The following is a 51,422-nucleotide window of genomic DNA, read 5'->3' as shown; positions in this document are numbered from 1 at the left end:
TGTTGGAGCGCTGTTATTTTATCTCTGAAGTATAAAGGGGATGCGGTTATTATCCCATAAGACAACATGCCGGAAGTTACCAATGAGGATGCCAATGCCAGAATCCTGACTGCTGCATCAAGATTATATGTATACTGGGCAGGTTAGCGGTAGACCAGGGGAAAGAAGGGTTAGGTTTAGGTGCTAGCAGGGACTTGGTTATGCTGTGTGTTGGGGGGGGGGGGGAGGATTAGGGGAGGGCAGGGAAAGATAACTATATTTAACGGACTCCTTTCATGATTTCCTGCAATCCTAGTGGGGATGCCGGCATCAGTTTTTTGACTGCCGGAACCCCCACCGCAGGTCACCAGGATGTATGTTCCATGTAAAGAAGAAAAGAGGGAGACTTGAAAAATATTAGGCATGAGAAAGCCTCCAAGTCTAATTTAATATTGATATGGTACACTGCTGTAGGGGTGTCACACAGTCCCATATTGATAATGTACACTGCTGTAGGGGTGTCACACAGTCTCATATTGATAATGTACACTGCTGTAGGGGTGTCACACAGGCCCATATGGTAAATAGAGTTGGGGTATTAGATTAGCAAACAGGAATATTCTATGGTGCTGCCCATGTCCTCTTATATATAGCACAGAACTCCTGGGACTGAAGTATACCACGCTTAGAGAGACCGTTCCTGCAGAGCCTTCTATTACAGTAAGTAATTATCCTGCTCTGCAGTATTTAGCATTGTCTTAAGGCCCCCATACAATATGCGATTTGGGACGACTTCACGGCCCAATTCTGAGGAATCGGGCAGTGAAATCGGCCCAAATCGCATGTGCAGACGTCCCATCCAACCCGATGCGCAGTCCCATGCGCATCGGGTTGGAGTCGGGAGGTTGGACAGGCTGCACATAAGATCTGTTAAATCTTATGTGCAGCCTGAGGCAGGCAGGGGATGCAGTGTGTAGGTACCTGCGGTGGAGGGAGCCGAGCGGGGCGGGGGGCTGCAAGCAGGGAGCCAGGCTGGAGAGGCAGTGTCCTGGGCGGTGAATGCCGCAAGCAGAGAGCCAGGCAGGGGAAGCAGTGGGCGCACTGGTCTGGGCGGTGAAGGGGATCAGAGACCGGGTAGCGTAGGGGAAGCCGGGCACATAGAAATGAATGGACAGCCAGAGATTGGCTGAGAGCTCTCTGACTGATAGAGCTCTCAGCCAATCACTGACTCTTCATTCATTTCTATATCTGCCAGCTGCTGCCCAGCTTCCCCTAAGCTACCCGGTCTCTGGTCCCCTTTTGGGGTGTTCACCGCCCGGACCAGTGCGCCCACTGCCTCCCCTGCCCGGCTCTCTGCTTGCGTCATTCACAGCCCAGGACAGTGCGCCCACTGCCTCTCCAGCCTGGCTCCCTGCTTGCAGCCCCCTTGCCCCGCTCGGCTCCCGGATCCCTCCGCCTGCAGCTTCCCGGGGACTGCATGTGATAAATCGCATGCGATTTATCACATGCAAAACTTGTCACATCAAGTGCCAAATCATGTGTGACACCCCCCGGGGAGTTGTCAGTATCATTAGGTCCGACTTGTCCTTCAGACAAGTCAGCCTAATGTATGGGGGCCCTTACTTTAGTTACATTGAAAGACTTTCACTGATTAAGTGTCAGATTCTTTCACATGCATTATCTGCAGAGCGGCTACACTGAGATACTCTGCTGGATTTATTACTAGCATTGTGTGCGTAGGGCTGCCAAGAGAAATCCTGGGCCCAAGTAAAACATCTTCTCGGGGCCCCGTTTTGTTAAATGTTAAATGCACCCCCACGCCACCCCCACTATCAACGCCAACCCGAAGTGTGGCGAGCGCAGCGAGCCCGCGAGGGGCGGCGGTACGCGTCCTCCGACCTTATCGTACCCCCACTATCCACGTCGGCGTGGAGTTGATTTTAGACAGTGTGGCGAGCGCAGCGAGCTACCGAGCCCGAAGCGTGGCGAGCGAGGGGACGCGGAATACATGTGAAGTAATCCGCGTCCGCTCGCCAAGCTTCGAGCTTGGTGGCTGCGCTCGCCACACTATATAAAATCAACTCCCCGCCGATGTGGATAGTGGGGGTATTAAAAGGTCGGAGGACGCGTACTGCCGCCCCTTGCGGGCTCGCTGCGCTCGCCACGCTTCGGGTTGGCGTTGATAGTGGGGGTGGCGTGGAGGTGCATTTAACATTGTTAGCACCCATCAGGGTGCTTATACAATTAAAAATCGCATCGTTTGCAGCTATATGGCATACAATGCGATGAGATGCATAAGATGCCATAAGATCAAAATCGGGGGCGCCGTGCTAGGAAACATTCATAGCCAACATATCCAGCATTAAAAATGAACTTAAGTATGTCTGCCCCAACGTTTCGGTCCCAAATCATGGACCTTTATGAAGGAGCTTAGCCATCAGAAGTTAGTTGCAATCAGTGACATAAGAGAAGCCCAGCGGTGGTCAGGATCAGCAAGCCTGGCTTGCCTTACTTGAGCATCTTGACAAAGGGGCTAACGCACCATGGGGATTATTCTGGTTCGTGCGGCTGGGCCGTATGCGTACGTTCCGGGTTTTTTTTTTCGATCTGCGCATGCGTACCATCCGCAATGCGCAGGCGCGACGACTCCACAACGCTCACGGACGGGTCTTTCCGTGCGAAAAAACCTGTCCGCAAGAGTACGGTCATTGTGGGCGGCATAGGGGCGTGTTGAGGGGAGCGGCCGAAATAATGAGGGAAACTAGGCGTAAACATGGGCGTACACGGGGGTGTGCACAAAAAATGTACGGTGCTACTACCGCTCGATCGGCGAAAGCACCGTGCATTTTTGGACACAAAACAGGCGGCCGCCACCACCACCTCAGACCACCCCTGCTAATTAACTCTGATTACTACTCAAACACATACACCTGAATGTAATAAGCAATGCTGCAGCCTATTAAGTCAAAACCATTATTTCACTACCTACAAGCTACACACAGCACTCAAACACATTGGATGCATATCTTTCTACACTTAAAGGTTTGTTTAATTTAAGGTAAGGATCATTTTAAGACCTGCTTATATATGCTAAGGTAGGTATTTGTTAAACATTTATACACATTCACTATGTGTTTTCATATACTTTACACAGTAGCACACTCAATCTACAGAAGTCGACATGTGTCAACGTGTTCACTGTAATACAAACATATGTTTTGTATTTATGATACAAATACATAAACCACATCTAACAGCTACAAAGGATGTTTCAGCAATGTTTTCAGCCAATGGCCACTATTTTGCACACAATCTTTGTATAGTACCCAAAATACATAACTGTACCACTTTCTGATCTTCTATGAATTGGATTTTACTACAATCTGGATGTAAAATGTCACCAATCACATTATTGCAATCACATCTCTCTAACAAAGGATTCCTACATCTGCTTATGACACTGAGAAATCATTTTTATGAAAATGTGTACACATGTTTGTTCACAAGCAATTTCATCATGTTTGGTCGACTCACACATCTTTAACATACCTGTACCAAGACATTACTGTTTTTTTAGGGAGGACACATATGCATTCCTACACAAATGTACCTTTTGACCCTTGTTTGTCTACCTCACCCACTCCATGACGAGTTCATTGTTCTGGACCTGCTTTTACCTACTAATGTTGGAGTTACCTCACCTGCACAGAAACTGCTTTCTCACCTATTAAGTTGCTCTGCACATGTGCTGACACAAACTAATTAGCTGGGAAAAGTTGGATATGAACATGTGAATGGCCATGGAGAGGGTTACACATGGGAAACTTCTACAACACTTCAATAAATGCACATAAATTCCCGGGTCAGTAAGTACACATAAATGTATTATTTGTTTGACACAAGAAATTACACATACAACAATTGTGTTTTCATTCTGAAAATAAATGTATTTGCTGTTCAGCATCACAGCTTAGTTCACAATTTAAGATCATAAATACAAATAAAATATAAAATATTGGCAAAAATAACAATCAGCAACAACAAGAGGTTGCATATCTCCAAACATTTGTTACCCTGCAAATGCAATGGTGAAAGAAATGTGGACACCAGAATACGAACTGCAACAACCAGGGATAATACTAAGCATGATACACACCACCAAAAATTAATCCTGCATTTCTAGAGCTCAAAATAAGCACTTTACTGCCCATGGCACGAAAATGGATAGATGACCAACTCAGGAAGTGGATGTCCAGTGCAATTTAAAAATTTCGGGTCCAAAAACAGAGAAAGTGACCCAGGTGTCATTATTTTGGCCCTTTTTTCCCCTTTTTGGATGGGGCCTTGGGGACAGGGGCCTTTGGCACTGAAGGCTTGCGCCCTCTTGCCCTAGTGGACACAGGAAGGTCAGCAGAGGTGGAAGGTTGGGGAGCAGCTTGGGGTGGCCCAGCAGATGGGGGATTGTCCCTTAGGGACCTGGCGGTGGTGAGCAGCTCCGTCAGAATGTCATTCTGGCGGCTGAGTTGTTGGGCAATGCTTTGCATGCCAGCCGCCAGAATGTCATTCTGGCGGTTGAAGGCCTCAAACTGCTGCCTGTTAGTCTCCTTCCAATCCCCCATGAAATCCACAAACTGCTGCTGACGGCCTGCAGCCTCCACCCCTTGCTGCTGGATCCTGGCCAGCATCTTGATCCACCTGCCATCATATGTGGCCTGTGGCTGGGGGTGGCGTGTTGGTGGAGGCTGGACCACTTGCTCCACCTGTGGCTCTGAAGATGAAGATGCTGCCGGTTCATCCTGTGTTTCTGCTTCTTCTAGGATAATAATTTAAAACAATGTCACCATCACATACACAAAAAAACTATCTGACCAAATACAATGCATTACCGTGACTTACCATCAAAAGCAGCAGCAAAGACCTCCACCAGGAGTTCACTATCCATATTGGATACCCCCCTGACCTCGGCCACATCAATCACATCCAACGCCTCCTCCTCCAGGGGGGTATATTCCAAATTCTCTGGCATAGGCCCCCTCCCGGTGGACATGCTGTGGTTGTACCGGTCAGTCATCTTCCTCTTCAGTACAGTTTTGAAGTCTGATCACCTACAACATCAAAAATTAAAATATCAACATGACATATGTGCACCACTGTGCTATTGAACATCATGACTACGTTACATTTCCTAGTGTGGGGGATCTTATGTTTTTTATGCATATGTTTCCCACACACACATTAATGTCTCCATTATGATGCATTTATGTGTCTCATCTCATTCATTAGGCCACTAAATGCACATACATATGCAGAAATGACATCATCCATGGACAAATTATGCACCACCACCTGCTGTGAAACTACACATCCCACCATAGCTTGACAGTGTTGATAATATGGAGTTATTTAACTATGGGAAGACATGCTGGGATGTGTAGTTTCACACCAGCTACATGTGCACAGTTTTGACATCCTTGTTTCAGTAGCATCATCTGGAACTTGTTACTACAACTCTTTTAAAACTACGCACTTTCTGTTGTCACATCACATACTTCACATAAACAGAACTGTGCACATAACCTCACATCACACCAATGGTGCATGTTTCATATATAAATGTGGGTTATTAGACATGGTTGTGTTCACATGTGTCATTGAAGTGTAGCAATATCTACAAACACACCTTTCTATTATTATCACAACATACATGTAAAATATGTACACACATATGACATTATCAGGGGGAGAAACACACTTGCCTTTTCTTTACTGAAAACACATCTCTTTCCACTCTTGACACCTGGTTCACTTCCTCTGTTATCTTCTCCCAAAAGTTTCTCCTTGCACTGGCACCCGGCTTCCTGGTAGGCAATTCTATCCATTCTCGTGCCCTGGGAACTAAAATTCTCAATTCTGGCTCTAGAAATGCAGGGTTCCTTTTTTTGGTGGTGGTATCCTGCTCAGTACTCGGCCTAGATGGTGCGGCTCGTTTTCTGGTGGCCCCAGTTCTCTCACCATGCACCTGCTGGGTCTCACATGTTTGGAGAGATGCAACCTGTTGTTGTGGCTGGTTGCTTGGCCCTTGTGGAGCTGGTGGCGTTGTTAGTGAGGGGCCCCCTTGGTCTTGGGTCCTCCTTCTCCGCTCCTGCTCCCTCTGCAATAAAATTTCAAGCATGGATTCTGCTTGTGCTCTTTGTAGGGCGTCCTCAGCTGCGAAATCATCTGAGCCAGACATGTTTGCAGCAATTATGGGCAGCATCTGACTGGATATTTATATGGTAATTTCCCACCTTGAACAAGGGGGCGTATATTTTAGTTCGCAATGTAGTAGCTAATTTTCGCCTATATTTCCAGCCGATATTTCCCGCCGATAATGCCCGCCGATAATCTTCGCCGATAATTACCGCGTAAATTACGCAGTTCTCAACGCACCTGAGCATTCACCTGTACATGCACATACACAGGTTGTTGACCATTGTGTGCTACATGGTGAAATGTGTGCACATGTTATTCCAATGATGAGCGTTTTCAGGTGGTCTCTGTTGGGAATACATGTATGCTTTTTTAAAGGGATGCAGTTAAAATCCCGGCGGTCGGGATCCCGGCGTTCAGAATCCCGACGCCGGAATCCCGACCGCCGAAATCCCGACACTTTCTCCCTCCGTGGGTGTCCACGACACCCCTGGAGGGAGAATAAATTAGCGTGCGGGATCCCGACCGCCGGGATTTCATACTGAATCCTTTTAAACAAATGTATCAACATACCAACATTACAATGCTTTCCTTACATTTGTTATGAGGATACATTTGTCATACACCAACATGTTGTATGTGCCTTGTTATCAGCGTATGTATTAGTAGATGGTTGCGTGTATAATTTTTCGCACACTGTATATACAGTACGTCTCTCTCTACATTGAAAGCATAATGTATGTTATGGTGTGCATATCGGAACTCTCCGCGAAAGTTTTTATTCGCATACATATTGTTAATGTAAGATGGATTAATAAAGTTAATACAAAAACTAGATTTTAGACCAATCAGCAACCACCAAAAGTTATATATGTACCTGCAATTAATAACTGCGCCATTGCCAATATGTCTTCTACCAGGGCTAACCCCTTTTCTAATGAAGAGCTGGTTGGCCTTGGTGGAAGTAATGGACCGGCGTCTGGGGCCCAGGGGCCCATATGTCAACAACAGGGAGAAGAGGCGGGTGTATAATGCTGCCCGCCGCGTAATCTACCGCCGGACCGGCGTCCGCAGAAGCCTGGGGCAGGTGGAGCGGCGCTGGTCTGACCTGCGGCGGAGGCAGCCACACCTGCTATGCAGCATACGGCGCCATATTGCCCTATGTAAGTATATAACTTACAAATATTTATGCGTTTTGTAGCAATGAGTTTTGTATTTTTAAAACATGTACATGAGTATGTGGGGGTGTATATGGGGTGTATAGGGGGGTATATGGGGTGTATAGGGGGTGTATAGGGGGTGTATCTGGGGGGTATGTGGGGTGTATAGGGGGTGTATATGGGGTGTATAGGGGGTGTATATGGGGGGTATATGGGGGGTATATGTAGTCCCTCTGTTTTTGGGTGTAGCATATCAATTATTTAGCATGATAAATGTATTAAACATAACTGAAATGATCATTTGTAATGTTATGAGCATGACAAATGTGAATTTTTCTTTCACCCATTTTTATGAAACCCAACCTTCGATTTCTATGCCATCAACATAAACATTTCAGCATGCACCAGGGCACGCATGGAAGCCCGGGAGGAGGCAGCCCGGGAGGAGGCAGCCCGGGAGGAGGAAGAGGAGGAGGAGGAAGGCCGGGAGGAGGAAGAGGAGGAGGAGGAAGGCCGGGAGGAGGAAGAGGAGGAGGAGGAGGAGGAGGAGGAAACATTGGGGCCTGCTGGAGCCCACCCCATATCTACCTCCCCTTCCACCAGCCACTCCCCTACCCCCACCCACACCCCTACCCCCTCCCCACCCCATTTCCAACCCCCCTACACCTCCCCACCACCCACCCCCAACCCTCTCCAATCCCCACTCCAACCCACTACCTCTATCCCAACTCCAATCCCATCCCCCTTGCTCCTGACCCCCCCAACCACCGGACACCCAACCAGCGGCGAGCAGGATGGCTCAACTAGCTGTAAGTAAATAATGTGCCTAATGTTTACTTACACATTTCTACACATAAACAATCACAACAACCACATATGTGTATCCAACATCAACATTAGTTGCAACATATCACTGCAGGCCTATGAGGTGTGGCCTGTCCTTCTCCAGGAACAAGGGCCCCCTTGGTGGATTTTTTGAGTGTGGCCATGCCTCACCCCTTGAATAATTGACATAACAGTACATCCAATGACATATCCTACAGTAGTGTTGTTGAAGTTATGTGGGACCAGGTGTTGTGTAACTACACTTCCCAGCATGCTGTGCAACATTAATTTATAGATTGGTTTGTTAATAGTGTGTGAGGCCATGTGGATGCATGCTTTTCTAACTTAGGTGTAGGCCTATAATTTTTACAGCAATGGGCAACATTTTACTCAGTAAGGAGTGGTTAAACAACAACAATGTCATTACCCTTAAATAGCACAGGTTAATTGTGAAGTTAGAGGTGAGTCCCCCAGCACAAACCTCCCAATTGGGATACAGCATACATTCATCCAAGAAGGAGGAATTTATTTAATGTTATGTAATATGTACAGTATGTGTGTGTAAACATATTAGGATTTAGTACCGTGTTTACAGCAGACCCATCTTCAATGTAGTACAAAAATGTATGTGGCCTTCACACTTAACTCACAACGTCTTATTATGTTAAAATTCAACAAACATTTGTGTATATTATATATGAAATATAATGTCTTTTTTCCCTTCACCACAGACACTGAAGAGCACCAGGATGAGGCTGAGCAGATTCTGCGGGAAATCTTCCTCACCCTTTTTTATTTAAATTTACTTTTTGTGCGCCTGGAGGCCCTCCTTTAATTTTTTTCCCCCTAAATTAAATGTTTTGTGATAATAAAAGTTTTTGTACATTTAGAAGTTGCCTGTGTTTTTAATCATAAATATGTGAGAGGGTTTGTAAGGGCAGGTACATACAGATGTGTAATGTCAGTTATATTTTTAATTTGAGGTGAGGGGTAACGATTGATGTGTGAATGTGTGTGTTTTTTAGTTAAAGAACACATAGTTAAAATGCATGAATGTTTAATGTTGTTAGATTAAAACATCACACATAACATCAGGGTAGGTATACATGTTAAAAAATCGTATCAAACTAAATATTGACATAATTTAGTACATACACAGAAACACCACCATGACTTTATTTAAAAGTAAAAGCAATGTGGGGTCACATAGATAGTGATTTAAATGCAACATTAGAACATAATAAATATACATGTAAGGAGTGTTAAAATGTATTTTTATTAGGCTGTTCATTAAGGTAGACAATTGAGGTAACAGAAAACAATAATTGATTAACAAATAGAATAATTATTGTAATTGTCTTAATCATAGTTGAAAGGCTAGATTATGAGGGCCATATATGTGAAGGGTATGCCAGCGTGCACGGACGTACGCTCACTCTCACGAGCGGTGACATACGCCGAGTTTTCCATTGAAAACAATAGAGACCCGTCCGTGCACGGTGGCGTACGCTCAGATAGCCGCAAGAAGTCGGTGGGAAGACGGACGAGAGACATCGTAAACGGTGGCGTACGCTCTGTTGTACGCCAGTTGTTGGAGTCTAAGCGGTGATCCGTCCGTGTACGTTGGCGTACGCTTAAGTGTACGCCACTCCCCGTCCGTACGCGGCTGTTTTCTGTGTGGACTTTCACTCAACGGCCGCGTACCGGAAACGTACGCTGATACGGAACGTACGTACCTTTAGCCGCATCAACCAGAATAACCTCCCCTGAAACGTTGGTTGTCTTTTCAACAAAATACATGTTTTGAGAGTTTCCTCAGAGTGCCGCTTTTTACTTTGCACCTACCAATTTGTTCCAAGAGGGCACCAGGGCACAGTGACAGCAAGGGAGAATGCCAGACTCTACTATATATATATATATATATATATATATATATATATATATATATATATATATATAAATTATCTTCATCTGTTACATTTACTAGTCACAAAAATTTACTTACAGCCAAGCAGCCAGATCGCAGATCCTGCTGGTGTTTTCTGCTGATGCTAGAGCTGCCACATGCCCATAGAACGCACAGCCAGCATCAGCCTTGCCACTCACTCTCTCCCCTCCCTCCATCAGTGTCCTGACTAGCTCAGCCTCCCTGAGCTCCTCCCTCCCTATGTGCATCCACATCCCGTGGCAGGAGCTGACTGCAGACACAGACTCACAAATTGATGAGATTATCTCCGCAGCGGTGGCCTGACTGCTGGCTGTGCTACACGTCTTGTGACAACTTTGTGAGTACACACTCTGGCTGTCACGCACGCAGCCGCTACACACGGCTGACCCCGCTAACCCCCCTCCTTCCAACACGGCCAAATTAAAAAAATTATGTTTCCGGACCCGGGCTGGGTAAAATGTGCCCCCCCTCTTGGCGGTCATGTACGTATGTGTATGCATAATTGTGGATGCTCTGTTTATGTGTTACTGATCCTGCCGACTGACACTTCTTATCTTCTCAGAGACAGTGTGAGCCCATCTAGTGCTGCAGCTTTTGAGGTTCTTTTTAGAAAAAAGGAGTCATGAAAATCATTGTAGTTCTCGCTGTCCTAATGCTGGTGTCTGCTCAGCTGTGTCTGGTGTCTGCTGCAGAAATGGGACATAGCAGTGACAATGAGCTTTCTTCTAGGAGCCTTGTCAAGGTAAGAACCTCAGATTCACAATACATATAATCAGGGGCGTAACTACAAGTTTGTGGGCCCCATAGCAAAATTTTGCTGTTAGAGATTGGGGGGGTGGGGGGGGTGGGATGGGGGGGGGTGGTGTCAGAGGCACACGAGAGCCAGGAGAGCTGTCACTTGCAGGGGGGATCTTAGGTACACACACAAGAAAGCCGGGGGGCTGCTACCTGCAAAGGGGGGGGGGGTTGCAGGCACACACAAGAAAGCTTGATGAAGGGGGGGGGGGGGGAGCTGTCATTTGCTTGGGGGAGGGGAGGTTGCAGGCACACACAGCAAGACAGCCGGGGGGAAGTCTCCTGCAGGGGGGCTTACAGGCACATACAAGAAAGCTGGAGGAGTAAGGGGGAGTGGAAGCATTCATGGGGGCTGGGGGATCACAGGTACACACGAGTGCCGGGGGGGGGGGGTGAGGGCAAAACAAGTGGTGTGCAGGAAGGGTGTGGGTGTGTGTGTAAGTTATAGAAGTAGCATTCCCTGTCCTGACTGCCCCCTAACCAGTTACCTGAATTCTGTGGGCTCTTTTTCGGGTGTAACTGTCAGCGGCCATCCCCCCCTGCTGCACTGCCAGTGTACGGTACTGGGAGATGTTTTTTTTCCTTCTGCTGTAAAATCGCTCCTCATGTGAAGGAGCTGCCGGGCGCCCACTGGTATCTCAGCGAGCGCCCGGCAAATGGACAAAGGCACCTGCCTGCAGCGCCCTCTAGTCTGACAGTGTATGCAGCCTGCCCTAACAGGACCCCACCTCCCACCTCCTCCAGGAAGGGAGGAAGTGGAACTCAAACTGCCGAACTCCTATTCAGCGTAGCACAGAGCCGATCCGCAGTCCGCACTACATACTTTAAAAAAAAAAGGCAACAACATTCAAAAGGGTGCAGGAGATAGACTGCTGGGTCCTTGGGCCCCCCAAGCCCCCGGGCCCCATAGCAGTTGCATCCCCTGCACCCTCTATAGTTACGCCACTGCATATAATCATCATCAAGTTTAAAATTGAAAATGTTTTCACTCCAAAACTGCTGCCACTGCTATTGTTGCTGCTTAAGGCGATATATCTACCCAGTGGGCTGCTACAGTAATATAGTCCTTAAATTGCCCTTTACCACTTGTCCACATGTCCGTGGTAAAGTGGACAGTGGGTCTAACTGAATTATTTTATATTCCAACATTTTTATGTTGAGTGAAGATTCAGTTATTAAAAAACTTTACAAAAACAGTAAAGTCACAAATAGATTGAAGTAGTCTACAAACATTTTTGAACTGAGGTAAAGTACACACCTCTCAGGAACAGATTGATTTCACTAAATTTCAAAATGATTATATAGACAGAATTAACAGTGACTGTAGAAGAGTAAGTAAAAGTCAACACGAATTACTGAAATGACAGTGAAAAAGTATCTTAAGCATGAAGATTATCTCGGGGAAGGGGGGGTAAGAGCGGAGGCAGGGTTCTGGTATAGTGAACCAGAGCGGTCAGAGACTAATTAGAGACACATTGATTTTTGGGAGATATATTACATGAGACTAGGAAGTGGGGTATTATGGTGAGAATACCACGGAAGCCAGATAGAATGGAATTGTTTTACTATGTTCTGGAGGTTAGTGATATACTCCATTTTTCCACAAACCATATACAGATGGAGCGCCTCTCATTCATCACCAGTCCTTGCCAGATCCCCTCTGCTGGCTAGAGCTGGTAGAGAGGCGCTCCATCTGACAGTGACACACAAGCATCTCACACGCACGCGCGTCCTCGTCACTTGGCATTGGGTGGCGGAATCCCTGCCCGTCTCCGCTTCAGGGAGACCGGCAGAGTTAGGGGGGGATTGCAGGAGGCGGCGGGGAGCAACCGTGAGGCGGCAGAGAGCTCTGTCAGAATGGGGCACGCAAGTGTCTCGTGTTTGCGCTCCCTTTCGCAGGATGGCGGGGGCTGGCTGAATGAGAGATGCTACATCTGTACTGTAAAATTCTCGGCAACTTGGGTCTGTGGGGATCTTCCTGTTATGGGCAATTTGATATTAAGCTGAGCATGAAATGTGAAGAAGGAGTTTGTTGGATTCCTTCAGCAAGTGATCTAAGGGGGCACACAAGAGGAGGTTATCTGGTGTAGGGGGAGATATGATTTGTTGTGTGAGCGAACACACCATGAGCCACCATATGTGGTAGAATGTACCTCTCTGTCCACAGTTTCTCCAGCACAGATTGGAGGAGCCGTGATCCATACGGTGTAGGTGGTCAGGGACTAGATGCCATCTGTTGAAAATATCATAGGAGTTTTCTCATATGGTTATGCTTATGGAACATTTCAATATTGCGGATCGAATTACATCCCATCCCTCATCGTCAAAATGTTGTTCCAGGTCACGTTCCCATGCTTGTACATGGGGTTCAAGGTCTGGAGATGTCTGCGTCAAAATCAAATTACAGTATACAGTAGAGAAATGGCGCCTGTGTCAGTGGATCTGTACATGCAGGATCTCTCCATTGCAAATGGGGGTCTGGGGTAGAATGGGAGAATGGGAGTAAAGAAGAGGAGAAGGTATTGATAGTGTAGGGAGTTGGGTATAACATATTTTTCCTGTAACTCAGCGAATGATTTTGGTGCCAATTTGTCTGATATATGGTGGAGGCCAGTTATGCCCTAGGGTATCCAGGGGGATGCCGTCGAGGGGGAGAGACCAGGAGGAAAAGCTGTATTACTCCATAAAGGAGTGAGTGGAGACGGAATTGTAGACAGTTTCAGTTTTTTGTTAAGGATCTCCCAGAATCAAAGAGTTAATTCAAAGTGGGTGAAGGATAAGAAATGTGTGGGTAATGTCTACGAGGGAGCCAGGGTAGGTGTGAGATCGAGGGTATACCGTCTAGGTCAGTTTCTAAGTCTAACCAATGCCTAGTGTTTCTTGGGAATGCCATGCTATCAGCTGGCTCAGTCTTGCGGCATGTAAGTAGCGCCCAATTAACGCAGGTGGAACACCTTTATTTAGAGCAAACACACAAGGCAGCAGTGCTCAATTAACATGGGTGAATCTCCTTTATTTGGAACGAACACAAGGCAGCATACCTTTATACAGTAGCACACGGGAGAACTGCTTAATTTGTATGTAGTGAGAATACAGAGCACAGCCTAATTAAGACGGGTGGAACCCCTTTGTTCAGAGAAAAAACACACATGGCATCAGTGCCCAATAAATTTGGGCAGAACTCCATCATTTGTATGGAGCGAGCACACAGGGCAGCCCCAATTAACACGGGAGGAACCCTTTCATTTGGAGAAAACACACAGGGAAGCAGCGCCCAATTAACCCCATACCTCCCTACACCACACAAGACTATACCCCACGCCACCCTCAATTCAGACAGGTACATCTGTCTTGCTCCCTTTCTAATGCTGGAATGAAGATGGCACCGAGCAGCAGGGACTTATATATAGTCCGGATCCCACAAGAATCCGACAGCGCGATGATGAAATTTTACGTCCTTCCGTGATCGGAATCTGGTTGGAAAGCCCGAGCCGGACTTGGATCCCCGCTTGAATCGTGAAGTTTGTAGAGGTTCTTGAACTTCACAATCCAAGCCAGGATCTGATTGAAGATCCAAACCTGCTCATCCCTAATATTAATAGTGTTTAATTTAAAGTTACTAAAACAACATTACAATAACGATACAACAACAACATTACAACAATGATACAATATTGTTTTACATCCAGAGTGATCCTACTTGTCTCTGCAAAGGGAAATATCAAAGACATCTTCACAACAGTAACACAATATTCAAGTTCTGCTTTCACTTTTTACCATTTCTCACTGATCAGAGAACAAATTCTGCTGGTGAAATGCGTGACATTGGCAGCTGAATGGGAAAAGGTGCAAGATTTAATTTCATTTGAAAAATGTCACTTAGCTGTACTCAGTGGCATATTAGGACTTGTTCCAAATGCCAGATTTATTGCTTTAGTCAAATTATCTTGTTACTATTTGTAATGTTTACCCTGACAAGGTGCGCTCTATATGTATTATCACATATATGTAGTAGTAAGTGATGTGATCTGTTTGATGCATTTAATGTAAGTAATGTGGGACAGTAACTGTATATGAAATTTCAAGGCAATTATCTGTAATTGTATACAGGGTTACACTCTAACATATATATTGACTATACACATCATATCTCTCAGTAGGAAACACTAAGAAGCCCATTTAGCCAGAGCAAACCGAGAGACTATTCATCAATTAGTATTAACTATTTATGTGGCTACTGCTACTAGTGATACTATAATTGGTGCCTTCCAGTTGCGATCCACCTCCCCCCCCCCCCCTTCCCCTTCAGGTAGCCCTAGCTGGCTTCTATGGGCTGTAGCCAGTGCACACGCATATTACCATTGCTGCTAATACTGCACATTAGCCAGTCCTATCACCTGTCAGCTACATTGTGTAGATGCCGGCACCTGGTCAGTGGTGGGGACAAGCAGCTGCCTTTACCCAAGCAGAAGCTTCCACTTCTTCCATATGTGTTTGAGTTTCAATTATGTCACTATCTCAGAAAACAATATATTTTGCTAGTTTCATCTGTTCAGTAGAAGACATTCCAACCAAGCAAAATGCTTGTATCTGTCTGTATCTGTCTGATGTAATGATCATATTTGTCTCTTTTGTACAGAGAATTTTTATGACCGCATGTTTGTTACAAGGGAATTGCCAAAAGCGGAACATTGGTAAGTCTTTGCAGTGGTGGGATTTATTGTCTCATTTTTTAACAAGCATAATAATAATGTACAGGTACACCACCGAAAATCCGGCACCCTCGGTTCCGAAACCATGACGGTTAGTCTGGTTAGCCAGATTATTGGTGGCATCGGCTTCGCAGCACAACCCCCCACCTTACGTGTCCCCATTGCAGTGCGGCTCTTTCACCCACTGACCTTTGCCTGCTGCTAGTCTCTACCTGTTTAACTAGGTTTCATTTACTATCTCTCCTGTACCAGGCAGCAGTGAATGTGCATGGTAATGGCACAAGATGGGATTATTTACGGTTACAAAATAACTATAAATTCAGTGGTTTTTTTACAAATAAATTAAAGTCAAATTAAACAGCCAAACCGTAATTAATAAATGAAATTGTTATATGTTAAATATTTAATTAGGATTTTGTACCTAATGAAATCGTTAATCAATCGTGTGAATGCAGCCTATCAAATCACTTGCACTGATTTCCAGTGAATGGATAGACTGCATTATCAGTGATGTCACTAGTTTCTAGTGAATATGTACATACACTCATGCATGGGGGGGTTTCTAGTACCTAGAACCCCCCTGCCTGCCTATTCAATGGCCCAGCTGTCATACTAAACTGCCACCAACAGACTGGCTTTGTGGCTGCTGGCAGCTGCCTCCTGTCAGAGACACAGGCTGCTGCTGGGGTGGCTGCAGGTAGGGGGAGCTGGCATGCAGCTCCTCCCAGGCCATGCTCCATGTGGCAGTGACATACTTGACTACCGTCTCGGAATGGACGGGAGACTCATGAAAATTGGGTCCCCCACCCGGCCATTGTGAAGGTGGGCGTCTCCTACATGTTCCCCAAAGCTGCCAAACCACCTGGAGCTGCTGAAACAAATTCCATAATTCACGAGTCTGTGGAGAGGGACTAAAATTATGCGAATCCCATCACTGCATAATTTTAGCCCCAGCCCCTTCCCACGGACCCACGAATTGCTGAGTTTGTGTGGATTGGGGGTGGGGCTTTGTGACATCAGCCTTGTCCCCCAGGGGCTGGCCAAGTGCTAGAGGTGTACTGGACACGTCAACCAAAATTATGAAAATGGGGGTCACTGCTCTAGGCTGTATGGAATAATCTACTCAATGCCACTCCCATCCACTCCTTAGCTCCACCCCCTTTTCAGGCCACCCACACATGTCAGGTACCCATTTGAAAATTACTAAAGTAGTTTAGAGGTATGCATGTATGTGAGCAGGGCCGTAACTAGGGGGGGGGGGGCTGGGGGGTCACGCGCACCGGGCGCTGGAGGTGAGGGGCGCTGTGAGGTCCGGTGACAGGTGTGTGGAGTCGACGCTGTAGCGGCATGTTACTTTGACTCCGTCCATCTCCTACTACTAGCGCGGCTGCAGGAAGCGCTGATGACTTCGAAAAGACTTGCCGGACGCTGATTGGCTGAATTCAGCCAATCAGCGTCCGGCAAGTCTTTTTGAAGTCATCAGCGCTTCCCGCCGCAGCGCTAGTAGGAGACGGACGAAGTCAAAGTAAGATGCGGCTGCGGCTTCTGCGGCTTCAACGGTGAGAGGACTGTGCGGGGAGGGGGGGGGTCTCCGGCGCCAGGGACAAGGCGTCATTTGGTCCGTCCCCCCTGTCAGCTGCTAACTAAGCAGCGGGGAATAAACGCTGTGCGCATGCGCACAGCATCTATTCCCGCAGCCAGGGGGCTGGGGGCATGGCTAGAGGCTCACAGAGCCTCTGGGTCATGCCCCCATAGCGGCAAAATGGGGGGCGTGGCCTCGCGGGAGAGCAGCGATTATAGACCACGCCCCCAAATTAGGCCACGCCCCCTAAAATTTTGACGCGCCTACGGCGCGCAGCAGCATCACTAGGGGAGAGGGGGGCACCAAAAGACTGCCTTGCCCCCGGGCGCAGGAAACCCTAGTTTTGGCCCTGATGTGAGTATATATATATATATATATATATATAAATATATATATACAGTATACTGGAGAGAGGTAGACGGCCCGGCACTCCCTCAGCTGGGATTCAGTACCTGGGTGCCTTCTGGAACAAACAGGTAGTCTCATAGGAAGGAACAGACAGCGGCACTCCAAGGGTTTTCAAAAGCGTGTATTAAAGCAAACCAACGTTTCGGGGTATCATTCACCCCTTTGTCAAGGTTTAAGTGCAATAACAAGAAAATAGTGACTGGTGCTTACCTTAAATAACAAAGTGTGACAGAGACAAATCACATTGCTCAGCATGCTGGTGCTGCAGGACCCGGAAGTGTGAGCACAGGAAGTGCTCTGTGGCAGGATATCCTGTGTGTGAACAGCACATTGGAGTGCATGCTGCATGGTCTCCATGGAGACACTGGTGAGAACAATCATAGGGGGTGTGTGCATGTCTCCAGCTAGCCGCTGTGTGATTGGTCTCTGCCTAAAAGACAAAGATACACAGTAAAGTAAATGCAAATAGCAAAACGTAATAGGAGGTGAAAAAGACATTCAATGTGTTATATATACGTGTATCTAGTGCTATATATTGGTGAGAAAGACATATCATATAAAAAATGTCGAATAAAAAACATCTACACAAAGGTGTGGGTAACACCTCTCACTCCGTGGGTAAATCTGGCAGTCTGTAAGGACTTGCATAATATTGGAAGCCGTGCTTATGGATATCGGTGCATTTACTGTGATTAATGCACCTGGATGGCCAGTATCATGTAGCAGCATGGCAATCAGTCAGGGCTGAATTTCCCCGTGTAGTTCCGTCACGGACAAAAGGAGTCAACTGTTTTAGTGTCGACATCAAGTCAGTCATAATGCAAATGTCAAGCCCAATTCGACCTATGGGGTCTATACTGGGTAGTCGAGAAAATATAACTAACTGTGGGACAACTCAAGGTAAAACAGAAAGGGTAAAGTGATAGCGAGAAGTTTAAGAGGAGAGGAAGAAAAAGCACACTGGTCCTGTGGTTGTCGCAGGTATATGTGTGGGGGTAATGCCCAAGTGATGTTGTATACCCTGTAGGTGTATCTAAGTTGTCACTGTGGCGGGATGAACGGTGGCTGCGTCGGCATGTGTCGATCAGAGTCAGAGATTTCACTCATCCTGTCACCTCTCTCCCAGTCATGAATGGGTAAAATAATCAATATAAGGTGGGATAAAGAAAATATAATAGAAATGGGTACAGGGACAGCAAGAACTAGCAGAGAAGAAGAAAAAGCACTCAAAACTTGGTGTCAGGTAGTACCCTAACCGGATCAGTGAGATGTGGTCCCGAAGGTGGATCAGTTGGTCCATGTCTCTAATAAGGGGCCTTACTAGTAGTCTAGGTCATCAGGAAAAACTTAAACTTTAACGGGATAAACTGAATATAATTGGAAAGGGTAAAGGGACAGCAAGAATAGTGAAGAGGAAGAAAAAGCACACTAAATCTGAGATCAAAGGTCACAGAAATATGGCATAACTGAATTTTTCATTAAGTCCATACGGCTTGGTACAGTTCAGTTTGTGGATCCAGGTAGCTTCTCTTTTAAGGAGCAATCCATCCCTATCGCCTCGTCTCAATGACTCTGGAACGTGGTCAATAATGATGTGTTTAAGGTCCGTGAGCTTATGCTTCATCAGGGCAAAATGTTTGGCGACAGGTTGCTCGTTGTCTTTTCCACTGAGTGCCTTGCTGATGGAGGACCTGTGTAGCGCCATGCGGGTGCGTAAAGATCTTATTGTCTTACCCACGTATAACAGCTTACAGGGGCATTGGATGATGTAGACGATGTGGGTGGTGGTACACGTTACAACGTGTCTGATGGGAAAACATGTACCATTGGAGGGATGTGTGAATTCTGTGCCTGTTAACATGTGTTGACAAGTAGTGCAGCCTATGCATTTATAGCACCCATTGGAGCGTCGTAGGAAATTGCTCTGGTTGTCCGTGACAGTTCTGGCAAAGCCTGTAATATCATTATGGACAATCCTGTCACATATGTTTTTCCCCCTGGTATGGCAGATGAGGGGAGTTTTCTCTTTCAGTCCTGGTAGATTCACATCGGTTTTGACGATGGGCCAAAGGGCACGAGATGCTCTCGGTAGGATGTAAGAGGCAGTATTGTACCTGGACACAAATGGTAGTGCATTTTCTTGTTTAGAATTATTTCTTGCATTATCTTGAACACTGGATAACAAGGAGTCCCTAGAGATCGTGAGGACTTCTTGTTTCTGCAGGAGTAACAGGTTCCTTTTGTACCCTCTTTCTTCAAACTTAGCAATCATATTGTCAAGGACTGAGGGTAGCATGCTGGCATCACTGACTATCCTTGCTGCCCTTAACATTTGTGATCTGGGTAGGGCTTTTTTCAGGGGGGTGGGATGGAAGCTGTTCCCCTTTAATACATTATTTTTGTCCGTAGGCTTGACATACAGACTGGTACTAATGTTGCCGTCCCTCAAATTGATTTGGACATCCAAATAGTTGGCAGTACTGGTGGAGGACTGGTATGTAAACTTTATCGGGGAGTCTCTCCTATTGATGTTCTGCATGAGGGATTCAAACTCCATCTCGCTGCCGTTCCATAGCATGAACAAGTCATCTATGTAGCGGGTTATAAGGATGACTTTGCCTTCAGCCTCAGGGTTATTTACGAACATGGACTGGGTTTCCTCAAACATAAAGATGTTCGCAAACGATGGGGAGACGTTGCTCCCCATCGAGCAGCCAGACAGTTGTTTAAAAAAGTTCCCATTGAACAAGAAGTAATTCCTGGTTAGTGTCAGTTTTAAGAGCTTCAGGAATAGAGCTCGATCTAGGGATACCATGTTTGTAGACTGTAGGAAATTGTCCATGGCCACCAATCCCGCCTCATGGGGAATGCAGGTGTAAAGACTGCTAACATCCATTATGCATAGCAGTGTGGTGGGCGGTACAGTCAGGTGCTGGTTGAGGACATTGAGGAAATCCGTGGTGTCTTTTATGTAGGCCGGTTGCTCTCTGATGAGCGGTTGTAAAATGCCATCAAGGAACTGGGAGATGGGTTGAAATATTGAATTTTGAGCAGAAATGATGGGACGTCCGGGAGGGTCTGTAAGGCTTTTGTGTATTTTCGGTAATGTAAAAAAGAGGGGGACTGAGGGATGAGCCTGCGAGAGTGCCTGCTGTAGCTTGGGGGATATTAGTCCTCCGGTTGCTGCTCCCGCTAGAACCTGGTCCAGTTCTGCTTTGTACTTTATAGTTGGGTCACCTGGCAATAGCTCGTAGATGGTATGATCTTGCAATTGTCTGTCACATTCTGCTGTGTATTTGGAGAGATCTTGAATTACAAGGCCGCCGCCTTTGTCGGCGGCTCTGAAGATGACATCTCTGTATTTACTGAGGCTTGATAATGCCCGTTGTTCTTTCCTCGACATGTTGGAGTGGTATGGGTGAACAGCATTATTGAATTTATTGACAGCCGTGTCCAACAACCGTGTGTACGTGGCTATCGCAGGGTTATGAGATGGTGGATCAAACGTGGATTTTATCTTACGCTTGATGAAATCATGGTGTATCTCAGTATTGGGGGCAGCGGGTTTATCTTGAAAGAACTCCTTGAGTCTCAGGTTTCTTGAGTGTCGATGTAGGTCGATTTGCCAGGAAAGGTCGTCGAAGGGGGTGGTGGGGACAAAAGATAAGCCATGGTTTAAGACTCTCAGTTCATCAGGGCTGAAGGTGCGCTCGGACAGGTTAAACACCAATGACTCTACCGGTTGGTAGGTTTTCTTGTTGAGGCGCGAACTTTGGCCGCCCCGGCGGGTGGTTTGCCTCCTCCTCTTTTTTTGGAGGTGGTCGGGGTTGAATCCCCGTCTGAGGTCCCCAAAGGGGCCAGATTTTCCGGGGTGTCCGATTCGACATTGAACTCGCTGTCGCTGTTTGACGATGCGTCAGTTCTCCGCTGTGAGTTTTGAGCTCTCTTAAATGGGCGATGTCTCTGTGGGCGATTCCGTCTGTAGGTGTCTTGGTCACTCCCAGCCAGCCAGCGGTACACCTTGTTGGAATCATAATCTTCTTTTACGATGTAATATTTGTTCCTCTTGAATTTTAGGAGGTCCTTCTGGTAATTATCACATTGGACTTGTAGTTTATTCAACCAGTCCTGAGAGGGGTCTTGTGTGAAGACCGCCTTATGTGTTTTTTCAAAGTCAGCTACCGCTTGCTTGGCTAGTTTCAACTCCTGTGCGGCCTCTTCGATTACAAGCAGGATTAGATCATGACTGCATTTATTTAGTATCCCGATCCATCGGCGGCAAAAATCGGGATTATGCCGACCGATGGTCGGGGTGTTCCGTACTCGGAACCCCCTGGGGATCATTTTTTCCGGTGATATTCGGAGAGGGATACGCCATGGAGTAAAAAGTCTGTTTCCCTCTTCTTGAGGCGGTACCACTGTTTAAATAGTACGTCAAGACTGGGTTGATCTTCCATCTGGTGGAGCCTTAGGGTAAACAGAATCTTGTCGGGGTCATCTTCAGAGAAGCTGTAATGCTCCCGCCTGTCGACGGCCATGCCCTGGTAACCGGGGGTGTCCCTGGCGGAGGCGGGGGTGCCTGCTGAGTCAGCCATGCTGGAACCAGGTCTGGCCTGCATCGGGTCACTCGGTGTGGTCGGGTTGATGAGGTTTGCTTTAATACACGCTTTTGAAAACCCTTGGAGTGCCGCTGTCTGTTCCTTCCTATGAGACTATACAGTATACTGTATATATTTATATATTATCAGTATCTTATATAGCGCACATATATTCTACAGCGCTTTACACAGAATATTTATAGAAAACCGGAGTACCCGGAGTAAACCCATGCAGGCAGCAGGAGAATATACAAACTATGCACAGTTAGGACCATGGTGGGAATATTGGCTACTCCAAAGAATCAGGCGGCACTCAGTCATATAAGCAACTTGATTGTATTTGTGCAAAAATCACATACAGTAGTTATGCCATCAACGTTTCAGGGTCGGATAAGCCTTTTCATCAGGATGCGTACAATAAAGTGCGATAGTTCTAGAAAGAAAAAAGAAGAAAGAACGTACATATATATAAAATGCTTCGTCGCTGTACCTGCCGCTTGCACCATGGAAGGCCAGTTACATCCAATCTGGAGTGCTAGGGCCACGCAAATATATATGTAGCCTGATACAGATGGGGTCGTCCTCAGCAAGAGCTCCAGCTTGCCAGGGATACATTCCCGGTGGTTGACGTGACGGAGAACATAGACATATGAGCGTCTCACGCTTGTCAGTGTCTTAGACGCATGTGTGCCACATTCGCCGGCAGGCCTCAGGCCTCTTACCATATAGGAAATTGGCTTGCATAGAAATAGAGATATTGTGTTATACCATCATTAATGTAATGTGATTCTAACCATAGTGTATATTATGAATGTATATAAAAGTAGGAATAGCTTAATAATTGGAATATAAGAGTTTAATGTTTAGACATTGTAGTAACCTGTGTAGCTTGTGTTTTACTGAAATAATATAGGCCATATACTATCACTTTGAATTACCCCTTTGTAAAAATCCAATCTAATTGAATTCATTTTCAGAGGGGATGATGTGCGTCGCCGCCGCTGCTGCTGTACCTCCCCCCATAGCCGCGAAGTTCCTGCGGCGAATGGACAGTCAGCATCGGAGGTCCCTTTGGCGCATGGGAACTAGTACTAGTTCCCAAGCGCCGGAGGGACCCCCGCCACTGACTGTCCATTCGCCGCAGGAACTTCGCGGCTGCGGGGGGAGCTACAGCAGCAGCAGCGGCGGCGACGCACATCATCCCATCCGGCTCCGACCTCAGGCTGACAGGTACCCCCCCCTCCCCTCTCCCCTCAGCCCATACTGCCCAGATCACCGTAGCAGCACGCCAGTGCACCCACAAATGTGTACTTCTTTCATCTTGAACAGATAAATGTATTAGATCAGTAAAGATCACATTTGCTCCCTCAGATGGAATAAATGGGCGCTACTGAATTGTTGCTCCTATCAGATGCCCTGTTACCCGTGGTACACACTTTTTCCAGTACCCCATTCATTGCAATACCTCAAGCAGGTGACTTTTTACAGATTTAAGCTAATCACCCCCAAAGGGTGTGAGCTTGAAGTGCCGGTGGCCAGGTGTGCCTGAACTGAGCAACATTTGAATAGCTACATTAGTTGCTTAAAAATTTGAATAAGGCCCCTTGTGTTACCAGTGCTGCAGATAAGGGGGGTTGTCAAACCCATTGGCACCTACTTTTGCGGGTAGAACAGAGGAGGCAGCGCCACCTGGATTGAAATGGGTAGGCATGCACTCCTGTCCTTGTCGCAGGCACTGTATTTCTTTTATTTCTTTATTTTTTTGTTTGTTTTACTAGTAATGTACCAGCCTGGCTCTTGCGAAGCCTATACAGGCTGTCAGCATGTATTTGTTGAGCCCTACTATATGGTAACCCCATGGGGCGGTCTTACCACCTTGTCCTATTGTCCCCATTCATCTTTGTCGCAAGCATGTCTTCTGCTGGGTTTTTAGTGCACTGTTATTTGTTTACTGCGCATGTGCACTCCTATCTGTTTTGTACCTGACATTGCTATTATGTGAACTAGTACTAGTTCCCATGCGCCGGAGGGACCCCCACCACTGACTGTCCATTCGCCGCAGGAACTTCGCGGCTGTGGGGGTAGGTACAGCAGCAGCGGCGGCGGCGCATATCATCCCCTCCGACCTCAGGCTGACAGGTACCCCCTCCTCCCCTCAGCAACCGCAGACACCCCCTTCCTCCCAGCACCCGGGAACAAGCAATTTCACCCCCCTTGGCAACGAGCAAGTATTTTTAACGACATCCACAAGGAAAGGCAGGTCTGACCCAGGTTCAGTGTAAATTGTGCAGACCCAGGTCTGACCCAGGTCGAAGTGCTGTGTAATACCCCTTTTACACCGCCGAAAAATCCGGGTCAGCGGCGGGTCAGACCCGGATCTTCGGCGGTGTAAATCCCTAACGCCGTGTCCCTTTACACGGGACTTCTACCCAGGTCCTGACCTGGGTAGAACACGGCTAGGACCTGGGTAGAGGGCGGTGTAAATGGGAACGCCGGGTCGGATGACCCGGCTCCCATTTACATGAATGGGGAACGTCCAACCTGCGGACCGCAGCGTCCGCAAGTTGGACGGGTTGTCAGCCTGACACTGACAGCCGGCGCTGCTGTCTGCTATACCCTGCAGACAGCAGCGGCGGCGGGGGAGTGAGGTGAACGGATGCCTGTGTGCGGCATCCATTCACCTCCTGTGCGACGGCGGGGGGAGTGTGCGCGGGGACTGGGGGCAGCCTAGCAGCTTACCTTAGTGCTGGGCTGCCCCCAGCAGCGTTCCGGTCCGGCGGCGGCGGTGATTGGCACTTGGAGATGACATTGCGCTGTCATCTCCAAGCTCTGGGGGGGGCTTGCGAGTGCGGGTCGGGCTGTCCGCCGGTGTAAATGGCACTAAACGCCGGGTCGCACCCGGCTTGAACCTGGGTCTAAAAAAGCCGGGTGCGACCCGGCGTTTTGGTGTAAAAGGGGTATAAAGCAGGGTCAGACCCTGGAAACTCCAGCGTTCAAAGACCAGGGTCCGACCAGGGTTTTTGGTGTAAAAGGGGTATAAGTATAAACAAGTACTTTACATCCCAGGATACAAAATAATAGAACAATAGCCCACAGGATATTTAAACAGATTCTGTTTAGCAACGACTGTATATGTCTAGCAAATGCAAACAACCTATTGTCCAGTTATATAACAGGACAGGATACAATTGTTTATAGTCACACTCTAGAGGTGGAATAGACCAGGTGTACTTCAAAGGGAATAAACAAAGGAAGGCCAGATCTTACAACACCTTGACCCCTGGGAACCAATGTTTTCCATGGGAATGATTTATAATAAAAGAATCAGCTAGGGACACTCACTCACACTCACACCCCATTCAGTGAGTCAGGAGGAGAGATGTGAGACAGGCGCAAGAGAGATAACGGAACTAACAAGCAATGGGCTGGAGTGAGAAGCGGACAGTAAACATGGTAGCTATGAATGCTCGTTTATTGGTATAGTTATAATTTATGTCAGTATTGTAGCAGTCCAAGTCTGTCAATTGTTTAATGTCATTTTATGTAATATAAGCAGTCACGAAAGTGACACTTGGAAAATGGCTGCCCCCATACAGCAGACGAAAAACTGTCTGCGGTATGGGGGGCAGCCATTTTCCAAGTGTCACTTTTTGTATCAGTGAGAGCAGCGCTGCGGCAATAGCCGGGAGAGCAGGGACCCGGACAGTGCACACAGGCAGCCAGACAGTGACTGTCGTCCCGCAGCCCCCCCGGCGCCCACATACCCTCAGCGCCTCCCCGCCACGGCGGGGGCTGCGGGACGATAGTTACGCCTCTGAATATAAGCAAGGAGGCGTATATACATTTAAGTATATATAATAGCATATACATCAATTACTGTGTTAAGTGTATTTTGTACGGTTTGTTTTGCCTGTAAATAAATATCCTAAAATTGGAGGTAAAATTACAAGTCTTGAACTGTTATATTTTGGGAATCAGGTTATGACAAGTACTTTGCTTATTGTATTGTAAAGTCTATTAGAATATAATTGCAGATGTCAAATATATACGTTATTATATCAATACAAGATATAATAAATATATTTTATATAATATTTCAATCTCAATAACTATTATTGGGATAAGAGAGATATATGATTCCTAAAACTTAACAGGCGAATGCCTTGCCAAGGCCAGGCTATATAAACGCGGCTACATCTGTATATATCCATGATCTTGAAGAAGGGGATTCGATCCTCGAAATGTTGCTCAAGTAAACTACATTTTTAACTTTCCCAAGATCCTAAGGGGGGAATTCGGTACTCTTTACCTAGCACGGCGCCCACGATTTTGATCGTGGGCATCGCAGGTAAAAAAATCGCGGGCATCGCGGGCATTGAATGCACTAAAAATTGGGTGCGACGCGACCGACGCGATGCCCGCGATTTCCCATAGGGAACAATGTTAAATTTCTCAATTGACCCGATTTTACTGTTCAATGCCTCAATTGACCCGATTTTTCCATAGGAAACAAAGTTAAATGTCCCACAGAGGCCAAATAGCCACCCTGAAGTGTGAAATGGCCCCCACAATTGGTAACGCCACCCCATGATCAACGTCAACCCGAAGCGTGGCGAGCGCAGCGAGCCCGCGAGGGGCGGCGGTACGCGTCCTACGACCTTTTCATACCCCCACTATCCACGTCGGCGTGGAGTTGAGAATAGAATAGTGTGGCGAGCCCGAAGCGTGGCGAGCGGACGCGGATACCTTCACAGGTAAACGCGTCCCTTCACAGGTAAACGCTCGCCACACTATTCTATTTTCAAGTCGACGTGGATAGTGGGGGTATGAAAAGGTCGTAGGACGCGTACCGCCGCCCCTCGCGGGCTCGCTGCGCTCGCCACGCTTCGGGTTCACGTTGATCGTGGGGTGGCGTTACCAATTGTGGGGGCCATTTCACACTTCAGGGTGGCTATTTGGCCTCTGTGGACCATTTAACATTGTTTTCTATGGAAAAATCGGGTCAATTGAGGCATTGAACAGAAAAATCGGGTCAATTGAGACATTTAACATTGTTCCCTATGGGAAATCGCGGGCATCGCGTCGGTCGCGTCGCACCCGATTTTTTAGTGCATTCAATGCCCGCGATGGCCGCGATGGGCGCCGTGATAAGTAAAGAGTACCGGGAATTTACTAAGATTGGAGTTCTAATTCACATGGGATGTTGCTATGGGCAACCAATCAGAATCTACTTATTTATTTAGAACCTTCTAGAACATAAAAGATAGTGGGGGAAATTTACTAAGAATACAAATACGTAAATTCGTATTCTTAATACAAATGCATACAACTGGCATCGCCGTCGTATTGCATTTACAAATTCGTATTCTGGAGGAAAATTTACTAATCAATAGTATTTGACTGATTCGTGTTTTGCGATGGCGTATGGATACATATTTTTTCCTATACGAATTCGTATTTTAAATGCAAATTCATATTTTTAAATACATACAAGAAAAAGGATTTCGTAACTGCGCTATTTGAGGAAGAAATTGACCACATTCATTTTTAACAATTTATTAATAAACAATCAAAATAAAAATAAAATAATCATGTGCATGATTCATGTGTACATACAATAAAATATCACTAAAAATAGCATGCAATTGGTGCGAGCTCTGATGAATAGAAATCTCCACTTTGATTAAGGGCAAAATTTGGATAGTGCACCGCACTTTATCCTTTTTGTGTGTGGACCCTGTTCCTTTCAGACTCCACGGATGATATTACTTGGGGAAAGGGGGAAACAGTCACTCACATATCTGGGATGGCTTCCACTGCTGCAAGCTGCACATGAGGTGTCTTCAAAGAACAGCACGACAACTACACGGGGACCACCTCAAGTGCAGCTTACAGCAGTGGAAGCCATCCCAGATATATGAGTGACAGTGACTGTTTCCCCAAGTAATATCATCCGTGGAGTCTGAAAGGAACAGGGTCCACACACAAAAAGGATAAAGTGCAGTGCACTATCCAAATTTTGCCCTTAATCAAAGTGGAGATTTCTTTTCATCAGAGCTCGCACCAATTGCATGCTATTTTTAGTGATATTTTATTGTATGTACACATGAATCATGCACATGATTATTTTATTTTTATTTTAAATTAAATTAATGTGGCAAATTTCTTCCACAAATAGTGAAGTTACAAAATCCTTTTTCTTTTAAGTATGTTGTAGGGACTGACTATCCCTTAATCTAACTGCTGCTTGATTTGAAAAGGGCCCTGTGCAGCGCCTGGTTAATACCTTAGTGGTATTATAGAAGTGTATTTTTTATATTTTAAAATACAAATTTGTATAGGCAGCCTGCACGGATCAGTCGCATCCGTGCAGGCTGCAGTGTAAAAAAAAAAAGATAATTAAAGAAATCATTTTAAAAAATGGTGTGGGGTCCCCCCACACAGCCATAACCAGCACCAGGCTCAAAGAGCTGGTCCTGGTTTTAAAAAATCAGGAAACCATTCAAGTTGGGGATCCTACTCATTTGTCCCCTGTATTTTTTTAAACCAGCACCAGGCCCCAGGGCCGGTCCTGGTTCCCAAAATACGGGGGACAAAATGAGTAGGGTCCCCCATATTTTGTGAACCAGCCCCAGGCCCGCCCAACCAGCCAGCAGGGTAATACCACAGCCAGGGGGAGACTTTTTAGACAAATCCCCCCGGCCAAAGCATTCATCCCTACCGACCAGTCAGCCTGGGCAGAGGTCATTGGGTAGTGGGGACCCCCCAATAAAGGGGCCCCCCCTCCAGAACTGACCTGCCCAGACTGAAGACTGGTGCTGTACCCGGTACCCCTGGGCTGTGGGTACCGGGCTGGTTAAAGTGTAAAAGTTAGAATAATCTATTGTATATGGCTGTGGAACTATGAGTCCCAGCAAGCCTCCCCCGCATACTGGGACTTGGTGAACCACAAGTCCCAGCATGTGGGGCATTAAAGGGCCGACTGGAACTTGTAGTTCCACAGCAATACAAATAGTATTTGGCCGGCAATTAGCGGCCGTTTACCACTAATTAGCGGCTGTATATTAAATATGGGGTCCCAACATCATTACAACTGTCAAGAAGGCTCATCAGCGGTTGTTCTTCCTGAGGCAACTCAAGAAATTCAACATCCCGCAGGAGCTGCTGCTCATCTTCTACACTGCCATAGTAGAGTCTGTCCTTTGCTCCTCGATCACAATCTGGTTCGGAGGAGCAAACGAGAATGACAGACGAAGGTTGCAAAGAGTGGTGAGGATGGCAGAAAAGATCATTGGGGCGGAGCTCCCCACTGTCCAAGAACTATACCTAGCCAGGGTCAATAAGCGTGCAGGAAAGATCTTGGCGGACAAGCTACACCGTGGCCACAACCTGTTTGAACCCCTTCCGTCAGGCAGACGTTTTAGGTCCATCCCAGCAAAGACGACAAGAACTACAAAAGGCTTCTTCCCAATAGCTGTCCACCAAATAAACCGTATTGAACGTACCAAATACTAACTCGAACTGTTCTAGATATATGTAAAATGTATGTGATGTATGTTTATGCCTCTCTTCCCACCCCCCTTGTGTTCCCTGATTGATGCTGCACTGTTACCACAAAAAATTCCAAGCATACGCAAGTATACCTGGCCAATAAAGATGATCTTGATCTTTTTCCTGGTGTACGGGTGGTGAAAGTGTGATCCTGTTGCCATGCTCCGGCATGTGGCACACCCGGTGCATTTATAGCATCCTTTTTTTAGGAACAGTTAACCAGGTGTTGCTGGCTGGCGTTGATGTAATTTGTGGGCGCATTAGAAGATCTTTCAGGTTGCGCCCCCTTCTGTAACTGATTAAAGGTTTATTTGGTAATTTTCCTTTAAGTACAGGATCAGAGGATACCACATGCCAATGCTGCCTGATGGTCTGTTGTACTTGTTGGCTCGCGGTGGTATAGGTCGTGGATATGAGAAATGGGTTATCATCTTTTTTTTTTTTTTTTTCGAATAATGCCAGATATGGCAATCCTGCGGGCCTTCGATAAACATTGTGTGATGATTGTGTTGGTATATCCCCTTGTTAGGAATCGGGTTATCATCTCCTGTAGCTGTACTTCCGCGATATTTGGGTCTGAATTATTCCTCAGAACTCGCAAAATAGGCAAGTTCCTTTTCAGACTAGTAGGGTGGAATCTCTCCGACCGCAATAAAGTATTGTGGTCAGTCGGTTTGCGGTATAGCTTGTGACCATATCCGCCATCAGCTGTATAAATTGTCACATCAAGGAATTCTATGGATTCCGATTGCACATTGATTGTAAATCGAATCGGTGAATCAATTGAATTGAGATGGTGAAACATCTTTAGCAAAGATGAATGAGTATCATTCTAAATCAGGAATATATCATCGATGAAGCGATGATAACAGGTCATTGCACCTCCAAAATGTGGGTGTATATGGGTCCTCTCATACGTATCCATAAACAGGTTAGCGTATGAGGGTGCGATGTTATTACCCATTGCTGTACCTACCGTCTGGAGGTAAAATCGGCCATCATATTTAAAGTAATTGCATGTCAAGGTTAATTCTAATAAAGTGATCAGAAACTCGTCTGGTGGCTGGACCTGATGATTTTGCTGTAATTTTTCTCTCACTGTCTGGAGTCCCATGTGATGGGGGATGACGGTGTATAAGGACGATACGTCCATCGTGACCATCAGGTTCTGGTCACTGTATTGGACTTTCGATAATTTGTCTATAAAATCTGTTGTGTCCTTGAGGTAACTTGCAGTCTTCTGAACCAGTGGCTGGAGAAAGCTATCTAGATAGATCGCTATATTAGAAAACAGCGACCCCCTAGCCAAAATGATAGGGCGGCCTGGGGGGTCTACTAATCGTTTATGAATTTTAGGTGTTAAATATAGAATTGGGCAAATAGGATGCTCAATCATTAAGAACTGGCTTGTATCTTGATCAATCCACTGGTTCAGAAGACCTTCAGACAGCAGTAATTTAGTTTTCTTTTGAAAAACAGCTGTGGGGTCACCATCGAGTAATCTGTAAGTATGGGCGTCATTGAGTTGACGCAATGCTTCTTTATGATATGCCGCGGTATCCATGACCACCTCAGCTCCCCCCTTATCAGCTGGTCTAATGGTTAATAGGTTGTTATTTTGAAGATCTTTTAAGGCAATTTTTTCTGCTTGGGTTAGGTTGTGCCTAGCTGTGGGGGGGCGAGCTGTAAGGCCAGGGATATCGAGTTCCAGCAGTCTGTTAAACGTTCTAATACTGGCATTTGTTGATTGAGGATCGTATGTACTTTTACGTTTAAATTTAACAGAGGATGTAGTATTAGTTGTATTGAATTTCTTTGCTAATTGAAGTTTGCGATTCATCTTATATTTATCTACAGTCCATTGAAAATGATCAAAAGGTACAGTTGGTATGGATGATAAACCTTTGCTCAAGAGGCTTATTTCAGCTTGAGTCAATTGTGTTTGAGACAAATTAATTACTGTGTCTTGTTGGACCTGTGTGTGAACATTGAATGCAGTACCTAAGTCCTTATAATGCACCTCACCGTACCACCTTTTGTATTACCACTGTATTTGTCCTGACGACGGGGGAGACCCCGAAATGTTGACGACCTGACGGAATAAACCAGTCCACCTTTCACCCTGAGGAGAGTCCCTGAGTGCCCATTCTTTCGCCTTTATCTACAAGGGGCTGCAAGGTCCCTATAGCTGGCACCGGGGCACGCTACTTCCTCTGGCTTTACCCAAGCCCTGCAGTGCCGGTTCTCACTTCTGTGTATATATATATATATATATATATATATATGTGTATATATATATATATATATATATATATCGTCTGAGGTGCGGCACTCGGAATAAAGAGCATAGAGGTGGGATATAGCATGCTATATCCCACCTCTATGCTCTTTATTCCGAGTGCCGCATCATTGACTGTGAGGGCACCGGGACATTTAGTTACATCATTAGGAGTGCCAGACCACCAGTGGATATATATATATATATATATATATATATATATATATATATATATATTAGAGACCCAGTACTTAAAGGCATAAAAAAAGGGCGCCAACTCACAACTGCTATCCATATTCTTCTTTCCCCCATCCAACAGGGGTTCTTGTGAGTACGGCAGCCAGAGTATAATATCAAACAAATAAGTGGCGCGAAACAAGAGTCTGTTCTCTATACTTCTTGACTGTTGGTAACTCTTGTACGCAGCCTTTATAGAATAATAGAGAAATGCCCTTATTTAAGGATAGAAAAACGAGATCGCAGAAATGCAAATCAATCTTTACGGAAGATGAACAGGTGATGGAACAACTAATTGAAAATGAAGATGACTATTACAGTCTCCTGAATTATATGGAGAAAATCTCCACGAAAGAATTGAAAAATTGGTATGACCTTATCACGTTGGAAAAATACCTTGAAGTCGGAAGAATACCAAGAGGTCTAAGACTAAACAAAACCCCCACTATGGGAACAGTCACTGAAGAATTCATGGCAAACTGGAATAACATATTGGACGAAGGTGCTGCCAAATTAATAGGTCTGATTATCAGTGAAAGAAAGAAGGAACTTGTAAAATTAGATGAAGAAATAACCAAATTAGAATCTTCCCTAATGAAGTTTGAAAAGGACGAGGACTTCCAGAGAGATGTTGGCGATTTGCAACATAAACTAGACTTCCTTGAAAGTGATATCATCACTCGCAAACAAAAGAAGTTCGCTAGGGACAAATGGGACTATGAGAACGGTAAAGTCCATGAAAAACCTAATAATGACTTCCGTAGATCTGACCAGAGATCCTACTTCACTACCCGTAGGGGGCGGAGACCACAGGAAGAACAGAATGAAGTATTCATGGAGAACAGGGAAAAATATCAACCCTACCATAGAAAACCCAATTATGTCCCCAACTACGGAAGAAGGAGATCCAACAGAACTCCATCATATGGTGATAGGAGAAATACCAACTTATATAGACCCAGAACACCCCCGAGAAGGGAAATCTACCCCCAACAAGCTAGAAGATACGCACCAAGATCCTAGTTCCCCCAGAGAACGACCTTTTTTAGGAGAAAGGAGGAGAGTAGGTTTCCCCAGACTTCAAGGAGAGGAGAAACTATACACCAGAATAGATTCCCCACAAGGGAGGAAACGCTCATTAAAATGAGAGGATGTAGAGGAGGTCGACGATTCTCCCAAAAGAAAAAAACGACCAACATTTCTGGAAAAGGAACCAATATCTTAAATTTATCCGAGAAGACCCTTTCACAACCAGAGATCTCAGTTTTAGAGAAGGGGATGAAGTTTGCCCCCAACCAGCACGTCGACCAGTTCCAACTCTTCATAGATCTTAATAAATTTATTCGCAACTTAACTCTACAACGTCATTTCATCAAAAATCCCACTAAAGAAGGTCCCTCCTCTCAGGATCCCAAACCTATTGTGGCACTACCTTCAAAATATTACCCAGTGGAGTCCAGAGGTAGCCACATAGATATCTTCTACGAAACAGTGAAAGAAGACTTTAGATGCATGAAAAACATCAATGATACAACAGAAATCTCCAACCCTCTGAACAACAAGCTTTGAAAAACCTGAAAAAGAACAAGGAAATTGTCATCAAAACAGCCGACAAGGGTGGAGCGGTTGTTATACAAGATAGAACCAGTTATGTCTACGAAGCAATAAAACAACTTGAGGATCCCTCCACGTATTCAGTCATCCCAAATGATCCCACAGCACTATACAAGGAGGATCTCTGCAAGATGCTGAGAAAAGCACGACAGGATAATATAATTTGCCAGAAAGAATTTGAATATATGGCAGTCGAAAAACCCAAGATTCCCATCTTTTATCACCTCCCAAAGGTGCATAAAGACAACCAGCATCCACCAGGGAGACCCATAGTGGCTGGAATCAACTCCCTGACGGCGAACCTATCCCACTATCTTGATTTGAGATTACAAAAGTATGTAAAAATCCAGAGGTCCTACCTTAAAGATTCAACAAGCCTCTTGAGGGATTTGAAGACGTTTAAATGGTCACCAGAGTACTACTGGTTGACCATAGACGTACAGGCCTTATATACATCTATCCCCCATAACAAGGGCCTCGAAGCTGTTACCAAAATCCTGTCCAACGACTACACAGTCAAACCAAATGAGTGCCAATTTCTAACATCGGGGATAGAATTCATTCTACACCACAATTATTTCGAGTTCGAAGGTGTCTTCTATATACAAAACCGAGGTACAGCGATGGGGACTAAATTTGCCCCATCGTATGCTAATATATTCATGAATGACTGGGAAGAGAACCATATGTATGAAGGAGACCATTTCAAACATCCTAACATATGTTTCTACAAGAGATATATTGATGACCTCATTGTGATCTGGAAGGGTGATTTATTGAGCATAGAAAAGTTTATGATGGAGATTCAGTCAAATCCCTACAATTTGAGATTCACTTTCAAATGTGATCCCAACAAGATTGATTATCTAGACATAGTTTTTGAAATTAGTAATGAAAATGTGATCATCACGAAAACCTATTTCAAAGACACTGACGTCAATAGTTACATACCTTCAGAGAGTTGTCATTTACCTCTTTGGAAGGAGAATGTTCCCTACTCCCAATTCCTTAGAATTAGGAAGAATTGCAGCACAGATGACACCTATTGGACCCAATCCAACATCCTCAAGACGCAATTCAAGGAAAAAGGTTACAACGAGCACAAGATTACACAAGATCAAAAGAAGGTATTTGCACTACCAAGAGAACCCCTATTGGAAGAAAAAACACCTACATCTTGTAGTATCAACCAGCGAAGACCTTTCATTACCAATTTCAATCAGGAGAATATGAAAATAAAGAAATGCCTCCAAAAGCACTGGCATCTCTTGCTTAAAGATCCAGTACTGGGCCCCCATCTCCCTCCAAAACCAACAGTTACATACAGGAAAGCCTCAAACCTTAAGAACATTCTGGCCCCCAGCAGGTTGAAACCAGTGGAGAAAATCCAAAGAGAAAGTGGTTTCCTTCAAAAAAGGAGTGGGATCACTCCCTGCAACCGATGCATTTGTTGTAAGCATATCGAAAAGGAAAAAAATTACACCTCCATAGCTAAAGTTAAAGATGCGATTACCTGTGAATCTAACTATGTCATCTATTTGATCAGATGTGGGTGCAACATGCTCTATGTTGGTAAAACCAAACGAAGTGTGAAGATCCAAGTTCAAGAGCACCTAAGAAACATAAAGAACAAACTACAGAATCACAGCCTCCCCCGACATTTCCAATTGAAACACAACTCTAGAGTCGAAAGTTTGAGATTCATGGTCTTGGAACATATTAAACCAGACGACAGGGGAGGTGATAGAGATCTCTTCCTATCAAGAAGGGAGTCCTTTTGGATATTCCAATTGGATACCTTAAGCCCTAAAGGCTTGAATGAAAATATTGACATAGTTTCGTTTCTTTAGGCCTCTACCTGGAGAGGTGATTGATGTCATAGTGGGTTTCTTGTTATGAATTATAAAATTGTGAATTGGAATTTATTAACAGAGTATAGGTAGCCTGACAAATATGATGATTTAGATTGTACAGGAGCATAATTTGTTAATGCAAACGCGAAGTTCGACACATTAACCTTTCCCCAATTGAGTCTCGTTCTGTAAACTCCAATACTTAAATTTCCACTTTAATTAACTATAAATTTAGACACAGGACAAGAGTCCTTATCTCAATCAATAAATTGATGATACAATACTATGAGTGAAATAGCTACTATAATACAGTCACAGAATAGCACTTAGTATATATAAAAAAAAAAAAAAAATGCACTAATTATTATAATTATAATGCAATAAAAAAAAAAAAATGCACTAATTATAATCATGGATCTTAGGATCTTAACACTAAGTCTCAATATCAATTAAAGATATAATGGTACACATATTAAGCACTTTTAAGTAGGAGGGAATATAGTCCATCAATTAAGAATAACACTATGTATTAGATATTTATCACAAGTCCATTATAAAATTAAGTATGACTATATACATCGTAATAGCCTCACGTCTATAATAAGGACCTATCAATCAATTTGAAGCACTAAAACATAGATGTTATAAGTAACACTGATAATGAACACAAAAAAAAAAAAAACATTCAAACACAGCAAACATTACTAGTATTCATCAAACATTGGGACCATATAATGACAGGGATTATTAGAGGTTACCTAGATGTGAAAATTAACTCCATGAACCAAATAACCCTTACACCAATTAATTAATTAATTAGTGAATATCACAGGAAGTGATGTCATGATGTTGCCCTATATATACCTAAGCTGGATGATATGGCAGCACCATTCCCACTGAGCCTTTCACCGGTACACACCTCCAAAAGGGTAAGTTAAACTGCTATTTGATGAAATTTGTATTTAATGGGCTGAACTTTGCTATAGCTATCAAAATGCTTCTAAGGGGTAAACACTTAGACTTGATGTATATGTATTATAAAAAAAAAAAAAAAAGAACTTTTTTTTTTTTTTTTTTTCTCTCGCTATTTTTGGAGATTTAAGACTGTAATTGTTGACAAGTCATGTTCAATGTATTTAAATTATAAAATGATCTAAGATGATTTATTTCTCTACCAGACAGTGAGAACCATTTGCGGAACAAAAAACTGCAATTTGTATGCGGGTTATAATTGATTTTATTGGTATGTATGTCATCTTGGAACTTTTCTCTGTTGGGACCTGACAGGTCGAATTAAGGGAGACACCTCGTGAGTCGATTACCCGGTATTCTGGAGAATAGGGGCTATCCCTCGATAAGGGGACCATTAAATTCTAAAAACTAATATCAAATCCCTGAATCTTGGTAAAAATTGTATATCATCTGGCACATAGTATGATACCGATAGTAGTTGAAAAAATTAACCTATTTATTTTAAACGCTTAGGCGGACCGCTAAATAAAAATCTATATCAGAGATTATAGGTTAATAGGGGTCATCCATACATTTTTTATGTTCTAATCGACTGTTTACTTATACAGACAGTTTATTTCCACTGAAAATATGTCTTACTAGTTCAACCAATTCCATACTGGAGATAATCATATAAGAGGAACTCTCCAACCAGCCAAACCCTTAAAGGTATATTTCTAATTAAATTTGATAAGTTTGTAGCTAGGCCTTTATAAAGGCGATTACACTAAAATTATCTACAGTCATTGAATCTATATATGTCCACAGCTACCAGGCTGCAAATTCACCGATATAACCTTCACAAGAAACTACGAGTTCTTGATCCAATATTGACCACTGGATGAGAGCTTTCCAATAAGAGTGTAAGTTCAGTGGTAGAGGGGCCCCATTGAAATTCACCGTAATGAAAAGAACTGTCCCCTTAAACAATCTGGACTAACTAAACAAATGCACAGTGTAATAATATTCTAATAATAGTGTATTATCCCCATCAGGTATCTATCCATTGCTGGGTGGTGTTTTATCCCACAAACGAGATTCGGGGAAATTGTTTCTAATAAGTTCGGTACGTCACCTTTGTGTTACTTATAACACACGATGAACATCGCAATATTTATATATTTTTTCCTTTCACCTATTTGTTCTTCACCTGTTCCTCCCTATTCGTGTAAACTTTTTAAATACTAATCGTTTTACTTAGTTGACCTTGCCAGTCTATTTTTAATCATGATTGTTTAAAAGTGGAGTCCATTGATGTTATATTATTGTAAAAATGTATGCACAGTCATCTATTCAAAGTGTTTATTTCTATGTTTATAGCAAACCCCTGATGAAGTCCCTTGCAGGGACGAAACGCGTTGGGAACATCTGTTTGCTAATGTGAAAAACTTTTTATGATCTGGAATATTCACCACTACTAAGTGGTTTTAAAGACCTTTTAATAAATATTTACAAAGTTTTGGACTTTACTCATATCCATGTTATTATTCATCAAAGGCTAATAGAGACCCAGTACTTAAAGGCATAAAAAAAGGGCGCCAACTCACAACTGCTATCCATATTCTTCTTTCCCCCATCCAACAGGGGTTCTTGTGAGTACGGCAGCCAGAGTATAATATCAAACAAATAAGTGGCGCGAAACAAGAGTCTGTTCTCTATATATATATATATATATATATATATATATATATATATATAAATATATATATATATTTTATAGACAGACAGAGATCCGTGGCACTCACTCGGACTTGCAAAAGACGACTGAGGACACAGTAGGTACAGCTGACATTTTGGATTTCAATCTGTTTTTAAGGCAAGAACAACAGCAATGAATATAGGGGCAGTACGGATGGTGTAGTGGTTAGCATTACTGCCTCACAGCACTGGGGTTCGATTCCCACCATGGCTCTAACTGTGCGGCGTTTGTATATTCTCCCCGTACTTGCGTGGGTTTCCTCCGGGTACTCCGGTTTCCTCCCACATTCCAAAAATATACTGGTAGGCTAATTGGCGCCCAAAAAATTAACCCTAGAATGTCTGTGTGCGGGTATATGTGGTAGGGAGTAAGGTCCTCTGGGGCAGGGACTGATGTGAGTGTTCAAATATTCTCTGTAAAACGCTGCGGAATATGTGTGCGCTATATAAGAAACTGTTAATAATAAAATAACTAGGTGATTCATCGCGCCCTACGGGCGCTCTTCACACCGTCGTAAGGGGCTGCGCCCCCTTAACCTGTGTACGCAGTTATTGTGAGGGTTGGGTGGTATGGGTGGGGAGGAGGTGCTTGGGGGTGGTGTGGGTAGGGGAGTGGTGGCTTTGGGGATACTGTGTGTGGTGGAGTTGCAGTGGCGGGGTTGGGCCGTGTGGGTCGTGTCATTTGGTTAGGTGCCTTGACGATTGTGGGTGAGGGAGGTGGGGGTGCTGTACTTGGGTTGGGGGTGCAGCAGTTGTTGGAGGTGCGGGGTGGGTGAGGGATGGGGTGTGAGTGTGTTGTGGATGGGGTAGGGGCGGGTATTGGTGTACTGCGGGTGCTGGAGGTGTGGTTGTGGTGTTTTGCAAGTGGATGCTGTTGTGCTGTGAGTGGGTTGGGTGGTGTGGGTGGGGGAGTGGTGGGTTTGGGGATACTGTGTGTGGTGGAGTTGCAGTGGCGGGGTTGGGCCGTGTGGGTCGTGTCATTTGGTTAGGTGCCGTGACGATTGTGGGTGAGGGAGGTGGGGGTGCTGTACTTGGGTTGGGGGTGCAGCAGTTGTTTGAGGTGCGGGGTGGGTGAGGGATAGGGTGTGAGTGTGTTGTGGATGGGGTAGGGGCGGGTATTGGTGTACTGCGGGTGCTGGAGGTGTGGTTGTGGTATTTTGCAAGTGGATGCTGTTGTGCTGTGAGTGGGTGGGGTGGTGTGGGTGGGGGAGTGGTGGGTTTTGGGATACTGTGTGTGGTGGAGTTGCAGTGGCGGGGTTGGGCAGTGTGGGTCGTGTCATTTGGTTAGGTGCCGTGACGATTGTGGGTGAGGGAGGTGGGGGTGCTGTACTTGGGTTAGGGGTGCAGCAGTTGTTGGAGGTGCGGGGTGGGTGAGGGATGGGGTGTGAGTGTGTTGTGGATGGGGTAGGGGCGGGTATTGGTGTACTGCGGGTGCTGGAGGTGTGGTTGTGGTGTTTTGCAAGTGGATGCTGTTGTGCTGTGAGTGGGTGGGTGGGGGAGTGGTGGGTTTTGGGATACTGTGTGTGGTGGAGTTGCAGTGGCGGGGTTGGGCCGTGTGGGTCGTGTCATTTGGTTAGGTGCCGTGACGATTGTGGGTGAGGGAGGTGGGGGTGCTGTACTTGGGTTGGGGGTGCAGCAGTTGTTGGAGGTGCGGGGTGGGTGAGGGATGGGGTGTGAGTGTGTTGTGGATGGGGTAGGGGCGTGTATTGGTGTACTGCGGGTGCTGGAGGTGTGGTTGTGGTGTTTTGCAAGCGGATGGTGTTGTGCTGTGAGTGGGTGGGGTGGTGTCGTGGGTGGGTGTGGTGGTGTTGTGGGAGGTTGGAGTGCCAGGGAGGTTGTTGGGGTGTGTTGTGGGTGGGGTAGTCACAGTTGTGAGGATACTGCGGGTGTTGGAGTTCCACATGCGGGGTGTTTTCGGATGGGTGGTGTAGGTTGGTGAGGTGAAGGGGTGGAATGGTTGAGAGACTGGCAGTTGCGGGGGTGGTGAGGGTGCCGGATAGATGGGTGCATGGGTACCGCAGATGGTGAATTTGCCTGGTGCGCGGGGGGAGGGGGTCTGCGGTACCTGCTGCGGAACCCGGTGTAGAATGAGGAGGTGGGGAAGTGATGCTGGGGATGGTTTGTGGGTAGGGGGTGCTGGGAAACCTGCCAGGGGAAAGAGGAGGTATGGCGGTAAGAACAATGGAAGATGCTGGGGGGGGGGGGGTTTAGGGGGGGGATGCTGGGGGGGGGGGGGGGGGTGCTGCAGGGGGATGTTGGCGGGGCTGGGGACCTTGTGAGGGGGGAGGGAGGGGGCAGTGGGTGGGGGGATATAGGTACCTTAACCTGGGACCTATGTACTATAGCAGGTGACGGCAGAGGTCTGTGATCGGGATGGGGGGAGAGTGAGTGTCTGTGGCATTCAATAGAAGTAAATATTTGTGGGGGATGAAATGGAATTGAGTATGTAGGGGCAAAAAGCAAATGTCCAGATCCAAACAACATTAATGGTAAGCAGAGAGCGGGGTCCCGCTTGCTGCTGCTTACCCTCCTTGTAGTATGTAGTGCAGAGTGTGGTCCGTTCTGTGCCTGTGCTGCCATCTGCTATGTGTGACAGCAGCGCTCGACCCCCCGGAGACCCGCTGCTTTGGGGGGGGGTAGTTACTTTCGCCGCCGCTGCTGGGTAGCGCCGGGGGGGAGGGGTCATCCCCCGGTGAGCTGTTTATTGCAGGGGCGCTAATTTGAAGCGGTGTTGACTGGGCCTCATCCCCCAGAGCTGTTTACTGCAGGGGTGTGAAGCGGCGGGCAGCGTTGACTTGGGGGAGGGGGGGGGCATATCACCCGGTGATTCCGCTGCTTCAGGGGCGCTAGTGTGATGCGGCAGCCGGTGAGTGAGTTGGGGGGGGGGCGAGTGACCCGGTGTCATCAAGGGGCGGTGAGGGTGTCCGGAGAGCGAGGCGGGGGGGGGGGGGGGCGGTGTGTAGCCGTGGGACCTGGTGTCATCAAGGGGCGGTGTAGCCATCGGGCGGTGTTTGGGTGTGTATGGGCGGTCATGGGGAGTGGCTGCCGAGGAGGGGGCGGATAATGTGGGAGCTGCTGTGTAGAACAGAGGGCAAGGGGGTGATGTGTAGAACGGAAGTGGCCAGGATTTGCAGTGTGGCTAACGGTGGACGGGCCTGTCAATCAGCCGTGAAAGCCCGCCCACCGTTACCTACACTGCTTGTGAGTGACAGATCTGGCTAAATATATAAGAGATGTGAGTGTAAAAGGTTAGGTTGTGTGTTTTGTGAGTCGTGTAGGGTGCAGGAGTTAATAGAGATATAGGGTAAGTAGTGTGAAGCATGTGGCATGGAGTTGTGAGTATTGTGAGGCATGGGTCTGTGCGCACGCGCGTGTGTGAGTATTGGAGGCATCGATGGGTGTGTGTGTGTGTGTGTGTGTGTGTAGTTGTGAGTACTGGAGGCATGGATGTGTGTGTGTGTGTGTAGTAGTGAGTATTGGAGGCATGCATGTGTGTGTGTGTGTGTGTAGTAGTAGTGAGTATTGGAGACATGCATGTGTGTGTGTGTGTGTGTGTGTGTGTGTCTAAACCCACACAATATAGTGTGAGATGAAATGTTTAAGGGAGGAGAGGTGTGTTAGAAGAGGCGTTGTTGGTGAACTGTTATGGGGTGGTGGGTGGTACTTACATATGGTGGTGGAGAGTGACGTTTGGTGGCAGCAGGTTATGGAGAGTGTAAATAGATGTGGGGATGTGTAAGGTGAAGTAATGTGAGGTGCATGTGTATTGCAGATGTGAGTGTAAAAAGTGAGGTTGTGTGTTTTGTGAGTGGTGTAGAGTGCAGGAGTTAATAGAGATAAAGGGTAAGTAGTGTGAAGCATGTGGCATGGAGTTGTGAGTATTGTGAGGCATGGGTCGGTGCGCGCGCGCGCGCGTGTGTGTGTATTGGAGGCATGGATGGGTGTGTGTGTGTAGTTGTGAGTATTGGAGGCATGGGTGTGTGTGTGTATAGTTGTGAGTACTGGAGGCATGGATGTGTGTGTGTGTGTGTGTGTGTGTGTGTGTGTGGTAGTGAGTATTAGAGGCATGCATGTGTGTGTGTGTAGTAGTGAGTATTGGAGGCATGCATGTGTGTGTGTGTGTGTGTGTGTGTGTGGTAGTAGTGAGTATTGGAGGGATTCAGTACTGAATCCCGGCGGTCGGGATCCCGGCGTTCAAAATCCCGACGCCGGAATCCCAACAGCCAAAATGCCGAGGCCCCCACTACCCCATGGGGGGAGAGGGGTTGGTGGTGTAGTGGTATGGGGTGGTGGGATTGTACTTAGGGTCCTGTACAGTAGTGGTTTGCTGCAGCAGGTTAGTGAGAGTGCGGTAAGGGAGTAGAGGTGTGTATGAAGTGGCGTTGTTGGTGGATAAGTGGTATTGGGTGCTGGGTGCAATAAGGCTGCTAAAGTTGTAAATGCAGCACGTACTGGGCTGCGATGGAAACCCTGGTGTGTTGAGGACTTTAGCACACCTATTATGGCACTCAGCACCCCATGGTGGGAGAGGCGTTGGTGGTGTAGTGGTATGGGGTGGTGGGATGGAAGTTTACAGTGGGGGTCAGTGGCAGCAGGGGTGAGAGTGCGGTAAGGGAGGAGAGGTGCGTTAGATGCGGGGTTGGTGGTGTAGTGGTATGGGGTGTTTGGTGCCACAGTAAATGCTGCACGTACTGGGCCTGTTTAATACTTGAGCACACCTATTATGGCACCCAGCACCCCATGGTGGGAGAGCTGTTGGTGGTGTAGTGGTATGGGGTGGTGGGAGGTGGGATGGTAGGTCGGGTCCTGTACAGTGGTGGTCAGTGGCAGCAGGGGTGATAGTGCAGTAAGGGAGGAGAGGTGTGTTCGAAGCGGCGTTGGTGGTGTAGTGGTATGGGGTGTTGGGTGCCATAAGCCTACTACAGTTGTAAATGCTGCATGTACTGGGGCTGTTTACTACTTTAGCACACCTATTATGGCACCCAGCACCCCATGGTGGGAGAGGCATTGTAGTGGTATGGGGTGGTGGGATGGTAGTTAGGGAGCTGAACAGTGGTGGTCAGCGTCAGCAGGGGTGACAGTGGGTTGGTACTTACTGTGAATTAGAGTGTTGGTCAGCGGCAGCAGGTCATCCAGAGTGCGTCGTGAGGAGGGGCTGGAGGGTGGCGCTGGGTGGCATGATGTCCAGGACAGCATCGTGCAGCGGCAGCTGTGGGAAGCTTGAGGCAGCAATGGCAGGTGGCAGGTGGCAGTCTAGCGGTGCACTGTGCACCTGCGATCCGGGCGGCTGTGGGCGGGCAGTGTGTGCGGAGGCAGCCTCACATCTCGGCTGGATCTGCTCTCTGCTGCGGCGTAATGTAGCTGGCAGCGGCTGGCGGTGCGCTGTGCGGGCGGCTGTGGGCGGGCAGTGTGTGCGGAGGCAGCCTCAGCACTGCTGTCCGTCTGTGGATCCGGCCGGGTGTGGGGGGATGCGCCTTTGGACGGCGTGTAGTAAGGGGCGGGCAATGTGGGCGGAGCCAGCGAGACACAGTTCTGGCCGGGTGTGTGTGGGGGGGGGGGGGGTGCGTCCTCGGACGGAGGGTATTTGTGCTGGGAGGGGCGGTGTGGGCGGCGGGAGGGGCGGTGTGGGCGGCAGAGAGAAGGTGAAGGGGGTGGGGTTGGGGGCATGCTGTGCACCCGTGGGGCAGAGGGGGTGGGGGTGTTTGTGCTGAGGGGGTTGGTGGGCGGTGACTTGCTGCAGCTGCCTGGTGTAGAAGCCAGGGCAGTGTATGACGTTGGCCAGGTCTGTGTGTATGTGGAGCCCCGCCCACCGTTAGAGACTGGGTTTGAGTGACAGATCTGGCTAAATATATAAGAGATAATAATTTAGCACTTACCTAAATTCTCTGTGTAGGGAAAACAATCAGATCGTTTAAGAAGCAGATCGCTCTTCATCGGTCGGCCATTAGAGCTGCACTTAATAATAAACCTTATGACCAACCAGTTGCTAAGCATTTTGCTTCTACAAATCATAGCTTGGCCAGTCCTCAGTAAAGCCCCTCCGTCAAGGCGTGGCTGCAGAGGGAATCTCCAGCTTTTGCTGGTGATATGCTATATCAGCCTATGGGCTTCTCTCCGCAGTGCTGTGTGAGGGATCTGTCATGGATACCTCCCAGCATGCCCTGCAGCTGGTGCCATCACTCGGCACATGTGTAGAGGGAATCCCAGGTCTCAGTACCAGATTTCCAGGGACGTTGACACATCCCACCCTCCTTGTGATACTGAAATGCAGATTGTGATAAATATGTCCCCAAGGCTTAGTACATTGGTCCATAAGTACCAACCAATCAGCCAATCAGTACCGAGCTGTGGTTTTTCAAACCCAGTCTGTGACATGACAGTTAGGAGCTGACTGGTTGGTACTTTGTATAAGATCTACGAAGCCTTGGAGAGAGATAAAGTGGAATGAGGTACAATACCAGCCAATCAGCTTGTAACTGCCATACTACAGGCTGTGTTTGAAATCGAACAGGGGCTGATTGTTTTGGTATTTTATCTTACTCTCGAAGGCTTAGTAAATCTCCACCTTTACTTCTCTCCATTTTATCTCTCCCTGAGCTTTGATACATCTTACCAAAATGTAGTACATGGTTCTGATGCTCTCTGTTTGTGGCTTTTTCACATTTGGTTGATCAAAAGACTGAAGTGTTGATATCTGCTCATAGTGCTTGTGTCTAACTACAAATCTATTCTCTTTTCTTCATAGAATCTTCTGAAGAGGATGGGGCGGAATAGATGAGTAAAGAAGATGCAAAGAGAACCCCCGACTGTTACCTTGGACAAACCTTACTCACTACAACAGAAGATGAAGTATAATATATTATATCCAGTATACAACTAATAGTTTGAATTAATTTCTTTAAATTGATTGTATTAGCCACCATGACCTATCTGGTTCAATTATAACTGAATAAAAAGCTTTAAGCAAAGCGGTCTGTGTATCAATGACATTATTTCATTTAGATAAGTTATGGTTAATTTTGGTTTAAGTTATTGGATTATTTTAAGGGGTAAATTAGGAATAAGGAAGCAAGACAAGTGAAAGCAGCGCTAACAAATACCATGAAGTATATGCATCAATGAAAATATAACAATTTTAATAACACATTAAGAATACACATGTATAATAAATAAAAATACTATAAAAGAATAATGGACCTATTGGAGTATTATAATAACCACTGGTGAGTTGATGTAACCTGCACTGATCGGGGGCTTACGTCCAAGATGGTTCAGATGAAGTCCTCAAGAATAATTGTGGAAACTGACGCGTTTCGCTGTGTTTAATCACAGCTTTATCAAGGCATGCTCATCCTTGCTGTCGTTTCACCATACATGCATCTTAGTCATACATATTGCCCAGGTTTGCATGGTAAGCCCAGTGCTTGATTAAGGGTTCCAGCCACCCTCGGCAACCACATTTTATTAATTATACTTTTTCTTACCAATGTGATCATTGCCAGGGGTTATGTTCTTGTTGCCAGGGGTTACATGCTCATTGTCAGGGGTTACATTTGCTCATTACAGGGTTTACTTGCTCACTGCCTGGGTTACATATGCTCATTTCTTGAGGTTACATAGAATTTGACGGCAGATAAGAACCATTTGGCCCATCTAGTCTGCCCCTTTTTTACCCTTCAGGTAAACTCAACCCTTTTTAATCCTTATTTATTTGTAAGGATATTCATATGCCTATCCCAAGCATGTTTAAATTGTTCTACTGTCTTAGCCTCTACCACCTCTGATGGGAGGCTATTCCACTTATCCACTACCCTTTCTGTGAAGAAATTCTTTCTAACATTTCCCCTGAACCTACCTCCCTCCAGTTTCAGTGCATGTTACTTCTTTTCCTTTGAAGAAAATCTCCCTCCTGTACTATGTTAAAACCCTTGATATATTTGAAGATTTCTATCATGTCCCCCCTTTCCCTTCTCTGCTCCAAACTATACATGTTAAGATCTTTTAGTCTATCCAGGTAAGTTTTGTGATGTAGGCCATGAACCATTTTAGTTGCCCTTCTTTGTACACTCTCCAATGTATTTATATCCTTCTGAAGATATGGTCTCCAGAACTGGACACAGTATTCCAGATGAGGTCGTACCAATGACCTATAAAGTGGCATTATTACGTCTTTTTTTCTGCTACTGATTCCTCTCCCTATGCAGGTTCAATACTTATTTGCCAGGTGGTTTCTTACTCATGGTCAGGGGCTTACATGCTCATTTGTCAGGAGGGTTACTGCTCAGCTCTGTCGGAATCCACACTTTTGGGTAGCGCTGGACGTGCTGCCTTTTCCTGACAGATGCTTGAGGACCAGTAGGACCTATTGCATCTGTCTCCTTGAAGAAGGAAGTCAATTTTGGGAGGCTGTTTCTGAAGATTCCATGGCATCTGCATAGAACCTGCAGACTCCCGCCTCCCCCGCCATGGCTTCCAGTAGTAGGTAGAGCCACAGTGTCTATTGTGCCAATGCTGCCCCCCAGGAACAATCACTCCAGTCTGCAGCCTGATCAGCCTATTGGTTGATCAGGCCCTGGGTAAGGCATGCTAAGGTGTACCAAGGTGCAGCATGCAATACACAGCTTCCCCACTTGGTGTCTCTTGCTCCACTAATGAAAACTAATGTGCTGAATACAACAGCATCTGGTGATATGGTATTACAGAATATTGGTCCTCATTCTAGTTGCTTCGCTCCACTACGCATTCGTTCAGGGGAGCGATGTTTAGCGACTGCAAACTTTTATGCGCATGTGCAGCCTTTTTGTGCAAGCGTCGCCTACAGGGAGCCCGCAGATCTAACCCACCAGAAAGTCTTAGATCCGCGAGCTCTAAATAAATCATTCAATGGTCGACTTCCCGCCCAGGCTCGGAGCACTCGTTTCCGGTGCTCGCAATCTCCAGCTGTCGGATCTCACGAGATCTGAACCCTATAAAGGGGCGGGCGGGTGCCATCTTCACTCCAGTCTTAGAGAGTGAAGTGATAGGACATCCTGGCCGCCTGCCCGTCCGCGTGCTTACTCGCCTGCCCGCTGCCTGTGTGCCTGTGCCTCATAGATAGCTTAGCTGTAGCAGTTTTAACTACTACAGTTACTTCCTTCTGTAGTCCGGTCCGGTGGCACTGACAGCTTGTGCCTGTGCCTCATAGATTAGATACATGTAGGAGTTTTGACTATTACAGTTCTGTAGTCCAGTCCAGTGGCACTGACAGTCCATTTGGGTAGTACTGCACTGCTGCTGCATAAGTGCATACTGTCGTTAAGTACACTGATATCTCTTATATATTTGGCTACATCTGTCACTCAAAGTGTGTCTGGAGCTGTAACGCTGGGTGGAGCCTCTGACTCACATGACAGAGAACCAGCCCAGTGAGCCCACAGACAGTGCCAGACACCCTCTGCCTCTCCATGTTACACAGCAAAGACACAGCTACACACCAGACACACCAGGGGAGCGCCCCACACCTCCATACCTCCCAACATGACCCTCTCCAGGAAGGACAGAATGCTATGTTTGTGGACTTCCATCTTAATTTATGATTGTCATCACCTGTCATTTTAAACAGGGTAATTGATAAGAAAGGTGTTTAAGCTCAGGTGATGGTAATCCATAAATTAAGAAGAAAGTCCAGAAACAGAGCAATGTGTCCCTCCTGGAGAGGGTCATATTGGGTATGCACCTCCCTCCCCCCCTTCCCCCCCATTCACGGCATCCCCACGATTAAATGGCACATGCAAAACACTGACATGGCTATGGTCGACAATGAAAAAGGTTGACAAGATTTATTTTTCACTTTTTCAATGTTTTCATATTCATTCTCATGTGTCGACATGGACACCAATGAAGTGCCACACTTATGTCAACATTTACATGTGTTGACCTTTCTGTGTTGATTTTTTTCTTGTGGCGATTCGCGGCACCCCCCGCGACCCCCCCTCCCGCGATTTGCAACACACCCCCCGCAATTCGCGGCACCCCCGTGACTCCCGCGATTCGCAGCCCCACCCCGTGACACCCCCCCTCCTGCAATTCGCGCCAACCCCCGGGCCCCCCCTCCCGTGGTTCAAGGTGCCCCCCACGACCCCCCCTACCGCGGTTCACGGTGCCCCCCATGACCCCCCCTACCGCGATTCCCCACCTCTGACCCCCCCTCCTGTCATTGCGGCAACTCCCCGCCCCCGCGACCCACCCTCCCGCGATTCACTGCAACCCCCCGCGCCCCCCCTTCCCACGATTCGCGGCACCCCCACACCCCCCCCCGCGACCCATCCTCCCGCAATTCACGGCATCCACCCACGACCCCTCCTCCCGTGATTCGCGGACACCCCTCACCTCCTCCCTCCCCCACCCCCGCACGTGATTCACAGCAACCCCAGGATTAAATGGCACATGCAAAACACTGGCACGGCTATGGTCGACAATGAAAAAGGTTGACATGAGTTTTTGAAGATTTTTTTTTTTTTTTTGAATGTTTTCATATTCATTCTCATGTGTCGACATGGACACCGATGAAGTGCCACACTTATGTCAACATTTACATGTGTTGAACTTTCTGTGTTGATTTTTTCTTGTAGCAATTTTTTTCCAGTGACAACTATGAACTATGTGCACGTCAACCTACACATCATCAACCAATTCTTTGTATAATATATAACACCTGTTCTGTTTTACTGTAGGTGTTTTAAGTCAGACCTTTTACTGCTACTATTACTGTTTATGTAAATGCATTCTGAATGACAGCAACATCCTACCATCCTTCTACAAGAATATATAACCAACTAGGTGATTCATCGCGCCCCGTGCCCCCCCCCTCCCGCAATTCACGGACCCCCCGCGCACCCCCCTCCCGCGATTCGCAACCCCCCTCGCGCAATTCACGCCCCCTCCCACGCTTTGCGGACCCCCGCCCTCTCCCGTGATTCGCCGACACCTGCGCCCCCTCCCTCCCTTGATTCACGGCACCCCCGCGCCCCTACCGCAATTCACGGCACCCCTAAGGCCCTCTTTAGTCCCCCGTATACTCACACACCCCTATCACTACCCAGCTTCCTGCTCTCCTGAACCGTAACTTCCACCACTGGGGAGTCGCTGACGCTGTTTTGCCCACATGCCCCTATCATGCCTCATAGCCAAGCCTCCTGCTCTCATGCACCCGAACTCCCACCCATTAGGAGGAGACACTGACTAAGGGCCACCATCCTGTACTCCTGTGCTGCCACGCTGGACCCTCACCCACTTACAGAAGCAGCACAGTGTCCCCCACCCTCCTCTTTAGTCCCCCTTATTGCCACACACCCCTATCACTACCCAGCCTCTTATTTTCCTGTGTCGTGACCTCCGCCAGTGGGGAGCCGCTGACTCAGAAACACCCTACTATACTATTGCACACACACACCTAAACAACATGCACACACAGCCCCCCCCCCCACACCCACAAATGTCACTGTACCATTCACACTATCAATGTACATCTTACTCTGTAACCGCTTTTTAATTAAACAAAACAATACACACCCCCTTCCACATCATATGCTCTCTATTTAACACATTTCACCTATAACTCAAGTTGCAATACAGGCATCTTTCATACAATTCTAACCATCTTTCTCATATACAAATGTTCACAAATTAAGGGGGCGCAGCCCCTTACGACGGTGTGAAGAGCGCCCGTAGGGCGCGATGAATCACCTAGTTGATATATATTGCTGATTAAGTCCAGTGGCACTGACGTTAAAGTCCAGTGGTACAGCCGACAGCTGTATATCTCATGACAATACAGTGTACACTGTATAAAAAAATTAAAGATTTATTTTTCAGATTTTTTTCTGTCTCTGCCGTGTGTGTGTGGAAGGGTACACTACTCTCCTGTGCAGCCCACATAATATTTTACAAAAAAAAGGGGTTAAATAAACCCTTTAATTTTTTCTGTCTCTGCCATGTATGTATGTGGTTTAGGGGTACAATACACTCCTGTGCCACCAGCATAATATTTTTCAAATAAAGGGGTTATTTTTATTATTAATCCTTTAATTTCTTTTCTATCACTGCAGTGTGTGTGTAAGGGTACACTACTCTCCTGTGCAGGCTGCATAATATTTTTCAAATTAAGGGGTTATTAATAATCCCTTTAATTTTTTTCTGTCTCTGGTGTGTGTGTGTGTGGTTTAGGGGTACACTACACTCCTGTGCCACCAGCATAATATATTTCAAATAAAAAGCTTGATTCAGGTGATTCCCCTGATCAGGCTGTTGCAGCAGCAGCTGGAGAAAGTGAAGGAGGAGCTAAAGCGGAGCGATTCCGCAAAGCATGTAGCTCTTGTGGATGAAGCCCTACATATGCTTTGCCAGGATACGAGGGTGGTCAGTCTGTTAAAGTCAGAGGAATACATTCTGGCCTCCGTGCTCGATCCTCGGTTTAAAAGCGTATGTTGTGTCTTTGTTTGCACATGGTGCAAAGACCTTCTGGTCAGGAGATTGTCATCTGAAGCGGACTGTGACACGGCAGCAGCTCCTCCCTCATTTTCTCCCACACCTGTGGCTGCGAGGAAACAGCCATCCTGTGTGCTACTGCAGTGCCACTCCTAGATGAGCCACTTGTTTGTGCTGCACACTTGTGTGGCTTAGCATAGTTATCCAGCTACTGTACCTCAGTGCAAATATTGTCCTAAAAACAGTATTGTGAGGTGTGAGATGTTCGGAATAGACTGGAAATGAGTGGAAATGAATGATATTGAGGTTAATAATAGTGTAGAAGCAAAAACAAAACAAAAAACTTCAGCAATTTTAGTGATTTTTTATGTTCTTTGGCAAAAAAATATAGATCCAAAACACGAAACATGAAACACGAAAATGGTGGTATTTTGGAACAGATCCAGATCCAAAACACTGCCCGAGATACAGACCCAAAACACGAAAAGTGCCTGGTGCACATCCCTAGTTTCAAGTTTC

The 51,422-nt window shown here is 46.3% G+C and overlaps 1 protein-coding gene across 5 annotated transcripts; it reads left to right on the top strand.

The window, feature by feature from the left end:
• The first annotated feature begins 10,309 nt into the window (after positions 1 to 10,309).
• LOC146079763 (riparin-1.4-like) lies at positions 10,310 to 45,383 on the top strand. 5 transcript variants are annotated; one of them, XM_083186412.1, is made up of 5 exons: positions 10,310 to 10,438; positions 10,664 to 10,843; positions 15,536 to 15,590; positions 37,736 to 37,806; positions 45,184 to 45,383. In XM_083186412.1, the coding sequence occupies exons 2-5, from the start codon at positions 10,724 to 10,726 to the stop codon at positions 45,214 to 45,216; spliced, it is 279 nt and encodes a 92-aa protein (XP_083042538.1). In that variant the 5' UTR covers positions 10,310 to 10,438; positions 10,664 to 10,723; the 3' UTR covers positions 45,217 to 45,383. The 5 variants fall into 5 exon arrangements, 4 of the variants coding, with proteins under 4 accessions (XP_083042538.1, XP_083042539.1, XP_083042536.1 ...); XM_083186413.1 differs by lacking the exon at positions 37,736 to 37,806 and adding an exon at positions 20,008 to 20,092; XM_083186410.1 differs by lacking the exon at positions 45,184 to 45,383 and adding an exon at positions 38,061 to 38,381.
• Positions 45,384 to 51,422: the final 6,039 nt, after the last annotated feature.

This window comes from Crinia signifera, chromosome 5 (genome assembly GCF_055691185.1).
Source record: "Crinia signifera chromosome 5, ASM5569118v1, whole genome shotgun sequence".
Taxonomy (NCBI): Eukaryota; Metazoa; Chordata; class Amphibia; order Anura; family Myobatrachidae; genus Crinia; species Crinia signifera.
Note: the sequence above shows the minus strand (reverse complement) of the source record. Positions and strands in the feature narration are given on the sequence as shown.

Coding starts and splice junctions, on each gene's coding strand:
- LOC146079763 (XM_083186410.1), top strand. CDS start 10,724: ATGAAAATCATTGTAGTTCTCGCTGTCCTAATGCTGGTGTCTGCTCAG. Junction 10,844..15,535: donor CTTCTAGGAGCCTTGTCAAG/GTAAGAACCTCA, acceptor TCTTTTGTACAG/AGAATTTTTATGACCGCATG. Junction 15,591..37,735: donor TTGCCAAAAGCGGAACATTG/GTAAGTCTTTGC, acceptor TATCCCCATCAG/GTATCTATCCATTGCTGGGT.